Source organism: Oncorhynchus gorbuscha, linkage group LG22, assembly GCF_021184085.1.
Source record: "Oncorhynchus gorbuscha isolate QuinsamMale2020 ecotype Even-year linkage group LG22, OgorEven_v1.0, whole genome shotgun sequence".
NCBI classification, from domain to species: Eukaryota; Metazoa; Chordata; class Actinopteri; order Salmoniformes; family Salmonidae; genus Oncorhynchus; species Oncorhynchus gorbuscha.
The window spans coordinates 50,145,601-50,215,547 of NC_060194.1; the positions used below are offsets into that span (position 1 = coordinate 50,145,601).

At 43.6% G+C, this 69,947-nt stretch overlaps 3 protein-coding genes across 5 annotated transcripts in view; all 3 read left to right on the top strand.

Annotated features, from left to right (window-relative positions):
- yipf1 (Yip1 domain family, member 1) overlaps positions 1–3,171 on the top strand; it is a 23,460-nt gene extending 20,289 nt beyond the window's left edge. For both annotated transcript variants that reach the window (XM_046320859.1, XM_046320860.1), the window contains exons 9-10: positions 805–919; positions 2,562–3,171. In XM_046320859.1, coding sequence (XP_046176815.1) covers positions 805–918 — 114 coding nt within the window. In that variant the 3' untranslated portion in view covers position 919; positions 2,562–3,171. The remainder of the gene's footprint in view (positions 1–804; positions 920–2,561) is intronic.
- A 9,025-nt stretch (positions 3,172–12,196) lies between these two features.
- Positions 12,197–14,878, top strand: zgc:113691 (uncharacterized protein LOC503529 homolog). Its single transcript, XM_046321278.1, has 2 exons — positions 12,197–12,864; positions 14,854–14,878. Exons 1-2 carry the CDS (start codon positions 12,197–12,199, stop codon positions 14,876–14,878), a joined length of 693 nt encoding a protein of 230 aa, XP_046177234.1.
- An 8,891-nt stretch (positions 14,879–23,769) lies between these two features.
- ndc1 (NDC1 transmembrane nucleoporin) lies at positions 23,770–57,317 on the top strand. Of its 2 annotated transcripts, none has more exons than XM_046320839.1 (18): positions 23,770–24,118; positions 29,045–29,165; positions 30,286–30,387; positions 30,643–30,817; positions 33,473–33,602; positions 38,343–38,451; positions 38,581–38,632; positions 39,988–40,120; positions 46,229–46,321; positions 46,771–46,852; positions 48,646–48,813; positions 51,347–51,622; positions 52,942–53,054; positions 53,172–53,222; positions 55,618–55,681; positions 55,776–55,876; positions 56,393–56,553; positions 57,117–57,317. In XM_046320839.1, the coding sequence occupies exons 1-18, from the start codon at positions 24,080–24,082 to the stop codon at positions 57,178–57,180; spliced, it is 2,034 nt and encodes a 677-aa protein (XP_046176795.1). In that variant the 5' UTR covers positions 23,770–24,079; the 3' UTR covers positions 57,181–57,317. The 2 variants fall into 2 exon arrangements, with proteins under 2 accessions (XP_046176795.1, XP_046176793.1); XM_046320837.1 differs by having other exon boundaries at positions 23,775–24,118; positions 33,470–33,602; positions 57,117–57,316.
- The last annotated feature ends 12,630 nt before the right edge of the window (positions 57,318–69,947 follow it).

Genomic DNA, 69,947 nt, shown 5'->3' on the forward strand with positions numbered 1-69,947 from the left:
CTACTTTAGACCAGAGCTCTATGGCACCCTATTCCCTATATAGTGCACTACTTTAGACCAGAGTCCTATAGAACCCTATTCCCTATATATAGTGCACTACTTTAGACCAGAGTCCTATGGAACCCTATTCCCTATATAGTGCACTACTTTAGATCAGAGCCCTATGGCACCCTATTCCCTATATAGTGCACTACTTTAGACCAGAGTCCTATGGCACCCTATTCCCTATATAGTGCACTACTTTAGACCAGAGCTCTATGGCACCCTATTCCCTATATAGTGCACTACTTTAGACCAGAGCTCTATGGCACCCTATTCCCTATATAGTGCACTACTTTAGACCAGAGTCCTATAGAACCCTATTCCCTATATATAGTGCACTACTTTAGACCAGATTCCTATGGAACCCTATTCCCTATATAGTGCACTACTTTAGACCAGAGCTCTATGGCACCCTATTCCCTATATAGTGCACTACTTTAGACCAGAGTCCTATAGAACCCTATTCCCTATATATAGTGCACTACTTTAGACCAGAGTCCTATGGAACCCTATTCCCTATATAGTGCACTACTTTAGACCAGAGCCCTATGGCACCCTATTCCCTACATAGTGCACTACTTTTGACCAGAGCCCCTGTTCCTCTCTAGCTTGTTGGTCTCGAATGTGTCCCAAATGGCTCCCTATTCCCTATGGGGGTCCTGGTCAAAAGTAGTGCACTATAAAGGGAATGGGGGTGTCATTTGGGGCAGAACCCAGGTGTTCTCTCAGAATAAATGATTTGCTGTGTTTCTTTTCATCCAGGCTTACTTCTTCAGTACGTTGGAGGTTGAACACCCTGTTGTTGATGCTGTGGTGGGCCATGGAACCAAGTCGTCTCCAACCACGGAGATGCACAGAACTAATAAAACGTCCTGAGGTAAATGGTTGGAACTAAAGATATTTGCGTTGTAGACATTCATACCTCTACTGGCTGTCTTATATAGCCACTTGTTTAGCTAATATAATAATATGTTAGCTGCTCCTTCACCGCAGCCAACGTGAGTAAAATATAATCATAACATATACCATTTACTAGATGCTTTTGTTCAAAGCGACAGGTTATTGAACTAACCTGTAATTAGTGCTGAGCGATTAACCAACATGTCTTTTTTGGGGTGGGGTGGGGTTATTAAACAATTATTGACGGACTCCGGTTCGATTACTTTAATTCCATTTAGTTTTGTTTTGTGAGCCCAACGCTCCATTTCTATAGAGAGAACTCAAATCATTCATGAGAGAAGTCGGAGAAATCAAGTCCAGAATTATGTGGGAAGCTGAACTGAATGGAGTTGTAGTTTTCATACAGTAAATATTCAACCTAGCTAAGCAAAGACACGTGGTAATTAACTACAATGACCACAATCCATTGCGCCATTTTTTTCCCAGCTGAGAGACGAATCAGTGAAAAAGAGGCGACGCGAGAGGTTTTACACTCGCCAAAATAAGCCCAAATACGTTTCTTTGGGGTTATGTTGGACCTAAGCTTGTCGCCTGCCTTCCAGCCTTCGGGACATCGACTCTCCTTGTTAGGGGCGGAGATATACGCATTTCGTCGAGATATACGCATTTCGTCGAGATATACGCATTTCGTCATTATATACAGATCTCTGGGTGGATACCCTTTTACGCCTGCAACTACGTTACGTTACATACACACAGACCGCATGTGAGAGGAATGTTCACAACACAACGACGAGGGACAGAGACAGTTTGTGAAAGTATGCCTTATCTACTTTAAAGAACTAGTCAAATGATTTTAGTCAGACAAGCTTTGCAGCATCCTAGTTAAATAGGATGACTACAGACAGTACAGTTTGGGGAACATAACGTTAGATGGTCTGACTGCTGACTTACTGTCTGATCAGAGATGAGGTGATAACTTTGAGGATTTAAAAATAATAAAATCATCAAATAAAAAATAAGCAATATGCACAACTGAAATATATTATTATTTCATAGTAATGTCCTATGTTTCTATTGATGTCGACCCAATATGGACTTGACAGAAACAATGGAATATTTAAAATGTTTTGGTAATTGAATGTTCACTATTTTTGGCTTTGGAATTTGTGTTAAAAAGCTCTCAAATAATTTGAACGTTATTATTTCATAATACATTTCATGTTAATAAATAAATAAATAATCGAAAAAAGATGGAAAAAAACATGATAACTTGTTTTTATATAATTGAAACTGAACTGACCTCAATAAGCACTAATCGTTCAGCACTTCCTGTAATACACACATGGGAAAAGACTTGTGAATGTTTCGTGTGGTTTTCCACGCCACTGTACATCCTGTTGGAGTTGACATGTTTAGATAAGGCTTTAGTGGTGGATATTCGATGTTTTTTTTTAACTTATTGTCTACAAATGTGTGAATTAGCATAAAACCATTTCTTATTTATCTACCACCACCTGTTTTGTCCAACGTCATCTGACACCAGACTTCCTGTCCTTCCCACAGTGAACAAGTGTTATTATTTTTTAATTGCAACGTCTCCTGTTACCTTTTATTAGGTAGAATCAAGTTGCCGTGGAGATGGTGTCATCGTGTCGTCTTGGTTACCGACCTGCTGCACCGACCTTGCCTGTGTGGGTCTTCCTGCTAAAGCCCTTAAAGACACAGTAACATGTTACAACACGACACACACACACACACACACCTGGATTGGTACCAAACGGAGGAAAATGGACTGAAACAATAATAAACGCATATTTGCGTTTTCCGTGTTTTAAAATGTATGTACTAATGAACACGACCCTGGTCCGAAGACCTGGGTTATTTACCAAATGGCACCCTATTCCCTATATAGTGCACTGCTTTAGACCAGGACCCCTATAACGCACTATAGAGGGAACAGGGTGCCATGTGGAACCTCTGGAAACGGACACTGGTGGTGACAACAGAAAGTTTTTTCTAATGGGATGGTGTCTGAACTGTCTGCCTTAAGGATGTAGCACTAAACATGAGTAGTGTTACTGTGTAGAGCCAGTCCCTTCCTTGTTTAACTTGTCATAGTTTTACTGTTATATATATAAATATACAACTTGATATTGATAAGACACTGTTCACAAAAAAATGTCATTTGAAAGACGCTTCTTTGTATTAAAATGTTTTTCATTGTTACCGAGTCATTACTATCGCATATACTAACTCTACAGGAAAGATCTGCAAGGGGTCCAGATACTGCCTCTGTCTCCATTATACACTGCTAGAGGTCCAGGCCTCTGTCTCCATTATACACTGCTAGAGGTCCAGTCCTCTGTCTCCATTATACACTGCTAGAGGTCCAGTCCTCTGTCTCCATTATACACTGCTAGAGGTCCAGTCCTCTGTCTCCATTATACACTGCTAGAGGTCCAGTCCTCTGTCTCCATTATACACTGCTAGAGGTCCAGTCCTCTGTCTCCATTATACACTGCTAGAGGTCCAGGCCTCTGTCTCCATTATACACTGCTAGAGGTCCAGTCCTCTGTCTCCATTATACACTGCTAGAGGTCCAGTCCTCTGTCTCCATTATACACTGCTAGGGGTCCAGATACTGCCAGGCCTCTGTCTCCATTATGCACTGCTAGGGGTCCAGATACTGCCAGTCCTCTGTCTCCATTATACACTGCTAGAGGTCCAGTCCCCTGTCTCCATTATACACTGCTTGAGGTCCAGTCCTCTGTCTCCATTATACACTGCTAGAGGTCCAGTCCCCTGTCTCCATTATACACTGCTAGAGGTCCAGTCCTCTGTCTCCATTATACACTGCTAGAGGTCCAGGCCTCTGTCTCCATTATACACTGCTAGAGGTCCAGTCCCCTGTCTCCATTATACACTGCTTGAGGTCCAGTCCTCTGTCTCCATTATACACTGCTAGAGGTCCAGTCCCCTGTCTCCATTATACACTGCTAGAGGTCCAGTCCTCTGTCTCCATTATACACTGCTAGAGGTCCAGGCCTCTGTCTCCATTATACACTGCTAGAGGTCCAGTCCCCTGTCTCCATTATACACTGCTAGAGGTCCAGGCCTCTGTCTCCATTATACACTGCTAGAGGTCCAGTCCTCTGTCTCCATTATACACTGCTAGAGGTCCAGTCCTCTGTCTCCATTATACACTGCTTGAGGTCCAGGCCTCTGTCTCCATTATACACTGCTAGAGGTCCAGTCCCCTGTCTCCATTATACACTGCTAGAGGTCCAGTCCTCTGTCTCCATTATACACTGCTAGAGGTCCAGTCCCCTGTCTCCATTATACACTGCTATAGAGGTCCAGTCCCCTGTCTCCATTATACACTGCTTGAGGTCCAGTAGATCATTTGTAGATTGTAATGTAGTTGTCTGCATCACTTCCAATCCCCCATATATACAGTATCAGTCAGAAGTTTGGACATACCTACTCATTCAAGGGTTTTTCTTTATTTTGACTATTTTCTACATTTGTAGAATAATAGTGACGACATTAAAATTATTGAATAACACATGGTATCATGTTGTAACCACAAAAGTGTGAAGTTTACATCCACCTTAGCCAAATACATTTAAACTCAGTTTTTCACAATTCCTGACATTTAATCCCAGTAAAAAAAATCATGTTTTAGGTCAGTTAGGATCAACAATTTATTTTAAGAATGTGAAATGTCAGAATAATTAGAGAATGATATATTTCAGCTTTTATTTCTTTCATCACATTCTCAGTAGGTCAGAAGTTTACATACTGTCACGACCGTCTGAAGAAGTGGACCAAAGCGTTATTTCGTTGTTATTTCTTTATTTATTTGTTATTTCTAGTGGTTAGAGCGTTGGACTAATAACCGAAAGGTTGCAAGTTCAAATCCCTGAGCTGACAAAGTACAAATCTGTCGTTCTGCCCCTGAAGAGGTAGTTAACCCACTGTTCCTAGGCCGTCGTTGAAAATAAGAATTTGTTCTTAACTGACTTGCCTAGTAAAATAAAAAAATTAAAATGTATAATGTCAAAAACAAGAAACAACAAACCGACCATAAAGCTTATGAGAGCTATAGTGCCCCTAACAAAGACAACTTCCCACAATAACAAAAGGGGAAAAGGCTGCCTAAGTATGATTCCCAATCAGAGACAACAATAGACAGCTGACCCTGATTGAGAACCACACCCGGGCAAAACATAGAAACACAAAACATAGAAATCAGAACCTAGAATGCCCACCCAAATCACACCCTAACCAAATAGAGTCATAAAAAGGCTCTCTAAGGACAGGGCGTGACACATACACTCAATTAGTATTTGGTAGCATTGCCTTTAAATTGTTTATCTTGGGTCAAATGTTTCAGGTAGCCTTCCACAAGCTTCCCACAATAGGTTGGATGAATTTTGGCCCATTCCTCCTGACAGAGCTGGTGTAATTGAGTCAGGTTTGTAGGCCTCCTTGCTCTTACACGCTTTTTCAGTTCTGCCCACAAAATATCTATGGGATTGAGGTCAGGGCTTTGTGATGGCCACTCCAATACCTTGACTTTGTTGTCCTTCAGCCATTTTGTCACAACTTTTGAAGTATGTTTGGGGTCATTGTCCATTTAGAAGACCCATTTGCGACCAAGCTTTAACTTCCTGACTGATGTCTTGAGATGTTGCTTCAATATATCCACATCATTTTCCTGCCTCATAATGCCATCTATTTTGTGAAGTGCACCAGGCCCTCCTGCAGCAAAGCACCCCCACAACATGATGCTGCCACCCCCGTGCTTCACGGTTGGGATGGTTTTCTTCGGCATGCAAGCCTCCCCATTTTTCCTCCAAACATAATGATGGTCATTATGGCCAAACAGTTCTATTTTTGTTTCATCAGACCAGAGGACATTTCTTCAAAAAGTACGATCTTTGTCCCCATGTACAGTTGCAAATCGTAGTCTGGCTTTTTTATGGCAGTTTTGGAGCAGTGGCTTCTTTCTTGCTGAGGAGCCTTTCAGGTTATGTCAATATAGGGCTCGTTTTACTGTGGATATAGATACTTTTGTACCTGTTTCCTCCAGCATCTTCACAAAGTCCTTTGCTGCTGTTCGGGGATTGATTTGCACTTTTCGCACCAAAGTACGTTCATCTCTGGGTGACAGAACGCGTCTCCTTCCTGAGCGGTATGACGGCTGCGAGGTCCCATGGTGTTTATTCTTGTGTACTATTGTTTGTACAGATGAACGTGGTACCTTCAGGCGGATGAACCAGACTTGTGGAGGTCTACAATTATTTTTCTGAAGTCTTGGCTGATTTATTTTGATTTTCCCATGATGTCAAGCAAAGAGGCACTGAGTTTGAAGGTAGGTCTTGATAAACATCCACAGGTACACCTCCAATTGACTCAAATGATGTCAATTAGCCTATAAAAAACTTCTAAAGCCATGACATCATTTTCTGGAATTTTACAAGCTGTTTAGAGACACAGTCAACTTAGTGTATGTAAACTTCTGACCCACTGTAATTGTGATAGTGAATTATAAGTGAAATAATCTGTCTTTAAACAATTGTTGGAAAAATTACTTGTGTCATGCACAAACTAGATGTCCTAACCGACTTGCCAAAACTATGGTTTGTTAACAAGACATTTGTGGAGTGGTTGAAAAACGAGGTTTAATGACTCCAGCCTAAGTGTATGTAAACTTCTGACTTCAACTGTATATAACATTCTATTGGTTGCAAAAATGTTGATTAATATTTTAAATTGAAAAATTCTACGTTTTGAATCCGGCTTCATTTCATAAACCATGTGCCATGGAATCAGAACGTCGATAATCTATTTTCAATTATTTTACAATGTATTTGGCCTTTATGGTACAGCTGTCAATTTTTTGGTCTTTAAATGAAACTGGTATACTTTTTTATTTATCACAATTTTATTTAACCAATTATGGTCTTTAATGGCCAACAGACAAGTTCCATACGTTCCCCCCTTACACATTCCCCTAACATTTTTGCAGTAATGCTGCAATTAGTTGTTGTAATTTTGGGTAGAGCAGACATTTCCATATATATTTTTCAAAAAAAGTATCTAGATCCTCTTAGAGGCTGTGGAGGGATCCAGATTCTGGATTTAAAAGAAGACATGAATTATCAGTGTACAACGACACCTTTGTTTTTAAGCCCTGGAGTTCTAGGCCCTTGATATTATTGCTGGATCTGATTTTAGTAGCTAACATTTCGATGGCCATAATACATAGATATGCTGATAGTGGACAACCTTGTGTTATTCCACTTGACAGTTTTAAACTTAATGAGAAGTAGCCATTATTTACTATTTTACACCTAGAGTTACTATACATGACTTTAAGCCATTTTATAAGAGATTCACAAAAATGAAGATCTTCCAGGCATTTATATATAAACTCCAGTCGTACTTTATCAAAAGCATTTTCAAAGTCAGCTGTGAATACCAGGCCTGGTTTCCCAGATTTTTCATAATATTCTATTGTTTCCAGTACTTGTTTTATATTATCTCCAATGTATCGTCCATGTAAAAAACGTGTCTGATCAGAATCAATAATATCTGACAAAACCTTTTTAATTGTATGCACTATACATTTTGCATTCTTACTGAAGTGTCTCCAATTTTTTATATGGATCTTTATATTTACCACTTGGATTCTGTTTCAGTAATAATGAAATCAGACCTCATTGAGTGTCTGATAATCTACTATTTATATAAGAGTGGTTAAAACATGCTAATAACGGTCCTCTGAGTATCCTATTTATATAGGAGTGGTTAAAACATGCTAATAACGGTCCTCTGAGTATCCTATTTATATAGGAGTGGTTAAAACATGCTAATAACGGTCCTCTGAGTATCAAATTTATATAGGAGTGGTTAAAACATGCTAATAACGGTCCTCTGAGTATCCTATTTATATAGGAGTGGTTAAAACATGCTAATAACGGTCCTCTGAGTATCCTATTTATATAGGAGTGGTTAAAACATGCTAATAACGGTCCTCTGAGTATCAATTCTTGTTTTGGTAGACCTCCACTGTTATGTCATCCAGCCCTGGAGTTTTCTCAGCCTTAAAGGCTTTAATTGCATCAAGAAGTTCCTCCTCTGTAAATTGGCCTTCACATGAGTCTTTCTGTACAGACGTTTAGTTGACATTATTAAGAGAGAAAGAATCCATACAATTAGCTTCGGTTAGTGGAGATGGAGGAGACTGAAACAGAAACATATGCTTAAATTACTTTGCTTCTTCTTCTTTCAAAATATAATATCTAGGGATGCACCGATATGACATTTTTGGCCGATACCGATATTCAATATTTTCCATGCCAACAAAAAAGGATACCGATAACCAATATTTTACATTAGTGGCCTTTTAAGCATTCTAGTACAGTTAAATAGTTAACACACACACGGACGCTGCGGTCTAAGGCACTGCATCTAAAGAGGCGTCACTAAAGTCCCTGTGTAACGGTTTTCATGGGGTGAAGGAGAGTCGGACCAAAATGCAGCGTGTAGATTGCGATCCATGTTTTAATAAACAAACGTAACACAAATCTAAATACAAACACTACAAAAAACGTAACGAAAACCGAAACAGCCTATACTTGTGTACACTAACACATAGACAGGAACAAGGACACTAAGGACAATCACCCACGACAAACTCAAAGAATATGGCTGCCTAAATATGGTTCCCAATCAGAGACAACAATAAACACCTGCCTCTGATTGAGAACCACTCCAGACAGCCATAGACTTTGCTAGATCACCCCACTAGCTACAATCCCAATATATACACACCCACATACAAAAACCCATGCCACACCCTGGCCTGACCCAATACATAAAGATAAACACAAAATACTTCGACCAGGGCGTGACACCCTGGTTCGAATCCAGGCAGTATCACATCCGGCCGTAGTTGGAAGTCCCATAGGGCGACGCACAATTGGCCCTGCTTCGTACGGGCTTGGCCGGGGTAGGCAGTCATTGTAAATAAGAATTTGTTTTTAACTGACTTGCCTAGCTAAATAAAGGTCACACACACCACACTGGCCAAAAAGTTATTTTGTTGACATTTATGTATGTCCCCATTACCAGTAAAACATAATCTAAACCTATTTCTTTCACTTACTTGCTGTGCTGTTTCATTGTTCAGTCATTTCAGTCTCAACCAGGATTTTATCATACATGCATGTCAAGCAAAGAAGTTTCAGCTCTGTCGGTCCGTAGCCTCTCTTCCTCGGGTGCCCACTGTCACTGTGTCCGTTTCCATCTTGTCCAGCTGTATGTAACATTTCACGTAAACCCTGTTTCTTGTCTGCATCGAAGTAGCGGTCCTTGTACCTAGCATTGAGCATGGTGACGACACAGTAAAGAGGCTCAGAGAGAATGCCTGTTAAAGAAGTAGCGGTCCTTGTACCTAGCATCGAGCACGGTGAAGACACAGTAAAGAGGCTCAGAGAGAATGCCTGTTAAAGAAGTAGCGGTCCTTGTACCTAGCATCGAGCATGGTGACGACACAGTAAAGAGGCTCAGAGAGAATGCCTGTTAAAGAAGTAGCGGTCCTTGTACCTAGCATCGAGCATGGTGAAGACAAAGTAAAGAGGCTCAGAGAGAATGCCACCGAATCGCTTGTTCACAGCCTCGAGTACTTTTGTAAGTTTTAACCCCACGGTCTGTGTCGGCAGTTTCGTTGAGCAGGCGTATCAATGCCATGACAGAGGGTATCATGTCTGCTACAGACACAGTTGATGAGCTTATTTCTCCAGTCAAATGTTCGAATGGCATTAGGAGTGTGTTTATGTTTCCAAGTTTCGAACATGTTCTCAAATGCCATTGAAATGGCAGTAGCGGTATGAGAACATGCGGTATGAGCATGCAATACGGCTTTCCTCAGTACGCAATCCTCGTCGACCCACTGTGCTGTCAGACTAAGCAGGCTCATTGGGCTGACATCGCTGGTCCAGATGTCAGTCGTGAAGCTAATAGCAGTGACGCCCATAGCAAGTAGCATAATGAATTCCATTATCTTGGTGTTAATGGATGTGGCCTTTTGAGTTGTCTCGCTGAAATGTTCTTACTCTTTCAAATGACTGTTCGACTTGAACTTGTTTAGTTGTTGGAAGTGTGTGCGCTTCGTATTTTTCTGCTTTTGTTCTGAGTAGCGCTGTATTTTCCATGGCGTCATTACGTCATCTACTTACGTTATATAGGTACACACGTCAGCTTTGACATCGGTTTTGCACATCAGGTGTTAAACTAGACATCGGGCAGATGCCGGTGTTGGCATTTTTAGCTAATATCTGCCGATTCCGATATGCTCAACGAAATGCATCGCTAATCATTGTGTGAATCATGGGGGATTCCATCATTTGTAACAAGTTTCGGTAAATTCTTGTTGAAGATTTTAAAAATTATTTGGAGCATTTTTACACATATTCCATCCATTTAGCTTTATTTTGATAATGAAGTCTATGTAAACTTCAGACTTCAACTGTAATTCAGTTTTTTCTGTTTTGTAGTGTTGTGAGATATCTTCTCCTTTCCCCCTTATGATGACCAGGTGGCGAATCGCATCTCTGCATGTCTGGCAGACATATCAGTGTGGATGACGGATCACCACCTCAAGCTGAACCTCGGCAAGACGGAGCTGCTCTTCCTCCCGGGGAAAGACTGCCCGTTCCATGATCTCGCCATCACGGTTGACAACTCCATTGTGTCCTCCTCCCAGAGCGCTAAGAACCTTGGCGTGATCCTGGACAACACCCTGTCGTTCTCAACTAACATCAAGGCGGTGGCCCGTTCCTGTTGGTTCATGCTCTACAACATCCGCAGAGTACGACCCTGCCTCACACAGGAAGCGGCGCAGGTCCTATCCAAGTCCTATTCCAGGCACTTGTCATCTCCCGTCTGGATTACTGCAACTCGCTGTTGGCTGGGCTCCCTGCCTGTGCCATTAAACCCCTTCAACTCATCCAGAACGCCGCAGCCCGTCTGGTGTTCAACCTTCCCAAGTTCTCTCACGTGACCCCGCTCCTCCGTTCTCTCCACTGGCTTCCAGTTGAAGCTCGCATCCGCTACAAGACCATGGTGCTTGCCTACGGAGCTGTGAGGGGAACGGCACCTCAGTACCTCCAGGCTCTGATCAGGCCCTACACCCAAACAAGGGCACTGCGTTCATCCACCTCTGGCCTGCTCGCCTCCCTACCACTGAGGAAGTACAGCTCCCGCTCAGCCCAGTCAAAACTGTTCGCTGCTCTGGCCCCCCAATGGTGGAACAAACTCCCTCACGACGCCAGGACAGCGGAGTCAATCACCACCTTCCGGAGACACCTGAAACCCCACCTCTTTAAGGAATACCTAGGATAGGATAAGTAATCCCTCTCATCCCCCCCCCTTTAAGATTTAGATGCACTATTGTAAAGTGACTGTTCCACTCGATGTCATAAGGTGAATGCACCAATTTGTAAGTCGCTCTGGATAAGAGTGTCTGCTAAATGACTTATTCATTACAGTCTGATCAGGAAAGTGGGTATTTTTAGCTGTCTGCTGTTGACAACCATGTTAATGTAAGCCAGTACAATATTATACACTACCACTACCACAGATACTATATACTACCACAGATCCTATACGACTCCTATTTTTATTAACCAAAACCCACCTACAATCTAGGTCACAGAAGGGCTTATGTTGATGCATTTACTGACCAAGAAGGGCTTAACGTTTGTTCCATTTACTGACCAAGAAGGGCTTAAGTATTTGGCTTTAATTAAGAAAATAGAAACATTGTGTCACTTGAAATGATCTGTGTCAAAGAGATGGTGTGGCCTAATTAACGGTCATTCTAGACCTGAGCTTAGTGTTACACTGGAGAGGAACTGCTGCCCGCCCAGCTTTAGCTGCCTTGGTGCTGCCTGCCTCTCTGCTCTCTCTCTGATAGACTTAACACGAGGGGATTGTGTCAAGTGCTTATGTCCAGGGTGGATATAAAAATGGATGGAACGTTCTAGATCCTGAGGAATATTCATGTTTTTGATTTCTGAAAATGATTTGTCGATCTATTTGAACCCATGGGAGAGACCTGCAGTAGAGAAACCTAAAACCAGGAGTAGAGAACAGAGAGGATTTTTAGGTTATTATCCCACACTAGGGGATTCTAGTTTTATGTGTGATATTTGAGTCTGTTATTAAAAGCTATAACCACATGGCTGAGAAAAAAGAGAACGTCTCCAAGTTTGAGATGTTGAAACTTCTGGAGAAGTGCAGGAAAGAGAGAGACGATGCGGTGCACAGGGAGAGTATTATGAGGGAGAAGCTGAGACAGTACGAGTCTAGGATGAGGTCAACGGAGTTGCTGAAACAGAAATTCAAGACCATGACTTCGGAAAACAAGGAGCTGCGCAAGCATGTCAAGACTCTCCGCCAAGAGATAGGCCTGGAGGCGAACCCCAAGTTCAACGGCAAAACCACCAAGGACATCATCTCTGACATGCACGAGAAGGAGCGCCAGTGCAGTTTCCTGGTGGAGAAAACGGGTAGACTCAGTTTGACCATTGATGATCTGACAGCAGAGCTGGCAAATGCTGTCACGTCCAAAACTCTTCTGGAATATCAGGTGCAGTCGTTACAGCAGAACCTGAAGGACATGACGAATAATCAACGCCGTTTGTTGAAACTCTGGGAGGATAAGAGATCTCAAAGAGAGCAGCTCACTCTCCCTGCGATAGGCCTGCCCCAGAGGCCCGGAGAGAAACCTGTCTCTCACAAGGGAGTACAAACAGAGATGTCCATCGATTCAGCCCAGAAACTCCCACACAACGCGTTTGAGACCAAACCTTCTCCTTCACCACGATCACGACACCACAAGACAAGGTCTTCTATAGATAAACAAGGGGGATTAACAACATTGGGAAATGGTCATCAGCTGGGAAATGGCAACCATCATACACTGGGAAATGGGAATCAACAACGTGAAAAGGAGGATTTATTTCACTATGAAACCAATGAACACATACTGTAAGGCTTTATAACACATACTGTAAGGCTTTATAACACATACTGTAAGGCTTTATAACACATACTGTAAGGCTTTATAACACATACTGTAAGGCTTTATAACACATACTGTAAGGCTTTATAACATACTGTAAGGCTTTATAACACATACTGTAAGGCTTTATAACACATACTGTAAGGCTTTATAACACATACTGTAAAGCTTTATAACACACTGCAAGGCTTTATAACACATACTGTAAGGCTTTATAACACATGCTGTAAGGCTTTATAACACATACTGTAAGGCTTTATAACATACTGTAAGGCTTTATAACACCTACTGTAAGGCTTTATAACACATACTGTAAGGCTTTATAACATACTGTAAGGCTTTATAACATACTGTAAGGCTTTATAACATACTGCAAGGCTTTATAACACATACTGTAAGGCTTTATAACACCTACTGTAAGGCTTTATAACATACTGTAAGGCTTTATAACATACTGTAAGGCTTTATAACACCTACTGTAAGGCTTTATAACACATACTGTAAGGCTTTATAACACATACTGTAAGGCTTTATAACACCTACTGTAAGGCTTTATAACACATACTGTAAGGCTTTATAACACATACTGTAAGGCTTTATAACATACTGTAAGGCTTTATAACATACTGTAAGGCTTTATAACACCTACTGTAAGGCTTTATAACACCTACTGTAAGGCTTTATAACATACTGTAAGGCTTTATAACACATACTGTAAGGCTTTATAACATACTGTAAGGCTTTATAACATACTGTAAGGCTTTATAACACATACTGTAAGGCTTTATAACATACTGTAAGGCTTTATAACCCATACTGTAAGGCTTTATAACACATACTGTAAGGCTTTATAACACATACTGTAAGGCTTTATAACACATACTGTAAGGCTTTATAACATACTGTAAGGCTTTATAACAGGCTTTATAACACATACTGTAAGGCTTTATAACATACTGTAAGGCTTTATAACACACTGTAAGGCTTTATAACATACTGTAAGGCTGGCCATGCTTTCCACCCTGCTAACCCTACCCCGGTCAACAGCCCTGCGCTCCCCACAGCAACTCACCCAAACCTCCCTCACTTCTCCTTCACCCAAATCCAGATAGTTGATGTTCTGAAAGAGCTGCAAAATCAGGACCCCTACAAATCAGCCAGGCTAGACAATCTGGACCCTCTCTTTCTAAAATGATCTGCAGAAATTGTTGCAAACCCTATTACTAGCATGTTCAACCTCTCTTTTGTATCATCTGAGATCCCCATAGATTGGAAAGCTGCCGCGGTCATCCTCCTCTTCAAAGGGGAAGACACTCTAGACCCAAACTGTTACAGACCTATATCTATCCTACCCTGTCTTTCTAAGGCCTTTGAAAGCCAAGTTAAACAAAAGATTACCGAACATTTCGTATCTCACCGTACTTTCTCTGCTATGCAATCTGGTTTCAGAGCTGGTCATGGGTGCACCTCAGCCACGCTCAAGATCCTAAACGATATCATAACCGCCATCGATAAGAGACAGTACTGTGAAGGCGTATTTATCGACCTGGCTAAGGCTTTCGACTCTGTCAATCACCACATTCTTATCGGCAGACTCAACAGCCTTGGTTTCTCAAATGACTGCCTCGCCTGGTTCACCAACTACTTGTCCGATAGAGTTCAGTATGTCAAATTGGAGGGCCTGTTGTCTGGACCTCTGGCAGTCTCTGTGGGGGTGCCACAGGGTTAAATTCTCAGGCCAACTCTCTTCTCTGAATACATCAATGATGTCGCTCTCACTGCTGGTGATTCTCTGATCCACCTCTACGCAGACGACACCATTCTGTCTACTTCTGACCCTTTGTTGGACACTGTGTTAACTAACCTCCAGATGAGCTTCAATGCCATACAACTCTCCTTCCGTGGCCTCCAACTGCTCTTATATGCAAGTAACACTAAATGCATGCTCTTCAACCGATCGCTGCCCGCACCTGCCCGCCCGAACAGCATCACTACTCTGGACGGTTCTGAATATGTGGACAACTACAAATACCTAGGTGTCTGGTTAGACTGTAAACTCTCCTTCCGGACTCAAATTAAACATCTCCAATCCAAAATGAAATCTAGAATCGGCTTCCTATTTCGCAACAAAGCATCCTTCACCCATGCTGCCAAACATACCCTCGTAAACCTGACCATCCTACTGATCCTCGACTTCGGCGATGTCATTTACAAAATAGCCTCCAGCACTCTACTCAACAAATTGGATGCAGTCTCTCACAGTGCCATCCGTTTTGTCACAAAAGCCCCATATACTACCCACCACTGCGACCTGTATGCTCTCGTTGGCTGGCCCTCGCTTCATACTCGTCGCCAAACCCACTGGCTCCAGGTCATTTACAAGTCTCTGCTAGGTAAAGCACCGCCTTATCTCAGCTCACTGTTCACCATAGCAGCACCCAACCATAGCATGCACTCCAGCAGGTATTTCTCACTGGTCACCCGCAAAGCCAATTCCTCCTTTGGCCGCCTTCTCTGCTGCCAATGACTGGAACGAACTGCAAAGATCTTTGAAGCTGGAGACTCTTACCTCCCTCACTAGCTTTAAGCACCAGCTGTCAGAGCAGCTCACAGATCACTGCACATGTACAAAGCCCATCTGTAAATAGCCCATTCAATCTACCTCATTCCCTTACTGTATTTATTTATTTATCTTGCTCCTTTGCACGCCAGTATCTCAACTTGCACATTCATCCTCTGCACATCCTACCATTCCAGTGTTTAATTGTAATTACTTTGCCACCATGGCCTATTTATTGCCTTACCTCTCTTATCCTACCTCATTTGCATACACTGTATATATATTTTTCTACTGTATTATTGATTGTATGTTTGTTTATTCCGTGTGTAACTGTGTTGTTGTATGTGTCTAACTGCTTTGCTTTATCTTGGCCAGGTCGCAGTTGTAAATGAGAACTTGTTCTCAACTGGCCAACCTGGTTAAATAAAGGTTAAAAAAAATTTTTAAAGGCTATATTTCTTTATGAAACCAATGAACACCTACTGTAAGGCTTTATAACATACTGTACGGCTTTATAACACACTGTAAGGCTTTATGACACACTGTAAGGCTTTATAACACATACTGTAAGGCTTTATAACACATACTGTAAGGCTTTATAACATACTGTAAGGCTTTATAACACCTACTGTAAGGCTTTATAACACATACTGTAAGGCTTTATAACACATACTGTAAGGATTTATAACACACACTGTAAGGCTTTATAACACATACTGTAAGGCTTTATAACATACTGTAAGGCTTTATAACACATACTGTAAGGTATTTATAACACATACTGTAAGGCTTTATAACACATACTGTAAGGCTTTATAACATACTGTAAGGCTTTATAACACCTACTGTAAGGATTTATAACACACACTGTAAGGCTTTATAACACATACTGTAAGGCTTTATAACATACTGTAAGGCTTTATAACACATACTGTAAGGTATTTATAACACATACTGTAAGGCTTTATAACATACTGTAAGGCTTTATAACATACTGTAAGGCTTTATAACACATACTGTAAGGCTTTATAACACCTACTGTAAGGCTTTATAACATACTGTAAGGCTTTATAACACACTGTAAGGCTTTATAACATACTGTAAGGCTTTATAATACATACTGTAAGGCTTTATAACACATACTGTAGGGTATTTATAACACATACTGTAAGGCTTTATAACACATACTGTAAGGCTTTATAACACATACTGTAAGGTATTTATAACACATACTGTAAGGCTTTATAACATACTGTAAGGCTTTATAACATACTGTAAGGCTTTATAACATACTGTAAGGCTTTATAACATACTGTAAGGCTTTATAACATCTACTGTAAGGCTTTATAACACATACTGTAAGGCTTTATAACATACTGTAAGGCTTTATAACATCTACTGTAAGGCTTTATAACACATACTGTAAGGCTTTATAACACATACTGTAAGGCTTTATAACTTCTTAGGGCTTGGCCAGCGGGACACCTGTCGACAACTTCCGGTGACTGGTGCACTTCACAAAATAGATGGCATCATGAGGCAGGAAAATTATGTGGATATATTGAAGCAACATCTCAAGACATCAGTCAGGAAGTTAAAGCTTGGTCGCAAATGGGTCTTCCAAATGGACTATAACCCCAAGCATACTTCCAAAGTTGTGGCAAAATGGCTTAAGGACAACAAAGTCAAGGTATTGGAGTGGCCATCACAAAGTCCTGACCTCAATCCCATAGAAGATTTGCGGGCAGAACTGAAAAAGCGTGTGAGAGCAAGGTGACCTATAAACCTGACTCAGTTACACCAGCTCTGTCAGGAGGAATACCCAAACCGTTTGACCCAAGTTAAACAATTTAAAGGCAATGCTGCCAAATACTAATTGATTGTATGTAAACCTCTGACCCACTGGGAATGTGATGAAAGAAATAAAAGCTGAAATAATTCTCTCTTCTATTATTCTGACATTTCACATTCTTAAAATAAAGTGGTGATCCTAACTGACCTAAAACAGGATTTTTTACTAGGATTAAATGTCAGGAATTGGGAAAAACTGAGTTTAAATGTATTTGGCTTAGGTGTATGTAAACTTCCGACTTCAACTGTAATTATGCCAAAACATGATTAAAAAATATAATTCACTGACAGCAAGACAGCTAATTTAACACTAGTCTCGTGAGCAGTCAAATTGACATTTACAGTTGCTGGCTTGGCCAGTCAAACTAACATTGGTTAGCTCTTAATAAATTGGCTACGGCAGTTTATTTATTACACCTTTATTTAACCAGGTAGGCCAGTTGAGAACACCTTTATTTAACCAGGTAGGCCAGTTGAGAACACCTTTATTTAACCAGGTAGGCCAGTTGAGAACACCTTTATTTAACCAGGTAGGCCAGTTGAGAACACCTTTATTTAACCAGGTAGGCTAGTTGAGAACACCATTATTTAACCAGGTAGGCTAGTTGAGAACACCATTATTTAACCAGGTAGGCCAGTTGAGAACACCTTTATTTAACCAGGTAGGCTAGTTGAGAACACCTTTATTTAACCAAGTAGGCCAGTTGAGAACACCTTTATTTAACCAGGTAGGCTAGTTGAGAACACCTTTATTTAACCAGGTAGGCCAGTTGAGAACACCTTTATTTAACCAGGTAGGCTAGTTAAGAACACCTTTATTTAACCAGGTAGGCTAGTTGAGAACACCATTATTTAACCAGGTAGGCTAGTTGAGAACACCATTATTTAACCAGGTAGGCTAGTTGAGAACACCATTATTTAACCAGGTAGGCTAGTTGAGAACACCTTTATTTAACCAGGTAGGCCAGTTGAGAACACCTTTATTTAACCAGGTAGGCCAGTTGAGAACACCTTTATTTAACCAGGTAGGCCAGTTGAGAACACCTTTATTTAACCAGGTAGGCCAGTTGAGAACACCTTTATTTAACCAGGTAGGCTAGTTGAGAACACCTTTATTTAACCAGGTAGGCTAGTTGAGAACACCTTTATTTAACCAGGTAGGCCAGTTGAAACCACCTTTATTTCACCAGGTAGGCTAGTTGAGAACACCTTTATTTAACCAGGTAGGCCAGTTGAGAACACCTTTATTTAACCAGGTAGGCCAGTTGAGAACACCATTATTTAACCAGGTAGGCCAGTTGAGAACACCATTATTTAACCAGGTAGGCCAGTTGAGAACACCATTATTTAACCAGGTAGAACAGTTGAGAACACCTTTATTTAACTAGGTAGGCCAGTTGAGAACACCATTATTTAACCAGGTAGGCCAGTTGAGAACACCTTTATTTAACCAGGTAGGTCAGTTGAGAACACCTTTATTTAACCAGGTAGGCCAGTTGAGAACACCTTTATTTAACTAGGTAGGCCAGTTGAGAACACCATTATTTAACCAGGTAGGCTAGTTGAGAACAAGTTCTCATTTACAACTGCGACCTGGCCAAGATAAAGCATAGCTGTGTGAACAGACAACAACAACACAGAGTTACACATGGAGTAAACAATAAACAAGTCAATAACATAGTAGAAAAAAAATCTATCTACATTGTGTGCAAAAGGCATGAGGAGGTAGGCAATAAAAAGGCCATAGGAGTGAATAATTACAATTTAGCAGATTAACACTGGAGTGACAAATGATCAGATGAACATGTGCAGGTAGAGATACTGGTGTGCGAAAGAGCAGAAATGTAAATGAAATAAAAACAGTATGGGGATGAGGTAGGTAAATTGGGTGGGCTATATACCGATGGACTATGTACAGCTGCAGCAATCGGTTAGCTGCTCAGATAGTTGATGTTTAAAGTTGGTGAGGGAGATAAAAGTCTCCAACTTAAGAGATTTTTGCAATTCGTTCCAGTCGCAGGCAGCAGAGAACTGGAAGGAAAGACGGCCAAATTAGGTGTTGGCTTTAGGGAGAGATGTGAGATACAGTGAGATACACAGCTGGAGTGCGTGCTATGGGTGGGTGTTGCTATCGTGACCAGTGAACTGAGATAACGGCGGAGCTTTACCTAGCATAGACTTGTAGATGACCTGGAGCCAGTGGGTCTGGCGACGAACATGTAGCGAGGGCCAGCCGACTAGAGCATACAGGTCGCAGTGGTGGGTAGTATAAGGTGCTTTAGTAACAAAAGGGATGGCACTGTGATAAACTGCATCCAGTTTGCTGAGTAGAGTGTTGGAAGCTATTTTGTAGATGACATCGCCAAAGTCGAGGATCGGTAGGATAGTCAGTTTTACTAGGGTAAGTTTTGCGGCGTGGGTGAAGGAGGCTTTGTTGCGAAATAGAAAGCAGACTCTAGATTTAATTTTGGATTGGAAATGTTTGATATTAGTCTGGAAGGAGAGTTTGCAGAGTGGTGTAAAGTACTTACGTCGTTTTGGGGGGTAGCTGTAATTTACTTCACTATTGATATTTTTGACAACTTATACTTCACTACATTCCTAAAGAAAATTATGTACTTTTTACTCCATACATTTTCCCTGACACCAAAAAGTACTCATTACATTTTGAATGGTTAGAAGGACAAGAAAATGTCCCGATTCACACACTTATCGAGAGAATACGTACTGGTCATTCCTACTGCCTCTGATCTGGCGAACTCACGAAACACAAATGCATCTTTTGTAAATTATGCCTGGGTGATGGAGTGTGCCCCTGGATATCTGTAAATTATGTCTGAGTGATGGAGTGTGCCCCTGGATATCTGTAAATTATGTCTGAGTGTTGGAGTGTGCCCCTGGATATCTGTAAATTATGTCTGAGTGTTGGAGTGTGCCCCTGGATATCTGTAAATTATGTCTGAGTGTTGGAGTGTGCCCCTGGATATCTGTAAATTATCCCTGAGTGATGGAGTGTGCCCCTGGATATCTGTAAATTATGTCTGAGTGTTGGAGTGTGCCCCTGGATATCTGTAAATTATGTCTGAGTGTTGGAGTGTGCCCCTGGATATCTGTAAATTATGTCTGAGTGTTGTCTGAGTGTTGGAGTGTGCCCCTGGATATCTGTAAATTATGTCTGAGTGTTGGAGTGTGCCCCTGGATATCTGTAAATTATGTCTGAGTGTTGGAGTGTGCCCCTGGATATCTGTAAATTATGTCTGAGTGTTGGAGTGTGCCCCTGGATATCTGTAAATTATGTCTGAGTGTTGGAGTGTGCCCCTGGATATCTGTAAATTATGTCTGAGTGTTGGAGTGTGCCCCTGGATATCTGTAAATTATGCCTGAGTGTTGGAGTGTGCCCCTGGATATCTGTAAATTATGCCTGAGTGTTGGAGTGTGCCCCTGGATATCTGTAAATTATGCCTGAGTGTTGGAGTGTGCCCCTGGATATCTGTAAATTATGCCTGAGTGTTGGAGTGTGCCCCTGGATATCTGTAAATTATGTCTGAGTGTTGGAGTGTGCCCCTGGATATCTGTAAATTATGTCTGAGTGTTGGAGTGTGCCCCTGGATATCTGTAAATTATGTCTGAGTGTTGGAGTGTGCCCCTGGATATCTGTAAATTATGTCTGAGTGTTGGAGTGTGCCCCTGGATATCTGTAAATTATGTCTGAGTGTTGGAGTGTGCCCCTGGATATCTGTAAATTATGTCTGAGTGTTGGAGTGTGCCCCTGGATATCTGTAAATTATGTCTGAGTGTTGGAGTGTGCCCCTGGATATCTGTAAATTATGCCTGAGTGTTGGAGTGTGCCCCTGGATATCTGTAAATTATGCCTGAGTGTTGGAGTGTGCCCCTGGATATCTGTAAATTATGCCTGAGTGTTGGAGTGTGCCCCTGGATATCTGTAAATTATGTCTGAGTGTTGGAGTGTGCCCCTGGATATCTGTAAATTATGTCTGAGTGTTGGAGTGTGCCCCTGGATATCTGTAAATTATGTCTGAGTGTTGGAGTGTGCCCCTGGATATCTGTAAATTATGTCTGAGTGTTGGAGTGTGCCCCTGGATATCTGTAAATTATGTCTGAGTGTTGGAGTGTGCCCCTGGATATCTGTAAATTATGTCTGAGTGTTGGAGTGTGCCCCTGGATATCTGTAAATTATGTCTGAGTGTTGGAGTGTGCCCCTGGATATCTGTAAATTATGTCTGAGTGTTGGAGTGTGCCCCTGGATATCTGTAAATTATGTCTGAGTGTTGGAGTGTGCCCCTGGATATCTGTAAATTATGTCTGAGTGTTCTGTAAATTATGAGTGTGCCCCTGGATATCTGTAAATTATGTCTGAGTGTTGGAGTGTGCCCCTGGATATCTGTAAATTATGTCTGAGTGTTGGAGTGTGCCCCTGGATATCTGTAAATTATGCCTGAGTGTTGGAGTGTGCCCCTGGATATCTGTAAATTATGCCTGAGTGTTGGAGTGTGCCCCTGGATATCTGTAAATTATGCCTGAGTGTTGGAGTGTGCCCCTGGATATCTGTAAATTATGCCTGAGTGTTGGAGTGTGCCCCTGAATATCTGTAAATTATGTCTGAGTGTTGGAGTGTGCCCCTGGATATCTGTAAATTATGTCTGAGTGTTGGAGTGTGCCCCTGGATATCTGTAAATTATGCCTGAGTGTTGGAGTGTGCCCCTGGATATCTGTAAATTATGTCTGAGTGTTGGAGTGTGCCCCTGGATATCTGTAAATTATGTCTGAGTGTTGGAGTGTGCCCCTGTATATCTGTAAATTATGTCTGAGTGTTGGAGTGTGCCCCTGTATATCTGTAAATTATGTCTGAGTGTTGGAGTGTGCCCCTGGATATCTGTAAATTATGTCTGAGTGTTGGAGTGTGCCCCTGGATATCTGTAAATTATGTCTGAGTGTTGGAGTGTGCCCCTGGATATCTGTAAATTATGTCTGAGTGTTGGAGTGTGCCCCTGGATATCTGTAAATTATGCCTGAGTGTTGGAGTGTGCCCCTGGATATCTGTAAATTATGCCTGAGTGTTGGAGTGTGCCCCTGGATATGCATAAATTTTAAAAACACAAAAATGGTGCCGTTTGCTTTGTTTAATATAAGGAATTTAAAATGATTTATACTTTTACTTTGGATACTTAAGTATATTTTATCAATTACAATTTATTTTGATTCTTAAGTATATTTAAAACTAAATACTTTTAGACTTTTGCTCAAGTAGGATATACTGGGTAACTTTCACTTTTACTTGAGTAACTTTCTATTATGGTATCTATACTTTTACTCAAGTATCACAATTGGATACTTTTTACACCACTGGTCAACGGTGTTTCCTCTCCATTACGTTCAGGACAATTCCAATTGCATGCTGCACATTTTACTCCAAAACAGATCTTATTTCCGTCTCTGGCGCACGCGCACACAGGAAGCAGCTCGAGTTTTCATTGGAGGCTGTGTTTCATCCTACAGCCATTGGCTGTCTTCATCACGAGGGGTATGTACGGGAGATCCTATTGGTTCCAAGTTTAGCAGTTTGCAATTTTGCCTGAGTAGACAGGGTGTTGAAATATAATTTTTATGACAAGTTAAGGTGCAAAATTTTTTTTATAGTCATCATAAGAATGTTGTAATGTCAAATATACAAAATAACAGGTCCTTCCTCGACGGGGATCGATCAACTTCACGTTTTTAGGCTTCGGCCCACCACCTAATTTATATGTGAAGGACCACAGAGTTTCTAAAACCCAAGAGGCGCAATATCACGACCTTACCGGGAACACTTCCGAAACGGACCAAACAGACTAGGTCGGAGTTTGGCGTTTGACAAGTCAATGAGATAAGTGAAAAAAATATTCATGAATGAATCATTTTCTCGCAATCTAATGGCAGAACCGAGATTCGAGCCAAAGTCTTAAGTAATTGAACATGTTATTACCAACCTCATGAAAGTGACATATTTTCATTTTCAAAAAAAAAAAAAACGTTTATATCTATGGATATTGCCTTTGATTTTTGACGGCATGCACATGCGCAGTTCGGCGGAGAGACCGGATGAAGTGTTTTCTACGCATGTTTATTTATTTTATTTTTTATTTTTTTAAATAAATATTTTTTTATTAACAACAAATCAATACATAAAGCACATGAGTGAACACAAGCATACATAGATTACAAACAATGGACAATCGAGCTAGGGGGTACAATATCACATTACAATTACACAAGGACCTTAAGGGACATGCATATACTTACAATTCTAACAGCTTTTTTGTTAGTAGAACATTTAACCGTCTTAAAATACAGTTCAATTTCTTTTTGTAGGATACGAAAATGTGGTTTTCTGTTTGTTTTCTACGCATGTTCGTCATCAGCCAGCGTCGCCATGACGTCTCTCTGGACAGACTTTGAAAAAGGGGGGTCCTGACATGTCCTTTGAATGCATGTGCCGCGCTTATACCAGAAACGGCACAGAAGTGGAATATTCTCTAGGATTTTGACAACTACCTGGCATAATTAGTTTTTTTTTTAAACACTACTTTTTTTTGCAGTCGGATCTAAAATCTTTATATCGATACAAAATGTTTTCATCGGATCAAAGTTGTTGGTTCGTTCGTAAGGTAAGCACTGCCCTATTTAAAACAACTAAACCACAGCTAGCTAGTTAGTTACCCAATTACAGTAGCTAGCTTTGCTATTAACTAACTAACTAGTAACAGTAGCTACATTTCATTGCTAGTATAACATCAACAACACAAGTTGTCTGTCTGGCTGTCTGTAATTGTAGAAAAGCTATCTAGATTTTGAAGTTTCACATACGCAAGGTAATTTAGTAGTTTAATTAACGTAGCATTCATCTTTGACCGGAGGGTCTAGCCCAATACATACCACTCAAAACCCGCACAAAACGCCTGGAAACCAGCACAATAGTTTATTTTTCACAGCAAGAGTGGAGTTGCCATATTTATAGAACAAAACCCTTTTTTCCCCCCATAATGTTATCGATCCAATTAGAAGGAATAACATAGTAACTTGTAACGACATTAGAAGTGTAATTCGTGTTTCCTCAAAATAATAGTTATTGCAACCTATGACTGAATATGTGGCAAGAGAAAATTATTCACCCTTATTAAACTCGCCAGGTCAGTTTCCATCAATGGATGTCGATTTAGCTCGTTTGACTGCTATGATGAAGAAATAAGGCACAAGGGGGTATGCTAAATGACCAATATACCACGGCTAAGGGCTGTTCTTAAGCATGACGCAAAGCTGATTGCCTGGATACAGCTCTTAGCCGTGATATATTGACCACAACCCCCCGGGGTGCCTTATTGCTATAATAAACTGTGTACCAACGCAATTAAAAGTCATATTTTCTCATATCCCATGGTATATGGTCTGGTATACTGAGTCAATCAGCATTCAGGTATAAAACCAGGTTTATTATTGTAAATGAATCTCCTTTGCGTATGTCCGTAACATAGATGAATCCAACAGGAGAGTTTGAGTGATGAAAGTTGGACCGAGGATCTCAATCTCTGAGCAAGAACCACTTGGACTTCCTTTTAAAATGTTCATGTTTCATGTTCGGCTATTTTCTGGCAATTTAACTGTTGTTATATGCCAGATGTTAATACTATAAACCGTTATAAATGTCCCACTTCCTGAGATTGACTTCTCATATCAGTTAGGCATAAGCTACAGACTAAAATCTAGGTTGATGATTGTGATTCAGTTTTGCCAGGGTTCGCTTAGATAATAGCAGGTAGCCTATAGCCCCTGACGTAAACTATTTAGCAGCTTGCTTAGTTCAAATGAAGACTAATTTATTCAACATGAATAGCGAAGCGATTTGAGGTAAGAAGTGCTTGTGTTTCCCAGTAGCCTGCATGAATTAGGCTACTGAGGAAGGGGTCATAATTTCAGGCAGAAGTTTCTACTCATTCAAGGGGTTTTCTTTATTTGAGTTTCTAAATTGTAGAATAATCGTGAAGACATCAACATTTATGAAATAACACATGGAATCACGTAGTAAGCAAAAATATATTTGATATTCTTCAAATAGCCACCCTTTGCCTTGATGACAGCTTTGCACACTTTTGGCATTCTCTCTACCAGCTTCATGAGGAATTATTTTCCAACAGTCTTGAAGGAGTTCCCACATATGCTGAGCACTTGTTGTCTACCTTTCCTTCACTAGGCGGTCCAACTCATCCCAAACCATCTCAAATTGTGTTGAGGTCGGGTGATTGTAGATGCCAGGACCCAATCACTCTCCTTCTTGGTCAAATAGTCCTTACACAGCATGGAGGTGTGTTTTGGGTCATAGTCCTGTTGAAAAACAAATGATAGTCCCACTAAGCACAAACCAGATGAGATGGTGTATCACTGCAGAATGCTGTGGTAATCATGCTGGTTAAGAGTCCCTTGAATTCTAAATAAATCACTGACCGTGTCACCAGTAGGGTTGCACATTTTGGGGAATATTCAGAGGTGGAAACCTTCCGTGGGAATTAATGTGAATTAACAGGAATATATGCTAATTAATACCATTTAAATTTAGATGTTTTTGCATTGGATATATTTACCATATTATATGGAGACAATTGCAAATGATTAAATCCTTCCTATAGAAAAAAACCAACCAGTAGTTATGAATTTAACTTTTTAATGAAATTAGTTAACTCTTTACGTGGGATGATTTGACAGAACAACAAAAGGGAATATTGAATGATCCATCGTATCTCCCAAAAACGGTTTCAACATACATCTGTAAAATGACAGTCTAGAAACTAAAGCTTTGGTTGTCTTCCTCTCAGGCTTCCATGTCTTCTCCCTGGACCTCCTCAATGTCCACCTCTTGAACATCAGACTCTGAGGCCTCATCTTCACTGTCACTTTCCAACCTTGTTGACAATGTCTCGTTGTCAGGCTCAAAAAGCCTCACATTTGCCCGGATGGCCACCAAAACATCATCCCCTTGTATCGGTCAACCTATTGCGTGCTGTGGTGTGTGTTCCCAAGCTAGGACCAGTTGCACTCTTGAGGCTGCTGATGTTGGTGGGATTTGGAGGATGATGGAGGCAACAGGGGAAAGAGCCTCAGATCCACAAAGTCCCTTCCACCAGGTGGCTGATGAGATATGTTGGCACGACTGCCATATTGCATATCTCCATCCCAGAGCCCTTGCTTGGAAGTGTTCTTCGCTAGACTGCCAAGAACCTTGCCCTCTTCCAGGCCGAGGTGGCGAGACACGGTAGTGATGACACCATAGGCCTTGTTGATCTCTGAACCAGACAGGATGCTCTTGCCAGCAGACTTGGGGTCCAACATGTACGCTGCGGCGTGGATGGGCTTCAGGCAGAAGTAATTGCGTTTCCTCTGCTTGGAGAAACAGTGAAGTTGGCGGGGCAGTACGGATTTATTCTCTTAAATCTGCAAGCAGAGTCTGAACATCAGACAGGATGGCATTGTCTCCCTCAATCTGTGCAATGGCTACTGCTATAGGTTTCAGGCTGCTTACCACTCTCTCCCAAAATACATCATCCTGGAGGATCCTCTTGATGGGGCTGTCCATATCGGCAGACTGCGGAGATTGTCAAACATGACACACCACCCTGTGTTGCTGGGCAGCTTCAATGTGGTGCTCTTATTCTTCTCACTTTGCTTGGTGCTATAACTTGATGACCCTTCACATACCTAAGCATTTCATTGGCTCTCTTGTAGAGTGTATCCATTGTTTTCAGTGCCATGATGTCATTGAGGAGCAGATTCAATGCATGAGCACCACAGCCAATGGGTGTGATGTGAGGTTAGGACTCCTCCACTTTAGACCAAGCAGCCTTCATGTTCGCAGCATTGTCTGTCACCAGTGCAAATACCTTCTGTGGTCCAAGGTCATTGACTGCCTTCAGCTCATCTGCAATGTAGAGACCGGTGTGTCTGTGCTCTTGTAGAATACTGGTTGGAGGGGTATATGCTGGGCGAAGAACATTCAGAAATCTCTTAAAATACACATTGCCTGTGAGCATCAGTGGTGAACCAGTTTCATACACAGCTCGAGCAAGACATTCATCAGCATTTCTCTGACTGCGTTCCTCCATTGAGCTGTTGCTATCGATAAGGTGTCTGATTCATCATTTTCACCTCGAATAGAAGTAGAGGGGCTTTTGTCAGAGGTTGCTTGTTGTGAACACTGAGGGAACTTTATGCACTTGGCCAGATGATTCTGTATCTTTGTTGCCTTCTTCACATATGATTTGGCACATTATTTGCGAATGTACACTGCTTTTCCTTCTACATTTGCTGCAGTGAAATGTCTCCACACATCAGACGGTGACCATGGTATTTTCCTGTAAAGATTAGAACAAAATTAGTTTTTTTTAAAACAACAAATACAATTCCATGTACAGATAAATAGTTAAGCAGTTAGATTAAATAACTCCTTTTGTAAGAATCATTTTAAAACATTTAACATGAAACCGGTGAATTAACACTCCTCAGTTAGCAGGCTCAGTTGAGCTTAAACCCAAATGGTAGCAAAAACTAACTAGCAGAAATTGTTAACAAGTTAGAAATGATTTAAACACACTTTGCTGTAGGCTACTAGTTAACAAAAAATGATGTATGTCTATAAAATATATTCACCCCACCCAGTATTGTAATCAAAACTTACCAGAAAGCATGTAGTCCTTGGCTCAGACAGTGTAGTAGCGTGGGCTCAATAGCATCTCATTAGTGTGCAAGATCTTGAGAATCAGCTGTACATGTGATGGAAGAGTGCACTGTGCATGCAGAGGGTTGCAATTCCATTGAATTGGGGATAGTTTAACCAAAATATGGCATAAGACCTAGAATTGCCTTATGTGTATCCCACAAAAAAATGTTCAAGGTTATAAGCTAACTTAAAAAATTAAAATGTATTTAAGCAAAAGTCTCCAAATTCCGGGGCTGAACTTCCCATGGACAAATCCGGGAATATTTCAGACCCTTTGCAACCCTAGTAGAAGGATTTATTAGGGGTTTATTCTCGCTGAAGAACACTCCACGGTGTTCACTTGTATCGAGGTGGAGTGCGATTTGCTATCAACAACATTGAGGCGCCATCAGTCGACGCTTGTAAAAATGTACATTGTGAAAAACCCTGACCTGGACCTATGTTTGTTATGTACAACAATGTGCCATTCACTGAGATGAGTAACACAAATGAGGGGAAAAACTCAGTGGTTGTATTTGGGAAGTTTTAAATATATATATTTTTTAGTATTAATTCCTGCACACTGGGGGAGAAATGTGATTGTACAGAACAAACATAGTTACAGGTAATCGTTTTCTTACAAGCATCGACTGACGGTGTTTCAATGTTGTTGCAAATCACGCGACCAGTTATCAGAACTCAACTCCACCTCGATAAAAGAGAACAGAGCGCTCAGCGTTCCTCGGCTAGACTTATTCGGGCTAACGTTTTCAGGTAACACAATTCTGGCATACCAGTCACTTCCCAATGTGATGTGTTGTATCTGCGGTATGAATGTTGGTGTTTCCAGGTGATCTGTTGGAGAGCAGTAGCCAGTATGGCGTGGTCTGTCCTGCTGCTGCTGCCCACCACAGCTCTGTTTGTCCTTCTCAGCAGATTCAGCCTGTTTCACCCCATACTATGGATATCAGGTAAGAGAAGCTTTCACAAGCCAATACACTCACCTAGTACACGATGTCAAAATGTATTAGTTCACTCCAGTCAGACTAACTTACCTTACTGTAGTCGTTCACTGGTTGTGTAGCCAGTCAGACTAACTTACCTTACTGTAGTCGTTCTCTGGCTGTGTAGCCAGTCAGACTAACTTACCTTACTGTAGTCGTTCTCTGGCTGTGTAGCCAGTCAGACTAACTTACCTTACTGTAGTCGTTCTCTGGCTGTGTAGCCAGTCAGACTAACTTACCTTACTGTAGTCGTTCTCTGGTTGTGTAGCCAGTCAGACTAACTTACCTTACTGTAGTCGTTCTCTGGTTGTGTAGCCAGTCAGACTAACTTACCTTACTGTAGTCGTTCTCTGGTTATGTAGCCAGTCAGACTAACTTACCTTACTGTAGTCGTTCTCTGGTTGTGTAGCCAGTCAGACTAACTTACTGTAGTCGTTCTCTGGTTGTGTAGCCAGTCAGACTAACTTACCTTACTGTAGTCGTTCTCTGGTTGTGTAGCCAGTCAGACTAACTTACCTTACTGTAGTCGTTCTCTGGTTGTGTAGCCAGTCAGACTAACTTACCTTACTGTAGTCGTTCTCTGGCTGTGTAGCCAGTCAGACTAACTTACCTTACTGTAGTCGTTCTCTGGCTGTGTAGCCAGTCAGACTAACTTACCTTACTGTAGTCGTTCTCTGGCTGTGTAGCCAGTCAGACTAACTTACCTTACTGTAGTCGTTCTCTGGTTGTGTAGCCAGTCAGACTAACTTACCTTACTGTAGTCGTTCTCTGGTTGTGTAGCCAGTCAGACTAACTTACCTTACTGTAGTCGTTCTCTGGTTGTGTAGCCAGTCAGACTAACTTACTGTAGTCGTTCTCTGGTTGTGTAGCCAGTCACCTTACTGTAGTCGTTCACTGGTTGTGTAGCCAGTCACCTTACTGTAGTCGTTCTCTGTGTTGTCTGCTTCTAGAATGCTTTGCCTTGTTGACCAGTGCCAGTAGATAGATATATATAGATAGATATAGATATATATATATATTCAGCAGCCTATTAATAATGTGTTGTCTGCTTCTAGAATGCTATTAATGATGTGTTGTCTGCTTCCAGAATGCCTGTCCCTATTGACCAGTGCCAGTGCCATCTTCTCCTTCATTCTGCTATGTGGAGTGGTATTGATGGTGGGCTTCTTCAACCTGGAGTATTACACAGGTGAGCCAGTAGCTGAAGGGTTCTCCCAGGGGATCACATTTCTGAGTGGAAGGAGCCTGAGGTGATTGCTGCACTCCATGTCTTGAGATTGAATCAGGCTATGGAGGTGCCAATGTCCTGGGACAACAGTCACCCTGTACATGGAGGTGCCAATGTCCTGGGACAAGTCACCCTGTATATGGAGGTGCCAATGTCCTGGGACAACAGTCCCAGCCTTCACCCTGTTTTACTAATTGATTAATTGATTCCCACCAGTCGTCCCATCCATCGCCTGTTCCAAGATCGCCCTCCTGGGTCAGGTGCTCCACCCCCGTCAGTTCGTCCACTCACTGGTGCACTGCATCATGGGTGTTGTAGTAGCGTGGTGTTGTGCCTTCACCATCGGAGGGCGCTACAGGTCCTTGGGGCACCCCTGTACACAGGATGAGAGGTGAGACACCACACATGTTTAGGTTTACCTGGCATACACACAGGAATGGAAATTAATTTAAATATAGATTGTATTTACAATGGTGTTTGTTCTTCACTGGTTGTGCTTTTCTTGTGGCAACAGGTCACACATCTTGCTGCTGTGACGGCACACTGTGGGATTTAATTTTTATTTCACCTTTATTTAACTCGGCAAGTCAGTTAATTAAGAACAAATGATTATTTACAATGACGGCCTAGGAACAGTGGGTTAACTGCCTTGTTCAGGGGCAGAACGACAGGTTTTTACCTTGTCAGCTCTGGGATTCAATCCAGCAACTTTTCGGTTACTGGCCCAATGCTCTAACCACTAGGCTACCTGCCTATTTCTCCCAGTAGATATGGGAGTTTGGCAAAATGTGATTTATTTTCAAATTCTTTGTGGATCTGTGGGGAATATGTGTCTCTAATATGGTTATACATTGGGCAGGAGGTTAGGAAGTGCAGCTCAGTTTCCACCTCATTTTGTGGGCAGTGAGCACAAAGCCTGTCTTCTACATAGTCAAAGCTTTCCTTAAGTTTGGGTCAGTCACAGTGGTCAGGTATTCTGCCACTGTGTACTCTCTGTTTAGGGCCAAATAACATTCTAGTTTGCTCTGTTTCTTTGTTAGTTATTCCAAATGTGTCCAAGTAATTATCTTTTTGTTTTCTCATGATTTGTTTGGGTCTTGTTGTGTTGCTGTCTTGGTGCTCTGTGGGGTGTGTTTGTGTTTGTGAACAGAGCCCCAGGATCAGCTTGCTTAGGGGACTCTTCTCCAGGTTAGTTTCTCTGTGGGTAATGGCTTTGTTATGGAAGGTTTGGGAATCACTTCCTTTTTTAGGTGGTTGTAAAATTTATTTTCTGAATTTTGATAATTAGTGGGTATCGGCCTAATTCTGCTCTGCAGGCATTATTTGGTGTTTTGTGTTGTACACGGAGGATATTTTTGCAGAATTCTGTATGCAGAGTCTCAATTTGGTGTTTGTCCCATTTTGTGATTTATTGGTTGGTGGACCCTAGACCTCACAACCATAAAGGGTAATGGGTTCTATAACTAATTCAAGTATTTTTTGCCAGATCCTAATTGGTATGTCGGATTTGATGTTCCTTTTGATGGCATAGAATGCCCTTCTTGCCTTGTCTCTCCGATCGTTCACAGCTTTGTGTAAGTTACCTGTGGTGCTGAGGTATGTTTCGTTTTTTTGTGTGCTCTAGGGCAACGGTGTCTAGATGGAATTTGTATTCGTGGTCCTGGCAACTGGACCTTTTTTTTGGAACACCATTATTTTTGGCTTACTGATATTTAATGTCAGGGCCCAGGTCTGACAGAATCTGTGCAGAAAATCTTGGTGCTGCTGTAGGCCCTCCTTGGTTGGGGACAGAAGTACCATATCATCAGCAAACGGTAGACATTTGACTTCAGATTCTAGTAGGGTGAGGCCGGGTGCTGCAGACCGTTCTGGTGCCCTCGCCAATATTTTGAAATACATGTTGAAGATGGTGGGGCTTAAGCTGCATCCCTGTCTCACCCCACGGCCCTGTGGAAAGATGTGTGTTTGGGCAATTTTTTTTTGTGTACATTGATTTTATAAAGTCATGTTTTTTTCCTCCCCCCAACACCACTTTCCATCAATTTGTTTTGCAGGCCCTCATGCCAAATTGAGTAGGAGGATTTTTTTTAATCAACAGAGCATGGAGACGTTGGCTTTTTTTGTTTTGCTTGTTTGTTTCTTCACTTATGTTGAGCTGATTTCTGACGTGCTGTTCCTTTTTTTTCCGTATTGTTGTAGTGACTCACCATAGTGAAGGTGTAGACTCAGGTTTTCCGTAGTGTATTTCTGTATTGTTGTAGTGACTCACCATAGTGAAGGTGGAGACTCAGGTTTTCAGTAGTGTATTGTTGTAGTGACTCACCATAGTGAAGGTGTAGACTCAGGTTTTCCGTAGTGTATTGTTGTAGTGACTCACCATAGTGAAGGTGGAGACTCAGGTTTTCAGTAGTGTATTGTTGTAGTGACTCACCATAGTGAAGGTGTAGACTCAGGTTTTCAGTAGTGTATTTCTGTATTGTTGTAGTGACTCACCATAGTGAAGGTGGAGACTCAGGTTTTCAGTAGTGTATTTCTGTATTGTTGTAGTGACTCACCATAGTGAAGGTGTAGACTCAGGTTTTCCGTAGTGTATTTCTGTATTGTTGTAGTTACTCGCCATAGTGAAGGTGTAGACTCAGGTTTTCAGTAGTGTATTTCTGTATTGTTGTAGTTACTCGCCATAGTGAAGGTGTAGACTCACGTTCTCTGGATCTCTGTTTTTGGTTGGACAGGTTTCTCAATTTACGTCTTAGGTTTTGCATTTCAACACCATTTGTCATTGTTAATTTTGTTGACTTTTTCAAAAGATTTGATAGGGAAGCTGAGAAGTCAAATATACTGTTTAGGTTTTCTACTGCCAAAATTACACCTTCGCTATTACAGTGGAATGTTTTGTCTAGGAAATTGTCTTGAAGGGATTGACGTTTTTGGTTGATTTCTTACTACTTTCTTATTTCTTTTCTTTCTTTTTTCTTCTTCGATGCCTCATGATTGAGCAAAGCTCCGTTCAAATATATCTGTCTGTCTGTTGTGTTGGTTACAGTAGTAGTGGTCCTGAGATGTGCCTGAATGAATACCACCTGGTGCTGCTGCTCGTGGGGGCCTTCATTGGCTACAGCCACAGCCTGGTGGGAGTGGTCTACAACATGAACTACGTTTCTTTCCACACCATGCAGGTACATACTGTCTCTTTACTTCCTATCTCTTCTTATCCTGGGCCCGGTTTCCCAAAAGCATCTTAAATTTAATGTCTACCCAAAACCACTAATTCCTGTGTTTTAGTGTTTAATACCACTATGTGAGAATAATATTTTTTGTGAACAGATGTTTCATTATAATAAGGTTAGTGGCAATTTGTGGAAATCTGTTGCAGCTCAAGTCGTTTACAAAACCTTCAATGCTGCCTGGCTTGCTGGCTGGCTGGGTGGGTGACTGGGTGGGTGACTGGGTGGGTGGGTGGGTTCTTGGCTGGGTGGGTGACTGGCTGCCTGGCTGGCTGGCTGGCTGGCTGGGTGGGTGGGTTCTTGGCTGGGTGGGTTCTTGGCTGGGTGGGTGGGTGGCTGGGTGGGTGGCTGGCTGACTGACTGGCTGGCTGGCTGGCTGGCTGGCTGGCTGGCTGGCTGGCTGGCTGGGTGGATAACGTTGCTCGTTATTAATCGACTGGTTGACACCACTCGTAGAACAGCTGAGTTTGTCCTCAGATGCTTTTTTGCCCTTCAGAAGATCTCCGCTAAACATTTACCATATAAACATATACTGTATACCATATAAACATATACTATATACTATATAAACATATACTATATAAACATATACTATATAAACATATACTATATAAACATATACTATATACCATATAAACATATACTATATACCATATAAACATATACTATATACCATATAAACATATACCATATAAACATATACTATATAAACATATACTATATAAACATATACTATATAAACATATACCATATAAACATATACCATATAAACATATACCATATAAACATATACTATATAAACATATACTATATACTATATAAACATATACTATATACCATATAAACATATACTATATACCATATAAACATATACTATATAAACATATACTATATACCATATAAACATATACCATATAAACATATACTATATACCATATAAACATATACTATATACCATATAAACATATACTATATACCATATAAACATATACTATATAAACATATACTATATAAACATATACTATATACCATATACACATATACTATATAAACATATACTATATACCATATAAACATATACTATATAAACATATACTATATAAACATATACTATATACTATATAAACATATATTATATAAACATATACTATATAAACATATACTATATAAACATATACTATATACTATTTACCATATAAACATATACTATATAAACATATACTATATAAACATATACCATATAAACATACTATATACCATATAAACATATACTATTTACCATATAAACATATACTATATAAACATATACTATATACCATATAAACATATACTATATAAACACATACTATATACCATATAAACATATACTATATACCATATAAACATATACTATATACCATATAAACATATACTATATACCATATAAACATATACTATATAAACACATACTATATACCATATAAACATATACTATATACCATATAAACATATACTATATACCATATAAACATATACTATATAAACATATACTATATACCATATAAACATATACTATTTACCATATAAACATATACTATATAAACATATACTATATACTATATACCATATAAACATACTATATACCATATAAACATATACTATATAAACATATACTATATACCATATAAACATATACTATATAAACATATACTATATACCATATAAACATATACTATATAAACACATATAAACATATAAACACATACTATATACCATATATATACTATATACATATAAACATATACTATATACCATATAAACATATACTATATACCATATAAACATATACTATATAAACATATACTATATACCATATAAACATATACTATATACCATATAAACATATACTATATACCATATAAACATATACTATATACCATATAAACATATACTATATACCATATAAACATATACTATATACCATATAAACATATACTATATACCATATACATATACTATATACCATATAAACATATACTATTTACCATATAAACATATACTATATACCATATAAACATATACTATATACCATATAAACATATACTATATAAACACATACTATATACCATATAAACATATACTATATACCATATAAACATATACTATATACCATATAAACATATACTATATACCATATAAACATATACTATATACCATATAAACATATAATACACTGCTCAAAAAAATAAAGGGACACTTAAACAACACAACGTAACTCCAAGTCAATCACACTTCTGTGAAAACAAACTGTCCACTTAGGAAGCAACACTGATTGACAATAAATTTCACATGCTGTTGTGCAAATGGAATAGACAACAGGTGGAAATTATTGACAATTAGCAAGATACCCCCAATAAAGGAGTGGTTCTGCAGGTGGGGACCACAGACCACTTCTCAGTTCCTATGCTTCCTGGCTGATGTTTTGGTCACTTTTGAATGCTGGCGGTGCTTTCACTCTAGTGGTAGCATGAGACGGAGTCTACAACCCACACAAGTGGCTCAGGTAGTGCAGCTCATCCAGGATGGCACATCAATGTGAAATGTGGCAAGAAGGTTTGCTGTGTCTGTCAGCGTAGTGTCCAGAGCATGGAGGCGCTACCAGGAGACAGGCCAGTACATCAGGAGACGTGGAGGAGGCCGTAGGAGGGCAACAACCCAGCAGCAGGACTGCTACCTCTGCCTTTGTGCAAGGAGGAGCACTGCCAGAGCCCTGCAAAATGACCTCCAGCAGGCCACAAATGTGTGTATGTCTGCTCAAATGGTCAGAAACAGACTCCATGAGGGTGGTATGAGGGCCCAATGTCCACAGGTGGGGGTTGTGCTTACAGCCCAACACCGTGCAGGACGTTTGGCATTTGCCAGAGAACACCAAGATTGGCAAATTCGCCACTGGCACCCTGTGCTCTTCACAGATGAAAGCAGGTTCACACTGAGAACATGGGACAGACGTGACAGAGTCTGGAGACGCCGTGGAGAACGTTCTGGTGCCTGCAACATCCTCCAGCATGACCGGTTTGGCGGTGGGTCAGTCATGGTGTGGGGTGGCATTTCTTTGGGGGGCCGCACAGCCCTCCATGTGCTCGCCAGAGGTAGCCTGACTGCCATTAGGTACCGAGATGAGATCCTCAGACCCCTTGTGAGACCGTATGCTGGTGCGGTTGGCCCTGGGTTCCTCCTAATGCAAGACAATGCTAGACCTCATGTGGCTGGAGTGAGTCAGCAGTTCCTGCAAGAGGAAGGCATTGATGCTATGGACTGGCCCGCCCGTTCCCCAGACCTGAATCCAATTGAGCACATCTGGGACATCATGTCTCGCTCCATCCACCAACGCCACGTTGCACCACAGACTGTCCAGGAGTTGGCAGATGCTTTAGTCCAGGTCTGGGAGGAGATCCCTCAGGAGACCATCCGCCACCTCATCAGGAGCATGCCCAGGCGTTGTAGGGAGGTCATACAGGCACGTGGAGGCCACACACACTACTGAGCCTCATTTAGACTTGTTTTAAGGACATGACATCAAAGTTGGATCAGCCTGTAGTGTGGTTTTCCACTTTAATTTTGAGTGTGACTCCAAATCCAGACCTCCATGGGTTGATAAATTTGATTTCCTTTGATAATTTTTGTGTGATTTTGTTGTCAGCACATTCAACTATGTAAAGAAAAAAGTATTTAATAAGAATATTTCATTCATTCAGATCTAGGAAGTGTTATTTTAGTGTTCCCTTTGTTTGTTTGAGCAGTGTATACCCTTCATATTGAAATAAGTGGCATGTTGAGTTGCATTTGTATGCTACGTTGTCATGTTTTGTCTTCAATATATTTCATGATCTGTAACAACGTGTGCAGTGATGTGCTGAATGAATCTGTGATTTTTGTGCATTTTTATTGGGTAAGCATTAGAAGAAGCTGCCTCTGTTTGCAGCCGTTAAGTGGTAATCTCTCTCTAGGAGCTGATCTGGCATCAGTTTTGATGCATGGTGAACGTTCTCTGTGTGGTGTTTTGTGAAACTCATGCTACATAATCGTCCGTTGTAGGAACGCTGCATCGTTAAAACACTCGTAAGCTTAAGCTCTATCGGGAAACTGGGCCCAGGTAGGGAGAACTCTCCTGTCCCCTCTTCCCAGAGATCTCCTGTCCCCTCTTCCCAGAGATCTCCTGTCTCCTCTTCCCAGAGATCTCCTGTCTCCTCTTCCCAGAGATCTCCTGTCCCAGAGAAACGCCTAGTGTATAAAACTATAAGATAATGGATGACTGTTACACTGCTGGGTTGTGTTCAGGAGATACAATGTGTTGAAAGTGAAACACAGGTGCTACCGGAATCTGTCCAATAACAACATGGAATATTGTTTTCAGTTACATAATGTTTTCCTACAGTGTGCTCTACTGAACATAACCCATCAATGTCTACTACTGTTGGGTATTATAGTTTCTGTGACCTTTGATAGCACTTCCTGATGTCTCATAACAACATCGTGCCATGTTCTCCTCAAGCTGCTGAGGGGAGGACGGCTCATAAGGAGGTCTGGAATGGAGTCAATGGAATCGACCTCATGGAAACCACATCTTTGTTTGATTCCATTTACTCCATTCCAGACTTTATCATGAGCCCTCCTCCCCTCAGCAGCCTCCACTGCTGTGCTTTCATGTTTCAGCAATACAAGTACCTCCGCTTCAAGGGAGCTCTGCCCCGAGTGGTGAAGGCCAGTACTGTTCAGGCTCTCTGCTGTCTCAGGACCTTCCTCCTGCTGTATTTCTTCATGGGTAAGGAGACCAGTCAGGCATGGCTTTGTGTACGAGCTATTCAGTGGGGTGTCTCCCTGTTCAGTGCTGTACCAGGCTCTCTCTGTTCTGTAGTCAAAAGATATTGATGTTTATCTCCCTGTCTTTCAGGATATGCACCACGAGCCTGGATCTGTAAAACACTTGACCTCAGCATCAACAGGTTAACCTCACAGTATTATTTAAATCTGCCCCCCCCCCTCTACTGCTAGGCAGCTGACCCCACCCCTCTACTGCTAGGCAGCTGACCCCACCCCTCTACTGCTAGGCAGCTGACCCCACCCCCTCTACTGCTAGGCAGCTGACCCCACCCCCTCTACTGCTAGGCAGCTGACCCCACCCCTCTACTGCTAGGCAGCTGACCCCACCCCCTCTACTGCTAGGCAGCTGACCCCACCCCCTCTACTGCTAGGCAGCTGACCCCACCCCCTCTACTGCTAGGCAGCTGACCCCACCCCTCTACTGCTAGGCAGCTGACCCCACCCCTCTACTGCTAGGCAGCTGACCCCACCCCTCTACTGCTAGGCAGCTGACCCCACCCCCTCTACTGCTAGGCAGCTGACCCCACCCCTCTACTGCTAGGCAGCTGACCCCACCCCCTCTACTGCTAGGCAGCTGACCCCACCCCTCTACTGCTAGGCAGCTGACCCCACCCCTCTACTGCTAGGCAGCTGACCCCACCCCTCTACTGCTAGGCAGCTGACCCCACCCCCTCTACTGCTAGGCAGCTGACCCCACCCCCTCTACTGCTAGGCAGCTGACCCCACCCCTCTACTGCTAGGCAGCTGACCCCACCCCTCTACTGCTAGGCAGCTGACCTCACCCCTCTACTGCTAGGCAGCTGACCTCCCCTCACCCCCTCTACTGCTAGGCAGCTGACCGCCCCTCACCCCTCCTGCTAGGCAGCTGACCGCCCCTCACCCCTCTACTGCTAGGGAGCTGACCGCCCCTCACCCCTCTACTGCTAGGGAGCTGACCGCCCCTCACCCCCTCTACTGCTAGGGAGCTGACCGCCCCTCACCCCCTCTACTGCTAGGCAGCTGACCGCCCCTCACCCCCTCTACTGCTAGGCAGCTGACCGCCCCTCACCCCCTCTACTGCTAGGCAGCTGACCGCCCCTCACCCCTCTACTGCTAGGGAGCTGACCGCCCCTCACCCCCTCTACTGCTAGGGAGCTGACAGCCCCTCACCCCTCTACTGCTAGGGAGCTGACCGCCCCTCACCCCTCTACTGCTAGGCAGCTGACCGCCCCTCACCCCTCTACTGCTAGGGAGCTGACCGCCCCTCACCCCCTCTACTGCTAGGGAGCTGACCGCCCCTCACCCCCTCTACTGCTAGGCAGCTGACCGCCCCTCACCCCCTCTACTGCTAGGGGACTCCTCATATTCCTTTCCTAATGTATTTTCAGTCCTACGTTGAGTTTCCAGGGAAACTGGACTGTTGATGTCAACATGGAATGGTACATGAATCAAGACAGACTAAACAGATGACAGGAGTGTTCTGGTCTCCCCCTCCCAGTTCAATCCATTCCCTGGACAGTGTGTCTAGTCTATTGGACCTGTCCCTCCTGTACCACCTGTGGATCAGTGGGACCTTCCTCCTCCTCACCTGGTACATCACAGTGCTGCTCTTCAGGATCTTTGTTACCGAGGTACATATAACTCCCCTGACCCCTCTATAACGCCTCGATCAGACCGACAGCCGCGTTGCGTTTCTGGTACACCAGATCGGAACGCTGTGTTTGCCTTGCAGAGGCAGGGGCGGTACGTTCTGCTTGGTGCGTACCTCGGATTCATCATATCTGTCTGAGTAGACTTGACAGAAATGGTAGCAAAAAGGGTGAATGTTGAACTTTTGTTGCACACACCTCCAGTCAAAATGTTGGATTAGATAATGAAATAAGTTTGACTGCAGTAGTTATTACGTAGAATTGATTAAATGACGCTGTCGGTCTGATCGGAGCGTAACCTTCACTGTACTACTGACCCTAACCTCTGACCCTAACCCTCATCCTCCTAACCCTCACCTGGTACTGTACATCACTGTACTGCTCCTCAGGGCCTGACCCTAACCCCTGACCCTCATCCTCCTAACCCTCACCTGGTACTGTACATCACTGTACTGCTCCTCAGGACCTGACCCTAACCCTCATCCTCCTAACCCTCACCTGGTACTGTACATCACTGTACTGCTCCTCAGGACCTGACCCTAACCTCTGACCCTCATCCTCCGAACCTTCACCTTGTACAAAACATCACTGTATTGTTCTGTTGGGGGTGGCGGTAGGGACTGCCCTCTCTGTGGGGGGTAGGGACTTCCTCTCTGTGGGGGGGTAGGGACTGGCCCCTCTGTGGGGGGTAGGGACTGGCCCCTCTGTGGGGGGTATGGACTGGCCCCTCTGTGGGGGGGTAGGGACTGGCCCCTCTGTGGGGGGTGGGGACTGGCCCCTCTGTGGGGGGTGGGGACTGGCCCCTCTGTGGGGGGGTGGGGACTGGCCCCTCTGGGGGGTGGGGACTGGCCCCCTCTGGGGGGGGGTAGGGACAGGCCCCCTCTGTGGGGGGTAGGGACTGGCCCCTCTGTAGGGACTGGGGGGTGGGGACTGGCCCCTCTGTGGGGGGTGGGGACTGGCCCCTCTGTGGGGGGTGGGGACTGGCCCCCTCTGTGGGGGGTGGGGACTGGCCCCTCTGTGGGGGGGTGGGGACTGGCCCCCTCTGTGGGGGGGTGGGGACTGGCCCCCTCTGTGGGGGGACTGCCTACAGGGTTGGGAATTAACTGAATAATCAATTAGCCTACATCCCAGACCACTCAGCTAAGTGTTTTGAGTTCTCACTTCCTCAGCGGGTGAATAATACAGACAAACGATATACACAAAGATGTCCATAAAATACATCTAATAATTCTGGATCCTATTTTGACAGGTTGTACATTTTAAAATATAAATCGTACATTCCCAGAATGTGTTCTATGACATCGGCTACCGTCTCCGTTCTAATATATATAATAATAATATATGCCATTTAGCAGACGCTTTTATCCAAAGCGACTTACAGTCATGTGTGAATACATTCTACGTATGGGTGGTCCCGGGGATCGAACCCACTACCCTGGCGTTACAAGCGCCATGCTCTACCAACTGAGCTACAGAAGGCACTGGAAAACAATCTGTCTATTGTTGATAGTATACTAAAAGAAGGCTAGCCTTGAAAAGGAGTCGTTGAGAGGAGGGGCCACGTCTTATTTTGAGATGTGAAAATAATTATTCAAATGACAGGCCTACTTTAGAAACGGAAATGAATGTGGTGTAATTGTAAGGAATAGTCTTCCTAAATTATATTATTATACAGATTTAAATACAGTGTTACTAAATCACATTACAGTTTCACATGTGCCAAATACAACCGGTGTAGACCTTACATGATCATAAACAGACTAGCAGCAGGGTGATCATAAACAGACTAGCAGCAGGGTGTTCATAAACAGACTAGCAGCAGGGTGTTCATAAACAGACTAGCAGCAGGGTGTTAGCTGAGTATATGTGGGACATGATCATAAACAGACTAGCAGCAGGGTGTTCATAAACAGACTAGCAGCAGGGTGTTCATAAACAGACTAGCAGCAGGGTGTTCATAAACAGACTAGCAGCAGGGTGTTCATAAACAGACTAGCAGCAGGGTGTTCATAAACAGACTAGCAGCAGGGTGTTCATAAACAGACTAGCAGCAGGGTGTTCATAAACAGACTAGCAGCAGGGTGTTCATAAACAGACTAGCAGCAGGGTGTTCATAAACAGACTAGCAGCAGGGTGTTAGCTGAGTGTTATAAACATATGGGACATGATCATAAACAGACTAGCAGCAGGGTGTTCATAAACAGACTAGCAGCAGGGTGTTCATAAACAGACTAGCAGCAGGGTGTTCATAAACAGACTAGCAGCAGGGTGTTAGCTGAGTGTATATGGGACAAATCAAATCAAATTTTATTTGTCACATACACATGGTTAGCAGATGTTAATGCGAGTGTAGCGAAATGCTACTAAATGCATGCTCTTCAACCGATCGCTACCCGCCCACCCGACTAGCATCAATACTCTGGACGGTTCTGACTTTAGACGGTTCTGTGGACAACTACAAATACCTGGGTGTCTGGTTAGACTGTAAACTCTCCATCCAGACTCACATTAAACATCTCCAATCCCAAATTAAATCTATAATTGGCTTCCTATTTCACAACAAAGCCTCCTTCACTCATGCTGCCAAACATACCATCCTACCGATCCTCGACTTCGGCGATGTAATTTACAAAATAGCCTCCAATACTCTACTCAACAAATTGGATGCAGTCTATCACAGTGCAATCCGTTTTGTCACCAAAGCCCCATATACTACCCACCACTGCGACCTGTACGCTCTCGTTGGCTGGCACTCGCTTCATACTCGTCTCCAAACCCACTGGCTCCAGGTCATCTACAAGTCTCTGATAGGTAAGGCCCCGCCTTATCTCAGCTCACTGGTCACCATAGCAACACCCACCCGTAGCACGCGCTTCAGCAGGTATATCTCACTGGTCACCCCCAAAGCCAACACCTTCTTTGGAACGAACTGCACAAATCACTGAAGCTGGAGTCTTATATCTCCCTCTCTAACTTTAAGCGTCAGCTGTCTGAGCAGCTTACCGATCAAACCAGTCAGTCCATCATGTTGCATGCTAACTACACAGAGGATGTTAACACGGTCACTGGAGACCACTGTCCCAACTGGACTAGATACACTAACTACACAGAGGATGTGAACACGGTCACTGGAGACCACTGTCCCAACTGGACTAGATACACTAACTACACAGAGGACGTGAACACGGTCACTAGCAACAACCGCTGTCCCAACTGGACTAGATACACTAACTACACAGAGGACGTGAACACGGTCACTAAGAACAACCGCTGTCCCAACTGGACTAGATACACTAACTACACAGAGGACGTGAACACGGTCACTGGAGACCACTGTCCCAACTGGACTAGATACACTAACTACACACTGAACACGGTCACTGGAGACCACTGTCCCAACTGGACTAGATACACTAACTACACAGAGGACGTGAACACGGTCACTGGAGACCACTGTCCCAACTGGACTAGATACACTAACTACACAGAGGACGTGAACACGGTCACTGGAGACCACTGTCCCAACTGGACTAGATACACTAACTACACAGAGGACGTTAACACGGTCACTGGAGACCACTGTCCCAACTGGACTAGATACACTAACTACACAGAGGACGTTAACACGGTCACTGGAGACCACTGTCCCAACTGGACTAGATACACTAACTACACAGAGGACGTTAACACGGTCACTGGAGACCACTGTCCCAACTGGACTAGATACACTAACTACACAGAGGACGTTAACACGGTCACTGGAGACCACTGTCCCAACTGGACTAGATACACTAACTACACAGAGGACGTGAACACGGTCACTGGAGACCACTGTCCCAACTGGACTAGATACACTAACTACACAGAGGACGTTAACACGGTCACTGGAGACCACTGTCCCAACTGGACTAGATACACTAACTACACAGAGGACGTGAACACGGTCACTGGAGACCACTGTCCCAACTGGACTAGATACACTAACTACACAGAGGACGTGAACACGGTCACTAACAACAACCGCTGTCCCAACTGGACTAGATACACTAACTACACAGAGGACGTGAACACGGTCACTGGAGACCACTGTCCCAACTGGACTAGATAGATAATACACAGAGTCACTAACACGGTCACTGGAGACCACTGTCCCAACTGGACTAGATAGATAAGTACACAGAGGACGTGAACACGGTCACTGGAGACCACTGTCCCAACTGGACTAGATAGATAAGTACACAGAGGACGTGAACACGGTCACTGGAGACCACTGTCCCAACTGGACTAGATAGATAACTACACAGAGGACGTGAACACGGTCACTGGAGACCACTGTCCCAACTGGACTAGATAGATAAGTACACAGAGGACGTGAACAGGTCACTGGAGACCACTGTCCCAACTGGACTAGATAGATAAGTACACAGAGGACGTGAACACGGTCACTGGAGACCACTGTCCCAACTGGACTAGATAGATAAGTACACAGAGGACGTGAACACGGTCACTGGAGACCACTGTCCCAACTGGACTAGATAGATAAGTACACAGAGGACGTGAACACGGTCACTGGAGACCACTGTCCCAACTGGACTAGATAGATAAGTACACAGAGGACGTGAACAAGGTCACTGGAGACCACTGTCCCAACTGGACTAGATAGATGAGTACACAGAGGACGTGAACACGGTCACTGGAGACCACTGTCCCAACTGGACTAGATAGATAAGTACACAGAGGACGTGAACACGGTCACTGGAGACCACTGTCCCAACTGGACTAGATAGATAAGTACACAGAGGACGTGAACAAGGTCACTGGAGACCACTGTCCCAACTGGACTAGATAGATAAGTACACAGAGGACGTGAACACGGTCACTGGAGACCACTGTCCCAACTGGACTAGATAGATAAGTACACAGAGGACGAGAACACGGTCACCGGAGACCACTGTCCCAACTGGACTAGATAGATAAGTACACAGAGGACGTTAACACGGTCACTGGAGACCACTGTCCCAACTGGACTAGATAGATAAGTACACATACTGATACAATGTACTTTGTATTTAGTGGTCCAACAAGGATCGAGGGAATGTTAGGAAACATTCTTCTTGGACCGGAGCGTTCTGAAGCACCAGCCAGAGGGTAGCTTCTAGAACTGCAGGTGTAGAGGGTGGGAGGGGTCGCCAACGACAGCCAGTGGCTTCTTATTGGTTGCCTTGTGGAACAGACTGCTCAAATGTGCCTGGGGTCGACCAATTACTTTGCTGGCTTTGTTTGCTATTCTGGTCAGTTTGCTTTTGCTCAGATTACCATACCAGACTGTCAGATTGAACGTGAGAATGCTCTCCACCAAGCTGCTGGACTCCCTGCTTCTCTACCAGTCTAGTCCTGGACGGACATACCTGCTTCTCTACCAGTCTAGTCCTGGACGGACATACCTGCTTCTCTACCAGTCTAGTCCTGGACTGACATACCTGCTTCTCTACCAGTCTAGTCCTGGACTGACCTACCTGCTTCTCCACCAGTCTAGTCCTGGACTGACCTACCTGCTTCTCTACCAGTCTAGTCCTGGATTGACCTACCTGCTTCTCTACCAGTCTAGTCCTGGACTGACCTACCTGCTTCTCTACCAGTCTAGTCCTGGACTGACCTACCTGCTTCTCCACCAGTCTAGTCCTGGACTGACCTACCTGCTTCTCCACCAGTCTAGTCCTGGACTGACCTACCTGCTTCTCCACCAGTCTAGTCCTGGACTGACCTACCAGTCTAGTCCTGGACTCTACCAGTCTAGTCCTGGACTGATCTACCAGTCTAGTCCTGGACTGATCTACCAGTCTAGTCCTGGACTGATCTACCAGTCTAGTCCTGGACTGACCTACCAGTCTAGTCCTGGACTGATCTACCAGTCTAGTCCTGGACTGACCTACCTGCTTCTCTACCAGTCTCTGCTAATCATTTTTCTGGATGCAGTTCGATTCCCAACCGTTGTTCTCTCGGAAGTGTGCACTTCTAACCTATCTGCTTAGTACCGTAGACGAGATCATTCCACACGGACTCTGATATGATAATGATTATTTCTTGCAGGTTTACAGTTTTCCTGTCCAGTCCACATTCACAGAGGACGCCCACCAGTGCCTGCCCAAAGTTATCACTGGCACGCAACCAATGATACTGAAGGTAAGCATTTCGCACCAATTTAACAATGGAAACATTACAGGATCATCATCCCTGTTACGAGTAACTTTGAACAAAGGAAAACAAAATCAAATCCTCTGTTCCTAGCCCTCTGGTTAACTCTACCTCTGTCCTGTCAGTTCCTAGCCCTCTGGTTAACTCTACCTCTGTCCTGTCAGTTCCTAGCCCTCTGGTTAACTCTACCTCTGTCCTGTCAGTTCCTAGCCCTCTGGTTAACTCTACCTCTGTCCTGTCAGTTCCTAGCCCTCTGGTTAACTCTACCTCTGTCCTGTCAGTTCCTAGCCCTCTGGTTAACTCTACCTCTGTCCTGTCAGCTCCTAGCCCTCTGGTTAACTCTACCTCTGTCCTGTCAGCTCCTAGCCCTCTGGTTAACTCTACCTCTGTCTTGTCAGTTCCTAGCCCTCTGGTTAACTCTACCTCTGTCCTGTCAGTTCCTAGCCCTCCAGGACCTGGCTCTGCTGTCTCAACATTCTCCTTCTAGACGTCTGGAGGTGTTCAGTCTCAGCCAACCAGGTGACCTCGCTGCTCTGCCTGCATAAATACATCTAATGGATATTTATACTTTCACATTACAGACTGACTTCATGTGTCTCATTACTGACAGTAAAACAAAAAGAGCACTGTCTACACTGTTGACATGGGAAATGTCTCTGAAACATCAACTGACTCTGCAGTATGCATAATGCTCTTCTGTCTGGTAGTCCCGGGGCAATGTTCCCTGGTAGTCCCGGGGCAATGGATTGTCCATAGCCAAAGTCGCCCATTTCTGACTATTTTAAACCTAACCTTAAATTACCCCCGAGCCGATCTCCGTGTTCCAGTGGAAATCGAATTAGTTGAATAAATTCCCCATTTTAAGATATCTGGTTAAACTATAGATACAGGGCCTTCAGAAAGTATTCACACCCCTCTACTTAATCCACATTTTCTTGTTACAGCCTGAATTCAAAATGGATTACATTTTTAAAAATTCTACCCACAATTCCTCATAATGACAAGGTGAAAACATGTTTTTAGAAATTTTGCCGCATTTATTGGAAATGAAATACAGAAACCTTATTTACGTAAGTATTCACAAATCTGAGTTAATACTTTGTAGAAGCACCTTTTTGGCGGCGATTTACAGCTTTGGCCTTTTTGTCTGTATCAGCTTTGGCCTTTTTGTCTGTATCAGCTTTGGCCTTTTTGTCTGTATCAGCTTTGGCCTTTTTGTCTGTATCAGCTTTGGCCTTTTTGTCTGTATCAGCTTTGGCCTTTTTGTCTGTATCAGCTTTGGCCTTTTTGTCTGTATCAGCTTTGGCCTTTTTGTCTGTATCAGCTTTTCACATCCGGATTTGGGGATTTTCTCCCATTTATTCCTTGCAGATTTTCTCAAGCTCTGTTAAGTTAGATGGGGAGCGGTGGTGAACAGCAATCTTCAAGTCTTTCCACAGATTTTCAATGGGGTTCAAGTCTTTGGCTGGGCCACTCAATGACTTACACATTTTTTGTTCTGAAGCCATTCCAGCATTGCTTTGGCTGTATGCTTGGGGTCATTGTCCTGCAGGAACGTAAATCTTCAACCCAGTCTAAGGTCGTTTGCTCTCTGAAGGTTCTCTTCAAGGATTTGCCTGTATTTGGCTCCATTCATGGTTCCCTCTGTCCTTATTAGTCTCCCAGTCCCTGCTGCTGAAATGCATCCCCATAGCATGATGTTGCCACCACCATTAATTTATTTTATGTCACCTTTATTTAACCAGTTGAGAACAAGTTCTCATTTACAACTGCGACCTGGCCAAGATAAAGCAAAGCGGTGCGACAAAAACAGAGTTACACATAAACAAACGTACAGTCAAAAACACAATAGAAAAATCTTTATATGGAGTAAGATTGGAGAGGTAAGGCAATAAATAGGCCACAGTGGTTAAATAATTACAATTTAGCAGAAGATTAAAGTGCAAGTAGAGATACTGGGGTGCAAAGGAGCTAAATAAATAACAATATGGGGATGAGGTAGTTGGATGGGCTATTTACAGATGGGCTGTGTACAGGTACAGTGATCTGTAAGCTGCTCTGACAGCTGGTGCTTAAAGTTAGTGAGGGAGATGAGTCTCCAGGGATCTTCAAATTCTAAATCGAATAGCTAAATGATCCTTGACCATCAGCTCTGTAGAACCCTGGGCACTTTTTTTGTTGCAAATTTGAGTCGTTTATGAATTTTAACGATCTAGACAATTTTGACTTTGTGGATGTAGAGTCTAGAGAAATGTTTCCCTTTCTGTATGTAATTCCTGGAAGGTAACTTTGTCGTTCTGTGTTTTCCCCAGGCGGTCACCCTCACATCTGGACGGCCCTGAGTAAGGAGTGTCTGTCTCTGTTGTCTGACCTGACTGAGCGGCTGGTAGCCCACCATGACACTGTAGCTACTAACGGACGAGCCAAGTCCCAGTCTACAGGGGGCAACAAGCGGTCCACCACCTCCTCGGAAGGCTCCGGTAGCTACACCGCTCTGTCTCTCTCTCTGAAGAACATTATTACACTGCTTTCAGAAAGTATTCAGTCCCACTTGACTTTGTCCCCATATTTCATTACAGCCTTATTCTGAATTAAGTTGTTGTTCCCTTCAAATCTACACACAATACCCCCTGATGACGTCACGATACCCCCTGATGACGTCACGATACCCCCATAATGACGTCACGATTCCCCCATAATGACGTCACGATTCCCCCATAATGACGTCACGATGCCCCCATGGTGACGTCATAATGCCCCCATGGTGACGTCACGATGCCCCCATGGTGACCCCATCCCCCATGGTGACGTCACGATGCCCCCATGGTGACGTCACGATGCCCCCATGGTGACGTCACGATGCCCCCATGGTGACGTCACGATGCCCCCATGGTGACAAACAAAAGCAGGTCTTTAGAAATGTTTAACTTTATGACAAAATTTAAAACTCGAAATCACATTTACATGAGACCATTTACTCAGTACTTTGTTGAAGCACCTTTGGCAGCGATTACAGCATCGAGTTTTCTTGGGTATGACGCTACAAGCTTGGCACAACTGTATTTGGGGAGTTTCTCCCATTCTTCTCTGCAGATCCTCTCAAGCTCTGTCAGGTTGGATGGGGAGCGTTGCTGCACAGCTATTTTCAGGTCTCTCCAGAGATGTTTAGATCGGGTTCAAGTCCGGGCTCTGGCTGGGCCACTCAAGGACATTCAGAGACTTGTCCCGATGTTACTCCTGCGTTGTCTTGGCTGTGTGCTTTGGGTCGTTGTCCTGTTGGAAGGTGAACATCCGCCCCAGTCTGAGGTCCTGAGCGCTCTGGAGCAGGTTTTCATCAAGGATCTCTCTGTACTTTGCTCCGTTCATCTTTCCCTCGATCCTGACTAGTCTCCCAGTCCCTGCCTCTGGAAAAACATCCCCACAATATGATGCTGCCACCACCATGCTTCACCGTAGGGATGGTGCCAGGTTTCCTCCATTGCTCTGTTTGGCTGGGCAGCCAGCTCTAGGAAGAGTCTTGGTGGTTCCAAACAAGAATGATGGAGGCCACTGTGTTGGGGACCTTCAATGCTGCAGACATTTTTGGTACCCTTTCCCAGTTCTGTGCCTCGACACAATCCTGTCTCGGAGCTCTGCGGACAATTCCTTCGACCTCATGGCTTGGTTTTTGCTCTGACATGCACTGTCAAATACATTATATAGACAGGTGTGTGCCTTTCCAAATCATGTCCAATCAATTGAATTTACCACAGGTGGATTCCAATCAAGTTGTAGAAACATCTCAAGGATGATCAATGGAAACAGGATGCACTGGAGATCAATTTAGAGTCTCATAGCAAAGGGTCTGAATACTTTTATTTATTTACATCAGTTTATTATTTTTAATAGATTTGGAAAAAATTCTGAACCTGTTTTTGCTTTGTCATTTTGGAATGTTGTGATGTCATTTTGGAATGTTGTGATGTCATTTTGGAGTGTTGCGATGTCATTATGGGGTGTTGCAATGTCATTATGGGGTGTTGCAATGTCATTATGGGGTGTTGCAATGTCATTATGGGGTGTTGCAATGTCATTATGGGGTGTTGCAATGTCATTATGGGGTGTTGCGATTTCATTTTGGAATGTTGCGATTTCATTTTGGAATGTTGCGATTTCATTATGGGGTGTTGCGATGTCATTATGGGGTGTTGCGATTTCATTTTGGAATGTTGCGATTTCATTTTGGAATGTTGCGATTTCATTTTGGAATGTTGCGATTTCATTATGGAATGTTGCGATTTCATTTTATGGGGTGTTGCGATGTCGTTTTGGGGTGTTGTGATGTCATTATGGGGTGTTGTGTGTAGATTGAGGATTTTTTTTAAACGTAATGTTACAAAATGTGTAAGAAGTAAATACGCTGTGGTATCTGTGTATAGTGTAATCAAAACATACAGTAAAAAAAAAAAAAAATATTTTTCTATATTTAAGCAATAAGTCACCTCAGGGGGTTTGGTATATGGCCAATATACCACGACTAAGGGCTGTTCTTAAGCACGACGCAACACGGAGTGCCTGGATACAGCCCTTAGCCGTGGTATATTGGCCATATACCACAAACCCTGAGGTGCCTTAATGCTGTTATAAACTGGTTATCAACGTAATTAGAGCAGTAAAAATAAATGTTGTCATACGGTCTGACACCTGTCAGCCAATCAGCATTCAGGGCTCGATCCACCCAGTTTAAAATCGTGTTTACATTCTAGAGAACATTCTGAACCAACGTCAAACCGTGGTCTGCCAATCAGCATTCAGGGCTCTAACCATGGTCAGTGGTCAGCCTATCATGTGATGTGCAACTTTTTTGTTTTACAGCCTTGGATTAACACAGTCCTCTAATCAACTGCTCATCAAGACCTTGATTAGTCAGCGGTGTTAGTGCACGGCCTGCTCACTCTATCTCCCCAGAACCAGGGTTGCGTATAGTATGTAAGTCCTTTAAAAACACCCCTCTGACACCCTCTATTCCTCCAGTAACTTCTGTCGGTATGGAGGATATGAAGACTCCTCGGCCCGGCGCCCTGATCAGAACCCCTGGCTCAGTGTTCTTGCGTTCCTCTGTCGGGTCGGGGCTGCGAACTCCCCTGACCATCCCCTTTACCCCGGACCTAGACAGCCCCTTCTCCTCCCCCGCCCTGCGGCGGCTCACTGGCCCCCTGGAGCCTCAGGGGGCCCTGTCCCCCGGCTTCAGCTCCATCCAGAGCCCTCACGTCATGAGGAGGGGCCCCAAACTCTGGTCTGCTTCTACAGGTGAGGGACAGCCCAGGGGTCACACATGGCTGGTTTTACCGATGGACCAGAGTAGTATTTCACTATACTGCTTTTGCTACTATGAGCCATGGGACTGCATAGTATGAGTGGTATCATATTTAATCACTTTAATTATTTGTAAATATTGCATCACCCATCTCATATGTACTGTATTCTAAACTATACCACTGTATCTTAGTCCAATGCTGCTCTTTTATTTATTTATTTATATACACACATACTTAATCCATTCCTTACCTAGATTTACGTGTATTTTGGGTATATGTCGTGAAACTAACACGGAATCAAAACCGGCTGCGTGCGCCATCGTGCATATATTTATTTTGTTCCCTGACAACAAACGTGATCATGACACGCAGGTTAAAATGTCAAAACAAACTCTGAACCAATTACATTAATTTGGGGACAGGTCGAGAAGCATTAAACATTTATGGCTAGCTAATTTGTCCTATTTAGCCAGCTTGCTGTTGATCGCTAATTTGTCCTGGGATATAAACATTGAGTTGTTATTTTTACCTGAAATGCACAAGGTCCTCTACTCCCGACAGTTAATCCACACATAAAATGGCCAACCGAATCGTTTCCAGTCATCTCTCCTCCTTCCAGTCTTTTTCTTCACTGAACTTTATATTGCAATTGGCAACTTTCATGAATTAGGTGCATTACCGCCACCGACCTCGTTCGTCTTTCAGTCACCCACGTGGGTATAACCAATGAGGAGATGGCACGTGGGTAGCAGCTTCTATAAACCAATGAGGAGATGGGAGAGGTAGGACTTGCAGCTCGATCTGCGTCAGAAATAGAACTGACTTCTATTTTAGCCCTTGGCAACGCAGATGCTCGTTGGTGCGCGATAATTGAATAATATAGATTTTTAAATGTATTTTGCAACACTCGCGCACGCGAGTGGCGAAGTCAGCCTGTTAGATATTACTGCACTGTTGAAGCTAGAAACACAAGCATTTAGTTAGATATTACTGCACTGTTGAAGCTAGAAACACAAGCATTTAGTTAGATACTACTGCACTGTTGAAGCTAGAAACACAAGCATTTAGTTAGATACTACTGCACTGTTGAAGCTAGAAACACAAACATTTAGTTAGATACTACTGCACTGTTGAAGCTAGAAACACAAGCGTTTTGCTACACCCACAATAACATCTGTTAAACACTTATATGTGATCAATACAATTTGATTAGATATCATCATTCTCCTTTCAGAACCATGGATCTGTTTGAGTCAACAACGGCGATGTTTATTGACCTATGAATTCAGACCATTCTCTGTTTACGTCTAGACTCCCAGCTGAACGGCAGTCCTCCGCCATCTCCTGGTCCCGCCCCCAGCCCGTCCCAGGCCCAACTCAAACCCTCCTTCCTTGTTACCTTCCTACAGAACAGGAAGGACCAGGTACTACCTTGTGTTTCTAAAAATGTTCTCTCATTTGGTAGCTACTGACTAGTGATGTGGTGTATTATTTTAGCTATTATTCATTATTTTTATTAACTTTATAATTGTCTCATTCAGGTTAAACATTTCTTGGCAAAGCGGATGCTGATAATGTATCTGTTTAACAAGGTAAGGGTGTGTTTACCTGCACGCTGTCTCTGGGGTGTGTTTACCTGCACGCTGTCTCTGGGGTGTGTTTACCTGCACGCTGTCTCTGGGGTGTGTTTACCTGCACGCTGTCTCTGGGGTGTGTTTACCTGCACGCTGTCTCTGGGGTGTGTTTACCTGCACGCTGTCTCTGGGGTGTGTTTACCTGCACGCTGTCTCTGCACGGTCTCTGGGGTGTGTTTACCTGCACGCTGTCTCTGGGGTGGGCACGCTGTCTCTGGGGTGTGTTTACCTGCACGCTGTCTCTGGGGTGTGTTTACCTGCACGCTGTCTCTGGGGTGTGTTTACCTGCACGCTGTCTCTGGGGTGTGTTTACCTGCACGCTGTCTCTGGGGTGTGTTTACCTGCACGCTGTCTCTGGGGTGTGTTTACCTGCACGCTGTCTCTGGGGTGTGTTTACCTGCACGCTGTCTCTGGGGTGTGGCACGCTGTCTCTGTGTTTACCTGCACGCTGTCTCTGGGGTGTGTTTACCTGCACGCTGTCTCTGGGGTGTGTTTTACGCTGTCTCCTGCACGCTGTCTGGGGTGTGTTTACCTGCACGCTGTCTCTGGGGTGTGTTTACCTGCACGCTGTCTCTGGGGTGTGTTTACCTGCACGCTGTCTCTGGGGTGTGTTTACCTGCACGCTGTCCCTGGGGTGTGTTTACCTGCACGCTGTCCCTGGGGTGTGGGGCCAGGACTCTGTCCCTGGAACTCATGGACTCATTGCATGCTCTTCCCCAAATCATCCCTAACAAATCATCTACTTAATGCTGGAAGTTACCTGGTCTAGCAGGCTCACCATTCGCTCAGGCATTACTAATTCAACTGAGAGAAGGGCTCAATCATTCAGGCATTACTAATTAAACTCAGAGAAGAGCTCCATCATTCAGGCATTACTAATTAAACTGAGAAGGGTTCCATCATTCAGGCATTACTAATTAAACTGAGAGAAGAGCTCCATCATTCAGGCATTACTAATTAAACTGAGAGAAGGGCTACATCATTCAGGCATTACTAATTAAACTGAGAGAAGAGCTCCATCATTCAGGCATTACTAATTAAACTGAGAAGAGCTCCATCATTCAGGCATTACTAATTCAACTGAGAGAAGAGCTCCATCATTCAGGCATTACTAATTAAACTGAGAAGAGCTCCATCATTCAGGCATTACTAATTAAACTGAGAAGGGCTCCATCATTCAGGCATTACTAATTAAACTGAGAGAAGAGCTCCATCATTCAGGCATTACTAATTAAACTCAGAGAAGGGCTCCATCATTCAGGCATTACTAATTAAACTGAGAAGAGCTCCATCATTCAGGCATTACTAATTAAACTGAGAAGAGCTCCATCATTCAGGCATTACTAATTAAACTGAGAAGGGATACATCATTCAGGCATTACTAATTAAACTGAGAAGGGCTACATCATTCAGGCATTACTAATTAAACTGAGAAGGGCTCCATCATTCAGGCATTACTAATTAAACTGAGAGAAGAGCTCCATCATTCAGGCATTACTAATTAAACTGAGAGAAGAGCTCCATCATTCAGGCATTACTAATTAAACTCAGAGAAGGGCTCCATCATTCAGGCATTACTAATTAAACTGAGAGAAGGGCTCCATCATTCAGGCATTACTAATTAAACTCAGAGAAGGGCTCCATCATTCAGGCATTACTAATTAAACTGAGAAGAGCTCCATCATTCAGGCATTACTAATTAAACTGAGAGAAGAGCTCCATCATTCAGGCATTACTAATTAAACTGAGAGAAGAGCTCCATCATTCAGGCATACAACATATCTGGGTTGTGCCAAAAGACCACTTTGTGGAGAAGCTATGTTTTCAAAACTAATGTTTACATGGATTCTGATTATTTCCAGAGATGCACAACATCCTGAAATATATGTAGATATCTTTGTTAGAAATAATACTATATTTCCCTTGACGGAATGATGCTGAATGTAAATAAATAAATGAAAAACATGCTTCATTTACCCCACCCTCCTCTACTAATTAAACTTCCACCCTCCTCTACTAATTAAACTTCCACCCTCCCCTACTAATTAAACTTCCACCCTCCCCTACTAATTAAACTTCCACCCTCCCCTACTAATTAAACTTCCACCCTCCCCTACTAATTAAACTTCCACCCTCCCCTACTAATTAAACTTCCACCCTCCCCTACTAATTAAACTTCCACCCTCCCCTACTAATTAAACTTCCACCCTCCCCTACTAATTAAACTTCCACCCTCCCCTACTAATTAAACTTCCACCCTCCATCTTGCTGAAATTACGCAGCTAATCAGGTAAATAGTAATGCTATTCATGGTTCTGGTTATATGCTAAAAACATGTTGTCTCTCCCTGCAGCTGCCAGAAGCCTCCAGTCAGGCCCTGTTTGCTGACAGCCAGGTTCACATATGGGCTCTGCAAGGTCTTGCATTCTTCATCAGATTTTTGCAGAAAACAACAGATTTTCACATTTTTGTCAAGATTTATATTGTAACCTAATGTTCTCCCTCCTGTAGGTCTGTCTCACCTGGTGGCAGCGTCCTTCTCTGAGGACCAGTATGGAATAGTTCAGACCACCCTGCCTACCATCCTCAGCACCCTACTGCTGTTACAGGAGGTTAGACATGTGAAGTTAATTTGACAGCTTCAGACCTGCGTACTTTTCACTTAAAATGAATCTAATAATGGTACAGTATTTGCTGGTTCTCGCTGACCTGTTCTTAGCTTGTAATGTTTCACTAAATTATTTGATCGACTATGGGGGCGGGGGGTGTCAACATGTTAGTTAGCACAAATCCATCCATACCAAGACTGCTTAATGCCTGACTGTCTTTCTTCCTTCCCTCTCCTCACCCCCTCTCCTCACCCCCTCTCCTCACCCCCTCTCCTCACCCCCCTCCTCACCCTCTCCTCCCCCTCTCCTCACCCCCCTCTCCTCACCCCTCTCCTCACCCCCTCTCCTCTCCTCACCTCCTCTCCTCACCCCCTCTCCTCACCCCCTCTCCTCACCCCCTCTCCTCTCCTCACCCCCCCCTCTCCTCACCCCTCCTCTCCTCACACCCTCTCCTCTCCTCACACCCTCTCCTCTCCTCACACCCTCTCCTCTCCTCACACCCCCTCTCCTCGCCTCCAGGCTGTGGATCGTCACTTCAAGCTCCCCCATACCTCCTCTAAACCAGGTCACTGTTCCTGCAGTATGGGAGATGACAGTTACAAGACGCTCCGCTTCGCCCTGCGATCCACCCTGAAGACCTCTGTCTACAGGATCACAGCCACCTTCGGAGGACACCTGCAGTAAGAATAGCAGATGTAGTTAAACACCACTTTAATGCGGTCCTGGACCTGAGAGATGCTGTAATATGGGGGCTGGACCTGAGAGATGCTGTAATATGGGGGGGCTGGACCTGAGAGATGCTGTAATATGGGGGGCTGGACCTGAGAGATGCTGTAATATGGGGGGGGCTGGACCTGAGAGATGCTGTAATATGGGGGGGGGGGGGGGGCTGGACCTGAGAGATGCTGTAATATGGGGGCTGGACCTGAGAGATGCTGTAATATGGGGGGGCTGGACCTGAGAGATGCTGTAATATGGGGGCTGGACCTGAGAGATGCTGTAATATGGGGAGGCTGGCTGTTGAGCACACTGAGGTAGAAGCCGAACACTCAATTGCTCCAACACTTTCCTTTATAATGTTTTGGTCCCATAATTAATTTGGCCAGGTCATCTACTACTGCTATAGGATGGGTGTAATCATGTTTTGCCGTTGTGGATGTGAAGCTTAGTTTGAAAGTTTATCCTTGTCCTACTCCTGCAAACACAGATCTGATTGTCTGATTCGTGTGTCCCTGGTTTCCAGCGCTGTCCAGATGTCCGCAGAGCACCGGAAGAGACTGCAGCACTTCCTGGAGTATAAAGAGTGAAGGCGTGAGCGACATGCCCAGGACTGTCTGTCACTTAGCTGATGACAATGGTAGTGTGGCTGAGTTGATGTGTGTGTGTGTGGCTGTGTGTGTGTGTGGATGTGTGGCTGTGTGTGTGTGGCTGTGTGTGTGTGTGTGTGGCTGTGTGTGTGTGCTGGCAACACTTGTGGCTGTGTGTGTTGTGGCTGTGTTTTGGTGTGTGTGTGTGTAATTTGGCCAGTGTCATCTGTGTACTGTGTGTGTGTGTGGATGGTGTAATGTGTTGTGGCTGTGTGTTGTGTGATGTGAAGCTGTGTTGAAAGTTTATCCTTGTCCTGTGTGCAAACACAGATCTGATTGTCTGATGTGTGTGTCCCTGTGTTTGTGTGTGGCTGTCCAGATGTGTGGCACCGGAAGTGGCTGCAGCACTTCCTGTGGGTATGTGTGTGCTGTGGCTGTGGTGTGTGTGGCTGTGGCAGGACTGTGGCTGTGTGTGGCTGTGCAATGGTAGTGTGGCTGAGTTGCTGTGTGTGTGGCTGTGTGTGTGTGGTGTGTGTGTGGTGTGTGTGTGTGTGTGGCTGTGGCTGTGGCTGTGTGTGTGGCTGTGTGTGTGTGGCTGTGGCTGTGTGTGTGTGGCTGTGTGTGTGTGTGTGTGGCTGTGGCTGTGTGTGTGGCTGTGTGTGTGTGGCTGTGTGTGTGTGTGTGTGGCTGTGGCTGTGTGTGTGTGGCTGTGTGTGTGTGTGTGGCTGTGGCTGTGTGTGTGGCTGTGGCTGTGGCTGTGTGTGGCTGTGGCTGTGGCTGTGTGTGTGGCTGTGGCTGTGTGTGTGGCTGTGGCTGTGGCTGTGTGTGTGGCTGTGGCTGTGTGTGTGGCTGTGGCTGTGTGTGGCTGTGTGTGGCTGTGGCTGTGTGTGTGGCTGTGGCTGTGTGTGTGGCTGTGGCTGTGTGTGGCTGTGGCTGTGTGTGTGGCTGTGCTTCCTATTGAAAGATCTTGAAAGTGCCAAATTTGAATTGGTTGCCTAGACTACTGTTCGTAGGAAACGAGGTTGCTTCCAAGTTCTTGTTGTTTTTTGTTTTGTACTATACATTTTGTAATGAGCTCTGTCAATAATGTTTTTTGTCCATCTGACAAATCGCTTTGTTGTTTTCTGCTTTAACTGAAATGAACGGGATTGCGACATACGTCTAGGGAAGTCTTTGAAAAGTCACCTCCAGCAACCTGAGTTCACGTATGATCCATGACTACATAGGGAATGAATAAAACGTGTTGTAAAAAGATGCCTTGGTCTCATTTTGGTTCATGCACATATACATCTGTAGAGAAGTGTTCTGCCCAGCAGAGGGCGCTGCCACAATGGCCACGCCAGGTACAGGGCAGCGTAATCCTCAACACCCCCCTGTGACGGTTCCACTACTGTAGTATGTCGCAGGAGAAAACCCGACTCTGAAATATGTGTACGGCTGATTCCTTGAAGGGATATTGAACTCGACAAGAGAAGAATACTTTAATAAACAAAGAACTTGGGAAAAAAATTATAAATCTATGCTGAGTGACTCGCCTATTCTACATTGTCCAACATAAGATTTTAGCGATACTTTAATGACTGCTGAAACACAGTGAATTATGAAAACATTGTGTGTTATCACTACACCAGGCTACTACTTACTGCTACATTGTTTAGGTCTTAATGTAGGTAACATGTTTTAATTTCCCTCAAAACATCAGAGGGGCACCTCAACATGAATACATATGTGTATTTCATAATAGTCTACAAGGTTGCAAAGATCTCCCACGCGGCAGGTGTTGACCGTTTACAGGTGTTCATGTTGGTTCTATTCAACATTAATTCATCTTCCAGTGTCTGGTGGAAAGCAGAATGAACCAGGTTTTCCTCTAGGTTTTTGCCTGTGCTTAGCTCCATTCCATACATTATTTTTATCCTGAAAACCTCCCCAGTCCTTAACAATGACAAGCATACCCATAACATGATTCAGCCACTACTATGTTTGAAAATATGGAGAGTGGTACTCAGTAATGTGTTGTATGTTTGGGGCAAATCCAATAACATTCAGGACAAAAAGTTAATTGCTTTGCTATATTTTTTTGCAGTATTATTTTAGTACTTTGTTGCAAACAGGATGCATGTTTTGAAAATTTTTATTCTGTACAGGCTTCCGTCTTCTCACTCTGTCAATTAGGTTTTTCTTGTGGAGTAACTACAGTGTTGTTGATCCATCCCCAGTCGATCCATCCCCAGTCGATCCATCCCCAGTCGATCCATCCCCAGTCGATCCATCCCCAGTCGATCCATCCCCAGTCGATCCATCCCCAGTCGATCCATCCCCAGTCGATCCATCCTCCGTAAGAGACATTGACTGTAACGTGGTGAGGTTGGACACCGGTGCAGAGAAAAGACCAGATGAGGAATCAGTGGTTAAGGATAAACATAATACTTTACTGAGAAACAACAACAAAAAAAGTCAAACAACAACCACTGTCTCGGAAAAGGGTCACACACAGAACTGAATCTTCTGCAAAAGACCACACTTCTTTTAGAAGGGACATAATCCTAAAATACTAAGACACACCTGAGTCCAACAAGTCTCTAGGGCGGTCTCTGCTGCCCTCTGGTGCCAGGAAGAACCATGACAACCATATACTGCACCATCTAGAGAACTCTTAAATCGAGCCGGTAGAGACCAAAGCCAGTTCTCTGTCTAGGGTCCAATATACTGCACCATCTAGAGAACTCTTAAATCGAGCCAGTAGAGACCAAAGCCAGTTCTCTGTCTAGGGTCCAATATACTGCACCATCTAGAGAACTCTTTAATCGAGCCAGTAGAGACCAAAGCCAGTTCTCTGTCTAGGGTCCAATATACTGCACCATCCAAACTGTTCTCCTGTTTGGTACCGAGTGAACTAGGCCATTGGGAGTATAGTCAGGTCTGAACTGTGTTCTGTTTGGTACCTATACTGAAAACATTATTCTAGTCAACTTGAGGAGGGGATGTGGAGGTGGTGCCTCGCCTGGTTCACCAACTACTTCTCTGATAGAGTTCAGTGTGTCAAATCGGAGGGCCTGTTGTCTGTACCTCTGGCAGTCTCTATGAGGGTGCCACAGGGTTCAATTCTTGGGCCGACTTCAATTCTCGGGCCGACTCTGATCCACCTCAACACAGACGACACCATTCTGTATACTTCTGGCCCTTCTTTGGACACTGTGTTAACTAACCTCCAGACGAGCTTCAATGCCATACAACTCTCCTTCCGTGGCCTCCAACTGCAATCTCCGTTTCTCCTCTTAACATGTCCGTAAAGGAAAGAGTTCTGTTCCTTTTATATTGAACTCAACTCTGGGGCTGTAATATTCCCTGCACTGAACCACACATGAGAGTCAGCATAATGGTCTGTGTGTTTTGTAAATAGGGATGTACTGTACTGGAACTGAGTGATGCCATCTGCATAGCTACAAAGTTAGCATACTTTTAGAGAAGAACACTTCAACCAATGTAGTTATTATACAGGAGAGTTACTATGGTTGCTATTCATCAGTAAGTGTAGTTATTATACAGAGTTATTATGCATCAGTAAGTGTAGTTATTGTACAGGAGAGTTACTATGGTTACTACGCATCAGTAAGTGTAGTTATTATACAGGAGAGTTACTATGGTTACTACGCATCAGTAAGTGTAGTAGCAATAGGCCTTGTAGATCTCAGTTGTCTTGGCTCTCCTGGTCGAGGAACCAACGTCTCAGATCAGCTTGGCAAATGGCTGTCAGCTAGCCATAACCCCCTCTCTTCCACAGGGCCAGTTTTATGACACATCACACCAATGGTAAGTATTATGCATCAGAGAGCCCTCTGCTGCTCTTCAAGTATCAACCAAAGGAATGCCTTTGGTTGGAGAGACTGTTGCCCGCCCAAAAGCTCTAACATCCACGAAAGTGAACATTGGTAATATTTCTAAGATAGGAATATTAAAAAATGGTCTAATGATCTAATTAATAATCATGTCATATTGTTTTTCATTTTGTGATGTCATTAAAAACTGTAAAACAAAAATACTGTAACTTGAAGAGCTTTCACGCTGTGTATGTCCGGTTTAAATCCTTTACGTTGTGTAGGAAAGATGAAGAACGATGAAACTAGTTTTTCTCAGATAGGAATGGGATTTTAGTTTTCTAAAGAGATCATAGTTTTCATGTCCGTTACACATTAACTAAGCCACACCCCAAATTAGGTCAGAAGAGAGTGTCGGTGTCATGGAAACGCCCTTTTCGACCAGAGTGCTTAAAAGCGATCTGTTCTATTTGAACACTCCACCACAAGAACAAGACAACTACAAAGGACATTGTGACCTCTGGTGGACAGCCAGAGCTTTACACCCATCGAGCCTTTCCCATAGATTAGATTGATTGGTTTCAACAGAGAGACGACGAACAAAAATATCTACACGGAAATACATTGCATGTCTTACCCAACTGGGCAGTGGTTCGTATGCAAGGTATATGATTAAAGTGGGAACAGTTATAGAATGTATCCACGATAAATGTCTCGTTCTCTCCATATTTCTATTTTCCCAACACCCTTCCCCATCTCTGTGTAATGAGCCTGCATTTCTTATCAGTCCACTAGGGACTTTTGTCTCATGTAAGTGTGTATGTGTATTCTGTGTAATTATTTAGTTCATTAGTAAATCAATAAATAATTAAATACATTTGTGTAGAACTGAATAATCAGAAAAGGCGGATTCAATAAGTTTGCGACGTTCCGAATTAGACTGATATGAGGTAATGATTAATAAATGACTTGTGTCTCATATACAGTTGAATTCGGAAGTTTACATACACCTTAGCCAAATACATTTAAACTCAGTTTTTCACAATTCCTGACATTTTAAGTTTACATACACTCAATTCATATTTGGTAGCATTGCCTTTAAATTGTTTAACTTGGGTTAAATGTTTTGGGTAGCCTTCCACAAGCTTTCCACAATAAGTTGGGTGAATTTTGGCCCATTCCTCCTGACAGCTGTTGTAACTGAGTCAGGTTTGTAGGCCTCCTTGCTCACACATGCTTTTTCAGTTCTGCCTACCAATTTTCTATGGGATTGAGGTCGGGGCTTTGTGATGGTCACTCCAATACCTTGACTTTGTTGTCCTTAAGTCATTTTGCCACAACTTTGGAACTATGCTTGGGGTCATTGTTCATTTGGAAGACCCATTTGCGACCAAGCTTTAACTTCCTGACTGATGTCTTGAGATGTTGCTTCAATATATCCACATAATTTTCCTTGCTCATGATGCCATCTATTTTGTGAAGATGCTGCCACCCCCGTGCTTCACAGTTGGGATGGTGTTCTTCGGCTTACAAGCCTCCCACTTTTTCCTCCAAACATAACGATGGTCATTATTGCCCAACAGTTCTATTTTTGTTTCATCCGACCAGAGGACATTTCTGCAAAAAGTACGAGTCTGGCTTTTTTATGGCAGTTTCGGAGCAGTGGCTTCTTACTTGCTGAGCGGCCTTTCAGGTTATGTCAATATAGGACTTGTTTTACTGTGGATATTGATACTTTTGTACCTGTTTCCTCCAGCATCTTCACAAGGTCCTTTGCTGTTGTTCTGCGATTGATTTGCACTTTTCACACCAAAGTACGTTCATCGCTAGGAGACAGAACGCGTCTCCTTCCTGAGTGGTACAACGGCTGCATGGTCCCATGGTGTTTATACTTGCGTACTATTGCTTGTACAGATGAATGTGGTACCTTCAGGCATTGAAAAACATCCACAGGCCTTGAAATACATCCACAGGTACACCTTCAATTGCCTCAAATGATGTCAATTAGCCTATCAGAAGCTTCTAAAGCCATGGCATCATTTTCTGGAATTTTCCAAGCTGTTTAAAGGCTCAGTCAACTGATGCACAAAGTAGATGTCCTAACTGACGTGCCAAAACTATAGTTTGTTAACAAGAAATTTGTGGAGTGGTTGAACAACTAGTTTTTTAATGACTCCAACCTAAGTGTTTGTAAACTTCTGACTTCACCTGTATATCATCTAAAGTTTAATTCGGGAGATGGTAACTCGTTAAACAACTTCCGTGGTGCCCCAAATTCCTAATGAGTTAATTGTTACATGATTCTGCCAAGACAAGCAACTGTGTTCTGTTGCCATCTACATAGTATCCTCAGCCTTCAGTTCTGTCTGACCTGTTAATTGGAACAAAACTGACAAGAACAGAAAATGACTCTGCTATGACTACACAACCAATCACAGCTACTGTTGCTATGAGGAAGGAGTTAGTGCCATATTATTCAACCAACCACTACTGTTGGTATGCCATCTAACTTTTAACTCCTTGGTGTGAGAAGGTTTTACCATGAATTCATGCAAAGATTCTTGCGTGGCAGAAGAGGATGAACGTGTTTGATTCTGCTGCTGGTGATTATTGTGTCCTTTCCTGTCCTGTCATGTAGTGAAATGTGCCCACAGGTTGGAAAATACCAGGTCTGTATGTCTGTCAGATCTAGTTGTAGATCTCAGATCTAGGCCTCTGTAGGCTTCAGCCTGGTTCTGTTCTACTCTGTAGGCTTCAGCCTGGTTCTACTCTGTAGGCTTCAGCCTGGCTCTACTCTATTCAGCTAGCTTCAGCCTGGTTCTACTCTGTAGGCTTCAGCCTGGCTCTACTCTATTCAGCTAGCTTCAGCCTGGTTCTGCTCTACTCTGTAAACTTCAGCCTGGTTCTACTCTGTAGGCTTCAGCCTGGTTCTGCTCTGTAGGCTTCAGCCTGGTTCTGCTCTGTAGGCTTCAGCCTGGTTCTGCTCTGTAGGCTTCAGCCTGGTTCTGCTCTGTAGGCTTCAGCCTGGTTCTGCTCTGTAGGCTTCAGCCTGGTTCTACTCTGTAGGCTTCAGCCTGGTTCTGCTCTGTAGGCTTCAGCCTGGTTCTGCTCTGTAGGCTTCAGCCTGGTTCTACTCTGTAGGCTTCAGCCTGGTTCTGCTCTGTAGGCTTCAGCCTGGTTCTACTCTGTAGGCTTCAGCCTGGTTCTGCTCTGTAGGCTTCAGCCTGGTTCTGCTCTGTAGGCTTCAGCCTGGTTCTACTCTGTAGGCTTCAGCCTGGTTCTGCTCTGTAGGCTTCAGCCTGGTTCTGCTCTGTAGGCTTCAGCCTGGTTCTACTCTGTAGGCTTCAGCCTGGTTCTGCTCTGTAGGCTTCAGCCTGGTTCTGCTCTGTAGGCTTCAGCCTGGTTCTGTTCTACTCTGTAGGCTTCAGCCTGGTTCTGTTCTACTCTGTAGGCTTCAGCCTGGCTCTACTCTGTAGGCTTCAGCCTGGCTCTACTCTATTCAGCTATCTTCAGCCTGGCTCTACTCTGTAGGCTTCAGTCTGGGTGGGGCTCTACTCTGCAGGTTTCAAAACCGGAAAATGAGGTACCTCTGGTTCGTTCAGCCACTCCTATGGGGAAATGAGGTACCTCTGGTTCGTTCAGCCACTCCTATGGGGAAATGAGGTACCTCTGGTTCGTACTGCCACTCCTATGGGGAAATGAGGTACCTCTGGTTCGTACTGCCACTCCTATGGGGAAATGAGGTACCTCTGGTTCGTACTGCCACTCCTATGGGGAAATGAGGTACCTCTGGTTCATACTGCCACTCCTATGGGGAAATGAGGTACCTCTGGTTCGTACTGCCACTCCTATGGGGAAATGAGGTACCTCTGGTTCGTACTGCCACTCCTATGGGGAAATGAGGTACCTCTGGTTCGTACTGCCACTCCTATGGGGAAATGAGGTACCTGTGGTTCGTTCAGCCACTCTTATGGGGAAATGAGGTACCTCTGGTTCGTTCAGCCACTCCTATGGGGAAATGAGGTACCTCTGGTTCGTTCAGCCACTCCTATGGGGAAATGAGGTACCTGTGGTTCGTTCAGCCACTCTTATGGGAAAATGAGGTACCTCTGGTTCGTTCAGCCACTCCTATGGGGAAATGAGGTACCTCTGGTTCGTTCAGCCACTCCTATGGGGAAATGAGGTACCTCTGGTTCGTTCAGCCACTCCTATGGGGAAATGAGGTACCTGTGGTTCGTTCAGCCACTCTTATGGGGAAATGAGGTACCTCTGGTTCGTTCAACCACTCCTATGGGGAAAAGGAATGGGTAAAGAATGGGGTTTCGGGGATAAATACAAGGTCTGAGGTAAACACAGGATTAGATCTTACATGTTTTGTTCTATGATAATATCAGTCAGGGCCTTTATGAATTATGAACTTTAATGACATAAATGCTTCAAAATTCACAAAAGGTGATGTTAGCTGATGAAGATTGTCTCAGAGAACAAAATGTATCAGATCTCCCTAAGCCTGTGTTTACCACAGACCTTATTTTCAGTGTTTCTCCAAAAACCATTCATTTTCCACATAGACAAATGAACAATGACAGAGTTAGTGCCTACAAAAACACACCATAACTATGGCTCTCTATAAGGGCACCGATACAAAGATTGAGTCCTCTATCTATCTCTATGATTAGCTTACATTAGCTACAGCAGGCAGAAGCTAAACAAGTTACTGCATCTTTGTGGCCTGGAGTATTTGGGCGGCAGCGTAGCCTAGTGGTTAGAGCGTTGGACTAGTAACCGAAAGGTTGCAAGATCGAATCCCCGAGCTGACAAGGTCATTCTGCCACTGAACAGGCAGTTAAACCCAATGTTCCTAGGCTGTCATTGAAAATAAGAATTTGTTCTTATCTGACTTGCCCAGTTAAATAAAGGTAAAATAAATATGTTTAAACAAAGCAAATCGGAGGTAAAACTGTCCTGTGTGAACAACAAAAAGTGAACGAAGTAGCTACTGGCAGTCCCATTTATCGGTGTGTCTGACCCTAGTGCAAAGATGGAGGACTTATTAGCTTGTGAAATATTCATAATAGGCTATCAAATCAAACCTGTCACAGGTGAGAGACCAGGCAATGTGCCAAATCTATAGCCTGGTGGGAACCAGCCTGATCACTGTGCTCACCATATAATGTCCAGGGTATAACCTAGCCTGGTGGGAACCAGCCTGATCACTGTGCTCACCATATAATGTCCAGGGTATAACCTAGCTGGTGGAACCAGCCTGATCACTGTGCTCACCATATAATGTCCAGGGTATAACCTAGCCTGGTGGGAACCAGCCTGATCACTGTGCTCACCATATAATGTCCAGGGTATAACCTAGCCTGGTAGAACCAGCCTGATCACCATATAATGTCCAGGGTATAACCTAGCCTGATGGAACCAGCCTGATCACTGTGATCACCATATAATGTCCAGGGTATAACCTAGCCTGGTGAAACCAGCCTGATCACCATATAATGTCCAGGGTATAACCTAGCCTGGTGAAACCAGCCTGATCACCATATAATGTCCAGGGTATAACCTAGCCTGGTGAAACCAGCCTGATCACCATATAATGTCCAGGGTATTACCTAGTCTGGTGGGAACCAGCCTGATCACCATATAATGTCCAGGGTATAACCTAGCCTGGTGAAACCAGCCTGATCACCATATAATGTCCAGGGTATAACCTAGCCTGTTGGGAACCAGCCTGATCACTGTGCTCACCATATAATGTCCAGGGTATAACCTAGCCTGGTGGGAACCAGCCTGATAACTGCGTTCACCATATAATGTCCAGGGTATAACCTAGTCTGGTGGGAACCAGCCTGATCACCATATAATGTCCAGGGTATAACCTAGCCTCATTGAACCAGCCTGATCACCATATAATGTCCAGGGTATAACCTAGCCTGATGGAACCAGCCTGATCACTGTGCTCACCATATAATGTCCAGGGTATAACCTAGTCTGGTGGGAACCAGCCTGATCACCATATAATGTCCAGGGTATAACCTAGCCTGGTGGGAACCAGCCTGATCACCGTATAATGTCCAGGGTATAACCAGCCTGATCACCATATAATGTCCAGGGTATAACCTAGCCTGGTGGGAACCAGCCTGATCACCATATAATGTCCAGGGTATAACCTAGCCAGATGAAACCAGCCTGATCACCATATAATGTCCAGGGTATTACCTAGTCTGGTGGGAACCAGCCTGATCACCATATAATGTCCAGGGTATAACCTAGCCTGGTGGGAACCAGCCTGATCACTGTGCTCACCATATAATGTCCAGGGTATAACCTAGCCTGGTAGAACCAGCCTGATCACCATATAATGTCCAGGGTATAACCTAGCCTGATGGAACCAGCCTGATCACTGTGATCACCATATAATGTCCAGGGTATAACCTAGCCTGATGGAACCAGCCTGATCACCATATAATGTCCAGGGTATAACCTAGCCTGGTAGAACCAGCCTGATCACCATATAATGTCCAGGGTATAACCTAGCCTGGTGAAACCAGCCTGATCACCATATAATGTCCAGGGTATAACCTAGCCTGGTGGGAACCAGCCTGATAACTGCGTTCACCATATAATGTCCAGGGTATAACCTAGTCTGGTGGGAACCAGCCTGATCACCATATAATGTCCAGGGTATAACCTAGCCTCATTGAACCAGCCTGATCACCATATAATGTCCAGGGTATAACCTAGCCTGATGGAACCAGCCTGATCACTGTGCTCACCATATAATGTCCAGGGTATAACCTAGTCTGGTGGGAACCAGCCTGATCACCATATAATGTCCAGGGTATAACCTAGCCTGGTGGGAACCAGCCTGATCACCGTATAATGTCCAGGGTATAATCAGCCTGATCACCATATAATGTCCAGGGTATAACCTAGCCTGGTGGGAACCAGCCTGATCACCATATAATGTCCAGGGTATAACCTAGCCAGATGAAACCAGCCTGATCACCATATAATGTCCAGGGTATTACCTAGTCTGGTGGGAACCAGCCTGATCACCATATAATGTCCAGGGTATAACCTAGCCTGGTGGGAACCAGCCTGATCACCATATAATGTCCAGCGTATAACCTAGCCTGTTGGGAACCAGCCTGATCACTGTGCTCACCATATAATGTCCAGGGTATAACCTAGCCTGTTGGGAACCAGCCTGATCACCATATAATGTCCAGGGTATAACCTAGCCTGGTAGAACCAGCCTGATCACTATATAATGTCCAGGGTATAACCTAGCCTGTTGGGAACCAGCCTGATCACCATATAATGTCCAGGGTATAACCTAGCCTCATTGAACCAGCCTGATCACCATATAATGTCCAGGATATAACCTAGCCTGGTAGAACCAGCCTGATCACTATATAATGTCCAGGGTATTACCTAGCCTGGTGGGAACCAGCCTGATCACCATATAATGTCCAGGGTATAACCTAGCCTGGTGGGAACCAGTCTGATCACCATATAATGTCCAGGGTATAACCTAGCCTCATTGAACCAGCCTGATCACCATATAATGTCCAGGGTATAACCTAGCCTGATGGAACCAGCCTGATCACTATATAATGTCCAGGGTATAACCTAGCCTGGTGGGAACCAGCCTGATCACTATATAATGTCCAGGGTATAACCTAGCCTGATGGAACCAGCCTGATCACCATATAATGTCCAGGGTATAACCTAGCCTGGTGGGAACCAGCCTGATCACTGTGCTCACCATATAATATCCAGGGTATTACCTAGTCAGGCTGGTTCCCACGAGACTAGGTTATACTCCTTCTGGTAGGTCCCGGCATCCGTTCATGACCAGGGGATAAGTCAGGCACCCACAGTCAACAATTGTCATCCACCCTCAATTTTAAACACAGTTTGATAAATAACGTAAATTTGTTTGGAAGCGAATTCTATGATTTACACATGTAGACTGAGTGACTCCAGGATGGTTTGAGACCGGTGACGCTGTTACACCATGCAACCAACTGTGACATGTTTAGCTGTGGCCCAAGGTTGGTTTGAGACCGGTGACGCTGTTACACTATGCAACCAACTGTGACATGTTTAGCTGTGGCCCAAGGTTGGTTTGAGACCGGTGACGCTGTTACACCATGCAACCAACTGTGACATGTTTAGCTGTGACCCAAGGTTGGTTTGAGACCGGTGACGCTGTTACACTATGCAACCAACTGTGACATGTTTAGCTGTGGCCCAAGGTTGGTTTGGGTTTGTTGCAGCTAGTTAGTACGCTGCTGTAGTCAGACATGAGTTAGCTAGTACCACCAAAAACTGCATCCAATATTTATTTGTGGCCTAGACATAGGATCCACCTCGGATGCTAATGTGACTGTTTATCTTCTTTTGAAAGGTCATCGTGTTTCCAAGCTAAATCCAAGTTGTATTAAGGTAGGCTAACGTTAGGCAGATTGCTCACTAACATCAGTTATGATAGTGATAATGATGATCAAAATATACATAACGGATCACTAACCATCCGTCTATTGTCTAGCTATGGTCTAGCAACCACTTATTCTGCACAGTGGGGTCCTTCAGCAAGGCATGCAAACCATAGTTGGCTGTGTATCCTGCTGGAGGCATGGTGAATAGGGCTTTTCAGTCTCAAACAGCCATGATGAAACGACAACGGAGCCCCATTCAATGAAGGGAAGAGAAGTGTGAGGAGGGGCGATTTGAACTTGGAGAAAGGGGGGCATGATTTTACACTTGGAGATTGGAGAAAGGGGGGCATGATTTGCACTTGGAGATTGGAGAAAGGGGGGCATGATTTGCATTTGGAGATTGGAGAAAGGGGGGCATGATTTGCACTTGGAGATTGGAGAAAGGGGGCATGATTTGCATTTGGAGATTGGAGAAAGGGGGGCATGATTTGCACTT

What these genes read in the sequence shown, in the direction of transcription:
- zgc:113691 (XM_046321278.1), top strand. Translation starts at nt 12,197, where the DNA reads ATGGCTGAGAAAAAAGAGAACGTCTCCAAGTTTGAGATGTTGAAACTT. An exon ending in TCACGACACCACAAGACAAG is followed by an intron (nt 12,865 to 14,853) that starts GTCTTCTATAGA and finishes ACCTCTACGCAG; the next exon opens with ACGACACCATTCTGTCTACT.
- ndc1 (XM_046320837.1), top strand. Translation starts at nt 24,080, where the DNA reads ATGTTTTCATCGGATCAAAGTTGTTGGTTCGTTCGTAAG. An exon ending in CCCCATACTATGGATATCAG is followed by an intron (nt 29,166 to 30,285) that starts GTAAGAGAAGCT and finishes GTCTGCTTCCAG; the next exon opens with AATGCCTGTCCCTATTGACC. An exon ending in TTTCTTTCCACACCATGCAG is followed by an intron (nt 33,603 to 38,342) that starts GTACATACTGTC and finishes TTCATGTTTCAG; the next exon opens with CAATACAAGTACCTCCGCTT.